This window comes from Physcomitrium patens, chromosome 8 (genome assembly GCF_059467195.1).
Source record: "Physcomitrium patens ecotype Gransden chromosome 8, ASM5946719v1, whole genome shotgun sequence".
In the NCBI taxonomy this organism is placed as follows: domain Eukaryota; kingdom Viridiplantae; phylum Streptophyta; class Bryopsida; order Funariales; family Funariaceae; genus Physcomitrium; species Physcomitrium patens.
Window position 1 is genome coordinate 17,712,604 of NC_143417.1, and position 72,089 is coordinate 17,784,692.

A 72,089-nucleotide genomic window follows, 5' to 3' on the forward strand; every position below is an offset into this window, starting at 1 on the left:
ACTTTATAAACTTCTCCAAAAATTTTCTTATCCAAACAATCATGATCTTCTATTTCTATGGATTTTATTATAAAACTTTTAGTCTCAAGTTTATATAATTCTATATTATGATAGTAGATTGTTTCACCAAGATGGCTCATTTTGTATCATATATAAAATCTATCACATGTGAAAAAATAGCTATGTTTTTTTTTTTTTAAATATCTATTACTCTTATAGATTATCCAAGGATATTATATCAAATAGGAGCATTCAATCTTTATTAAGATTTTAAAGAATCCTTTTCAAGATTCTATAAGTAGATATAAAGTTATCTTTGGCCTTTCATCCTCAAATTGATGTAGAAATGGAGTATGTTAATCAAGTTTTGAAGCAATATTTGAAGTGTATTATCAATTACCATCTAGATAATTATACAACTCTTTTGCCATTGGCAAAGTTTGCCTATAATAATATGATATACTCTTCTATTCATCAAATATCTTTTTTTGCTAATTATGGTTATAATCCATTATTTAAATTTTTTTAAGAATTGATAATTCTATAGCGGAAGATTTGACAAATTGTTTGTCCAAGCTACATACAACAATAAAAATATATTTAAAAGAAGCTTAAAAATAGAAAAAAATAAATATAGATGTCTATTATAAGGAACAATAATAATTCAATAAGGATGATATGATATACTTACTTCATCATAATATCAAGACTACTTGCCTTTGTGACAAATTGGACTATTGTAAGCTTGGAACTTTTTATATTTTAAAATAAATCAATCCAATTTTTTATTGATTATACCTAATAGAATCAATAAATATCCATCTCATATTTGAAATATTTCTTCTTTAATCATATAAGATAATAAATATATCAAGTAAAAATAGGTGCCACCTCCTCCTATAGAAGTAAATAATAATGAAAAATTTGAGGTGGAAGAAGTCTTAGGCTTAAAGTGGCACTAAAATAGGTTGGAATATTTTGTTCATTGATATTGATATGATGTTAGTGAATGAACATAGAAGTTAACAAATAATCTTACAAATGCAATAAAGAAAGTAGAAGCTTTTCATCAATAACATCCATCAAACCTTAGATAAAGAGTAATAATTCTTTGCTATAAATGAAATATAATTAAAAAGAGATAATATTCTACCTTATATCTTTATTTCTAGCTTTTGTATATATTGTGGCATTAAAAAGATGGAGAATCAATAATTAGTATATCTCACTCAAGAGCTATCATTTGTTGACTTACAGGATGAAACATTACAATTGTCTCAACCTTCAAGATGATATAATGAAGATGAAGATCTTCAAGAACAATATATTTTTCTTCAAATAGATAGTGAGATAAAATATATTTAATATCATGATTTTTTAAGAGACTCTCTATGTTTGGTAATTTTATTAGATGAAGAACAATTCTTGAAAAAGTTCTAAACGTTTTATTTGAAGGAAGTTATAAAGGCTTTGTGAGTCATCAAATTGACTTATTTTTTGTTTTGGAATAAAAATATGCATTTAGAATGCTTTAAATCACAAGATATACTAAATAGTATAGAAATCCTTAGTGAAATGGAAAATTAAAATATTAGTGGTAGAAATGGAATCTAAGTAAGTCTTAGAAGCAATTATCTTTGTTGATTTAGTATTTTTATTCATCGTTGAATAGTAAGGATTATTTATTAAAACCAATATTTATATTGGTCTTTTATCTATATATATTACTTATAAAAACTATAAATGTTAATAGTTAGAAGAAGCATGAGAAAGAACCTCATGTCATTTTAGTTATTGATATAAAAAAATAAGATTTATAGTAGATTTAAATTGATTTATATTATTATCAAAAATTTCTAAGATAAGAAAATGTAGCCTTAAATAGATGTTAGCATTATAAAAATATCATAAAAATTTTCAAATTTTATTTAAAATGTATTTAAATTTTTTAGAAATTTTTAGAGTAATTTTTAAGATCTTGGTAATAATGAATTTTACTACTTTGGGAATCTTTATGAAGAAATGGAGCAAGATTTGAAGGCCATACAAGGTTCTTAGGCTAATTAGGTATTTTTGAATACCTTGGTGAGTTCAAAATTACAAAAATATTGGTCCTTCTAGTTGAAAATAGGAGGACCAACAGCTAGTGTAGTCCTTGTAGGAAGGGGAGTCTACAAGTCTCATGTGGATTGTAGTACCTTGATGGTAGTTAGGAGGATAAGACTAAGGCTTCATAGCCTCTCTTAGACACCCTTATACACTACATATGAGCCTTGGTGAGGCTCGAATCCTTGATCTATAAGCAAGTTACCTTTGAAGTAAAATATTTTTACTTTATTTTTTAACTATTTACTTCATATCTTTAAAATTTCATAACTTATTCATAGTAATTCGGATTTACATGTTTCTTACGTCATTGAAAAGATAATAAAATTAAATATCTAAAAATATTATTTTTTTTACTTTTACTTTTTATTGGATAAAAATATAGTGAACATAATGTGACTTAGTTTTAGGTGTTGTAATTGCTTCACGTCATTTATTTCAATTGCTTTGTGGTTGTTCTTCTTTTGTTCTTCTTATTTGCTTACTTCACTTCACACCACCAATTATAAGCAACTCTTAATTGAAGCCATCTTGTAACTTAGATTGAGGAGTAAAAATTTACACTCACATTTTGGAGCGTCTGCCAGAAGATGGTGCTTCTAATGGATGTGTGTGGATGTGAAGTTGCTTTTTGTAATTGATTGTGCTTGGTTTTGTTGAGTGAGAAATTCAAGTAGCTCTTCATCATTGGTAAGTTTTCTACATCTCTTCCTTAATAGTAGAAACAAAGCATTTCTATTTCTTACTTTATAACATAGTAAATTTTTTATTGTTGAGTTGATTGTTGATTTACTCGTGGGTTTTCGTCAATCAGTTTTTACTTGTTGCATGTTTCAACTTCAAAATTTTGAAATTATGTATCTTGATGTGAGCTTTCTAGAAAGCTATCACATGTTTGAAATGGACTAAAATTGAATTTTTAGTGGATTTTTGATTAGAAGGGGATTCACTACCTTGGCAATTTTATGTACTCCAAGTTGCTCTCAGGTTTTCATCAATCAGTTTTAATATGTTGCATATTTGATAGTGAATTTTTTTGAGGTTGTGTATCTTGATGTTAGCTTTTCAAAAAGCTATTGCATGTTCAAATTGGAATTGATACGAATTTACAGTGAGTTTTATAACTCCTTTGGCAGTTTTATGTACCACATAATTTTAAAATAAATAAATTGATTTAAATATTTAAATATATTAAATTAATTAAATTAAAAATAATAATATTAAAATAAATAAATTATTTAAATAAAAAAACTTTTTAATATTTAATTTTACTTTTAACTTTTAATTTTACATTTATTTTTAGTTAATATTATTTTGTTTTTAATTCTTAATTTTTTTTAATTTTTTACTTTTAATTTAATTTTAATTTTAATTTTAATTTTTACTTCTATTCTATTTTACTTATCTTTTTATATTTGCTTTCTTTGTTTAATTCTTACTTTTATTTTTATTTATTAATATTATGATTTTTTATTTTTTATTATTTAATTATTTTATCATTTTCATTTTTATTTTTTATTTTTTTTCATGCATGATAGTTTTATGTATTGAAATAAGTTAATATATTTTTCATTTATTCAATAATTTATTTCTTTGCAATAGTGTTATTTCTAATCCTAAGTAGAATTTGAGTAGTTAAATGTTAGTATTAGCATTGTTTGGTTGTTCTCTTTAGGTGGTTGTCACTTGCAAGCATAAAGGGTAGAACTCATCTTCAAGATTTCTTCCTTATAATTTTTCTAGTTGAAGGCCTTTCTCTAGTAGTAGGGGGAATTAATCACTCCCTCCACCCCTCATATCATTTCTTTTCATCCTTGTGAACTTCTAGTTGAGGGCTTTTTTTTAGTGGTAAAGAGATTTAATCATTGTGTCCACTCTTAGTATCTCTTTTATTCATAGAAAGTAGTGTAGAAGAAACTCAACAAAAATCTCAAGAGAATTCTTCATCAACAAAAGAAAAAGAGATAGGTAGAAAAGTTAGCTAGAAGGAATTTGAAAAAAACAAGAAAAAAAGAAAAAAAGAAGAAAAAAAAAGACCAACAAGTTCAAATCATAATCTAAAGTGAGTATCTTTTCAACAAATTTCAATGAATTTAAATTTATTTTATTAACACATATTGTAGTTGACGTGAAGGAGTAAAAAAAGAAAGAAGGAAAGTATGAATAGCTTGCAACTAAGTAAATCCTTGAACCTTATCAATTATTTTTTCTTTGAAATTTTAGAAAATTTCTTGAATACAAGAAGCAAGAGCTAGAAATTGGAGGGTAGAATCTAAGAGGAAGACATGAGAAAGATAAATCTCCAATCTCTCTTATAGATGAAGATGAAAGAAAGTAGTTAGAACCTTTAATCCATTATCTTTAAGCCTTAAATCTTTATTTAAAACATTTAGTTTAAGATCGGCTAAGAAAGGAGTCACGTATTTTGAAAGTTCATTAACAAGTGACAAGTTGGTTGGAGATGCAACTAGGTGAGTTCTTCTTCAATGTAGTATGATTTTTTTGCAAAGATATATTTTTGTAACATGATCTTTGTTGTTAACTGTTGTAGTAGGTAATTCCTTAATTGTCTTATTACAAAAAAGTAAGAAAAAAGAAGAGCTTGGTCCCCTTTTTGTCTCAAAATGGAATTTTTTTCACAACTAAGATTACTTAGGATCATTTCTATACAATAGTAGTTTTGTTTAGCAATTAATATCAAGAATAGTCTTACTTGAAGTGATATTTAAGCAAGCATTCTTCTTTTAGTTTTTTTATTTTTTTTATTTTTCTTCTTTGTCAGAAGGTACTTAAGTGGGTTGTAGGTCGAAGAGTCAAATATTTAAATTATTGAGAAATTGGGTGGATTAAAAAATACGCTAATTTGAACACTATGTTTATAATCATTTACATCTATTTTTTCACTAGATATAAGCAATCCAACCTATCTTCACTTATAAAAAACCTTGAATCAATTGGCCAAAAAAACAAATCAAAGCTCAAATAAGTAGAGAGTCAACAGTTGGACAGAAAATCCTCACTTTCAATATTAGAAGACATTTGTGTTTCAAATCCAATTGAATCAAGTCTGGAAAAAGAAGTAAGAGAAAAAGAATTAAATCCTAACTCTCTCAACTTACTTGTAGAAGTAAATCAAGAAAGAGAAGGGTCAACACCTCATTTTTTTTTAATGGAACATTGTCGTAATACGTAATGTCTTGCTTGAAAATACTCCGAGCACCTGACTGTAGAAAGTAGAATAGAAATTACAATAACAAAAATCTAATTCTAATAGAATATTAATTAAATTCTAATTAGACTATATCAATGCTAAGTAAGCTTTAATAAAATTCAAAGAAACCTCAAAGGAGTTATAAGGAAATAATAAGAAATCTTAAAGAAATATTAGAATGATCACAAATATATCTCAAATACATCTTAATTCAATCTTAATTTAATCCTAGTTAAAATCCTATTGAACTTCATTCAAACTTTAGGCCAAAAACTAACTAAATCTTAAATCTTAAATAAATCCTAATAAAATCATAAATCCTAAATCAAATCCTAACCAAATCTTAAACCCTAAATCAAATCCTAACCAAATATTAAATCCTAAATCAAATCCTAAATTCTAATAAAATTCTAATTTTAAATCAAATCCTAACTAGATCCTAATCCTAAATCAAACTCTAATCAAATCCTAATCCTAAATCAAATCCTAACCAAATTCTTAATCCTAAACCAAATCCTAATCAAATCCTAATCAAATCCTAACCCTAAATCAAATCCTAACCAAATCCTAACCCTAAATCAAACCCTAAATAAATCCTAATCTTAAATCAAACTCTAATCAAATCTTAATCCTAAATCAAATCCTAATCAAATCCTAAACCAAATCCTAATCCTAAATCATATCCTAAACCAAATCTTAAACCCTAAATCAAATCTTAGTAATTCCTACAATAAATTTATACCTCAATTACTAATGAATGAACTATTAATCTTAACTCAAAATTTGCATGCTTTTTAATAATTAAATTGACAACAAGCACTAATTTTTTTGAAAAAGATCAGAATTACCAAATAGATGATAGCCTCAAAAACATGCTTGGATATTGACCGGCCTCCTTCTCTCACCTTGATGTCAATCTCTCAAAACCAATATCTCTCCTTTTCATCATTCGATTGATCTTAAAATCCTCATATACATAGAAAAATAAGTCTAATATCTTCTCACATAAATTTCACTCTAATCCAATTAGTAGATTATAAGAAATCTTTATTAGACCTAAAATTCTACTTTTTGAGACCTTAACCCACTTAAACCTTAATAATCCTCAATTCAATTGTTAGATTGAGCTAAGATTCACAAAACATATTAAGCACAACTATGACCATTAATCTATAAAATTTCATTTGTAGATCTACTACAAAATTCTTGAAATCTCTAGAAATGTCAATCCTATTTTATTTCACAAAATCCAAGTCATTCAAAATCAATCTTGATTTTGTAAAGTTCTTATAAAATCATAAGAACTCCAAATCATCCAAAAATAATGCTCATACAAACCTTATCTAGTTTGCTATCAAACTCCTTTCTTCGATCTCCATAACAATCTTAGAATCGTTGACAAGATTCGATTTTGTACCTCAGGGTCTGATTTCAATCCTAGTTCATAATTGGCCCTCTCCGGATATCAATGTCTAGTTTTTTTAAATAAATTCTATTAGAATTTACTCTTAAATTCTTTCTAAAGATGCCTATATCATTTATTTTTCTAATCTACTTTGTTTTGCCTTATTTATGGTCCTACAAAGTAAGTAGAAGCCACCTTTCTAAAAAGGTAGCATTAATACCTTTTAGTTTTACTACCCTTTTGACTATCTTTTGACTATTAACTATATTTCTTAAGATAGTTCGTTCTAATACGTTAAACTAAGATCTCCTAAATTATAATAATTTCTACACTCTTTCACCTATTAGTCATGTTACATCACGACAATATGAAGAAGAATCTACACCGACCCTTATATCCATCAATCCCTTGGTTTAACTGAGGGACTTGCTAATAGTAATTCCTAAGGATTTACAAGCAACTCCTATATTCTACATCATTCCTATATTTGAAGGAAGTAGAGACAATGATCTATTAGCATACGTAGAAAGATTCATGAAACTTCTCACGACATGTTTAATAACCAATCTGGATTATTATCTTGTACGATTTTCAAGTACCTTAAAGGATGAAACTTATGAATAGTATAGAAGCCACCCTCCCCAAACCTTTGAGAATTTGGATATGCTCATGAGAGCATTTTTAGAAAATTTTAGGCCAAAAGTAGGACAAAGTAATACCTTCACGGTCCTTTCTTCTTTGAGACAAGGAAAGGAGAAAGAAATCACTGAATATATTTGGTGATTTGAACTTGTAGTAACTAGATTTGTGGAAATTCTTCTCACAGATGATACCTTCACTCATTTCTTTATTCAAGGATTTAATAGTGAAGGAAAAATTTGAGAGATCCTCAAAGGAAGACGAGAAAAAGACATCTAGTAAGTAATTGTTGAATAGAAAATAGAATAGTATATAGAAATTGTGAGAGAAACCATTATAAAAATGTATATAGGCAACCTCACAAGGTGATTCCTTTAACGTTCTCATAAAAAAGTTATCAATAAGAAGCCCAAGATCAATTGAAGGAGGTAAGAAATACAAAATTGGATAATAATTTAAGTCCTTTTAACATGTTTTATGATTATAATAATAATCGTTAAACCTAATATCATTCCTTAGGTCTAAATATACAAAGAGGATTTATTTTGCATTACATATTTTAGTATATTTATGTACATTTTGGAATAATGTAGGCCAATAATAACCTACTTTAATTTTTTTTTGGCCTATTAAGGTCCTAAAAAGTGACCTTCGCATCAACTATCCTGACATGCCATAGAATGGTAAGAATTTCTTCTTCCATTACACACCTTCTTAACATTCTGTTAACTCTACATTTATATAATTTGCCACTAGCTATAGTAAAGTGTCTACTATTAATTCTTACTTTTTATGTTCTATTTTAAAAAAATGAGGAGGCAAGACTTGAATTGTCAAAAACTTGGTAATTAATTCATACCAAGTAGGCAAGAATGAAATAATAAATAATATATTATCAATTGGAGCTTCACTATTTTGGTCTGACAACTAAGATAAATGAACTACTTGCTTGTAGATCCTTCTCGGCTTAAATTCCACTATATAATCAAATTCTTCTAGTAGAAGTATCCACCTTATAAGTCTACCACTTAAATTAGCTTTATTCACAAGGTACTTGATTGCCACATGGTCCACAAAAAATACCATTAGATTTAAGTGAAGGTAATGTCTAAACTTTTTGATGGAAAAAACCATGGCAAATATAGTATAATCTTGTCTGACTTCCCAATACCATCTTATGTGTCGCAACGTCCTTTATACCTCTTTCATCATAAAAAAGGATTTTAATTCTACAATAATTTTGACCTTTTTTGGATCAGGTTCCTTACTCTTTTTCAATACCACATATCCTAGTAGAACTCCCTTTTAAACTGCTAGGAATATTTTGTCAAGGTTTGATATAATCTCGTGAGTGAAAATTTCACTCCTCAGTCCCAATTACAAGATGGCTTCAATTAAGAGTTTCTAATAATTGGTGGTGTAAAGTGAAGTAAGCAATTGGCAAAAGACCAAAGGAGAAAAACCACAATACAAATAAAAGAGATGAAATTAAGTAATCACAACATCTAAAACGAAGTTACAATTCGTTCATTAGATTTTTATCTAATAAAAAGTAAAAGTAAAAAGTAAAAAATATATTTTTAGATAGATAATTTTTTTGTCTTTTCAATGACATAAAGATCATGTAATTCCAAGTTACTATGAGTAAGTTATGATAGATTAAAAATAGAATATAAATAATAAAAAAGTTAAGTGAATAATTTTTACCTCAAGGATACCTTGCTTAAGAAATCAGGAGTTCGAGCCTCACCAAGGCTCACAAGTAGTGTATATTCTCCCCTTCAAGAGGCCTTGAGGCCTTAGTCTTATCTTTCTACCTATATCCAAAGTGCTACAACCCATATGGAAATTGTGCACCTCTCTTCCTATAAGGACTATACTAGCTATTGGTCCTCCTATTTTCTTCTAGTAAAACTACTTTTTTTGCATTTTTGACTTCACCATGGTGTTAAAAAACACCGAATTAGCCTAGAATCCTTGCATAGTCTTCAAATCTTGCTTCATTTCTTCATGATGGCTGTCAAGGTGATAAACTCAATTTTACCAAAGTCTTGAAATTTTCTCTAAAAATTCAAAAAAAATTCTAAATAAATTTTAAATAAATTCAAAAAAAATTTATAATATTTCTATAATACTAATATCCATATGAGGCTGTATTTTCCTATCTTGGTGATTTTTTATAGTAATAAAATCAATTTAAATCCACTAAAAATCCTATTTTTATATAATTAATTAAAAAGACATGAAGCTCTTTTTCATGCTTCTTCTAACTATTAACTAATCATTGATAGGATTTTATAAGTAATACATGTAGATAGAAGCCAATGAAGATATTGGTTTCAATAACTAACTCTTAATACTTAACAATAAGAAAAATACTAAACTAACTAAGATAATTGCCTCTAAGACTTACTAAGACTCCATTTTTATAACTTTTCTTCTAAAAACACTTTTGCAACTTATAAATACTTCTAAATTATAATAAATATTCGAATAGTAAAAAAAAACTCTCTATTCTTAATATTTGTATAATTAAATGACTTAAAACTATATTTTTAACTAATCCACTAATTAAGATCTATTTGTGGGATTCACATATGGCAACCATATTGAACTATTCATAAGAATAGAGAGAATCCAACTCTTGTATTTGACACAGTCTATAAAAAATAAAATAACTAAGATAAAATAAAATATAAAAAATTATCAAAAAAGACATTGTTATTTACTAGAAGAAGTGGAATATAAGTAGAACTACTAAAATATTCACCTACAGACAAAAAAAAGACAATTATTTGGTTTATACTCAATATGTCTCTACATGTAGCAAATTCTAGCTCAATCATTAGTTCAAGTTTTGATAGTACTATATTTTTAGATTTGAACTAAGACTACATGATTATAATTCATGATGATAAAATTGAGTTCTATAGACCAGATGGAAGATGTCCATGACTCTCGAAAAAATATTTAACCATACTTGCCGCCAGTCCCTTGAGCCTAGCATTAAAGTATATTAAAGGGATAGTAATCTATAGGTTTAATTTAAAACTACTATAAAAAAAAAAATGACAATTTATATTGGTATTGGAGCCAGTATTTACATTCTATATTCCTTACAATGACTTCCATTAGTTCGTGTAGAAAAATCTTTTCTATCTAATGTTTTAAGTTGAATTGAATTATTATCAAAGACTTCTTTGATAATATAAGGCCCGGTCCAAAGTGCATCAAATTTGGCTGGAAATTCTAGTTTCTTAGCATCTTGAACCATCACCCACATTCTTGGAGTAAGAAGATGTTTTTTTATCTTTTTATCAAAGATTTCCTTCCTTCTCCTCTGAGTTGTTTCTATGTGTTGAGTTGCAAACCTATGAATCTCACTAAGTCTTTCTAGATGCTCTAATCGTTCTTAAAAAGATTGAGAAGTATCCAATCTTTCATAAATGGCTATACGTAAGGATGGGACTTCAAATTCTATTCGCAAAATGGCTTCTATTCCATATACCAAAGAAAAATATGTAGCTCTTGTAAAAACCTTGTAAGTAGTTTGATAAGCCCAAAGTGCTAAAGTAAGTTTAAGATCCCAATCATACTTAGAATCTATTACAGTTTTTTTCAATATCCGAACTAACATTTGATTAACCCTTTCTATAAGACCATTTGTTTGAGGATGATTGGAAGAAGTCTTCCTATAATTGATGGTAAAAAATGTGGTCATTTCTTTAATAGGTTCATTTAAAAAATGAATACCATTGTCATTCACAAGGATTTTTGGACAACCAAAATAAGCTATGATATTTTCATATAGGAATATGACAGTTTATTTAGCATCCTCTTTCTTCACAGCTGTTGCTTCTGCACATTTGGTGTCATGGACATACTCATATAAGCCAATAATTACATATATAAATAGGTAGAAGTAAGTAAAAATAGATAAAAGTAAGTTAATTCTATAGTATTTAATATATAAGCTTCTTAGAAGCTTTATAGATGCTACTTTGACTTTATAGGTATCTTTAATTGACTTTTTGGATTAGAAACATGGTCAACAAGTTGGCCATGTGCCACACATGTTGTTAGCTTAAAGACCAAGCTAACAATGTGGCCTACACGTAGAAAAACTTGCCTTGTAAGTCAAGGCATGTGTCCTACAAAGTCAACACTTATTAGAGGTTCTATAGAATGTTGCCATGTAGCCTCCAGTTAGGTAGTATATATAGAGACAAGAGTGAAGCCTTCTTCACTCTTGTCAACTCTTTTCTTGCTTCCAGTCTAATTTCAAGGGTCTCTAGTTTTCTTGTCTTTTGGCAAAAGCCATTCCAGTTTTTCTTTCAATATACATACTTGTTTATTTATATTTTGTTACCTTTCTTTGACTGAAGGCTCACTTGTCTGAATTGTTTTTTCATCGAGTTCTTGTCCTTAACAGATTGACAAGACTACACCTATAATATCAGAGCTTTGTCTAATCTTCATTAAGAGTGGATTATCCTTTTTTCTTGATAAGACATAAGGATATTAGAAGTTGCGGATTACCCTCTTCTAAACTGATATTGTTCTTAGTATTTTCTTTGTTCTCAAGTCCTCTCTTCTATTTGTTTTGAGTAATATTAGACATCTTCTCTTTTCTAAGTATTATCACGACAAAACTTGTTGAAATAAAGAATGAAATGGCACAAATGCAAGAGCAATTGAGGGAGTTAATGCTTGCCATGTATCAACTCAACTTACCACGACAACTAACAACAAGATTGGTAGGAAGTGAAGATATAGAAATGATTGGAGCTGCTTCAACATCTGTACCAAATCATGTCCCTTTTCCTATATTAGAATGCCCTTCTAATATTAGAGAACCAAGAATTGTCCTACTCGAGAAGTTTGATGGTACTATATCAAAGTTTAAAGGATTTATCAATCAAGTACAACTTGTGATTGAACTTCAACTCCAAAGCTATCCAACTCTAGGATCGCAAGTGTCAAGGACAAGAACTCGATGAAAGCTAAAGAGTAAGTGAGATTTTTCTCAAAAAGAAATAGGACAAAATAGAAATATGTATATTAAGAAAGAAACTGGAATGGCTATTGCCAAAATACAAGAAAAACTAGAGACCCTTGAAACTAGACTAGAAGCAAGAAAGGAGTTGACAAGAGTGAAGAGGGCTTCACTCTTGCCTCTATATATACTATCTAACTAGAAGCCACGTGGCGATGTTCTATAAGACCTCCAATATATGTTGACTTTCTAGGCCACATGTCTTTGCTTGCAAGGCAAGTTTTCTATGGATGGACCACGTAGTTAGCTTGTTCTTTAAGCTTCCAACATGTGTGGCACATGGCTAACTTGTTGACCAAGTTTCTAACCTAAAAGTCAACTATAGACTCCTATAAAGTCAAAGCAGCATCTATGAAGCTTCTAAGAAGCTTCTCTAGAAGATATTACACAATTAACCTAATTTTATCTACTTTTACATACTTTTATCTATTCATATAGGTAATTATATGTATGTCCGTGACATTACCCCCCCTTCTAGGGACGAGTTCCAAGAGGAGCGGTGATTATATATTGAGAAGATTTAATATGCGGTGAATTGTATTTGCTACATACTCTGATCTTTGTTCTCTTCGAAGATAGTTGATGGGTCCTCTTAGCCATTGATAGTGTCCCATTCCAGGGCGAGAAGACCACCCTGTTATTTGATCACTGTTGAGGCCTTCATAACTTCCTTCAAATAATACATTTGAAACACCATCAAGAGTCGTTCCTATCTCCAATAATATCACCAAACATCGAGAATCTCTTCCAAGGTCGTGATACCAAACGCGTTGTATCTCACCATCTATTCGAGGAAGAACATGTCGTTCTTGAGGGTCTTTATCTCGGTTGCGTCGTCTTGAAGGTTGTGACAATCGCAATGTCTCATCCGGTAAGTCAGCAAACGAAGGTTCTTGAGTTGAATCCGCTGGTTGTTGGCTCTCCATCTAATTAGCGTCACAAAATGCAAAGAAGTTACAAACAAGGATAGGAGATTGAATGTTATCTTGCCTCAATCTTGTCTCTTTTATAAGAGAGGTTTTCATCTTGGTTTTGATGGATGTCGTTGATGAAAAACTTTGACTTTAGCTGATGCATTTGCTAGATTCCTGGATGGCTCCCATGTACGCTCACTAATATCATATCCGCACCAATGAACAAGATATTCCAGCTTATTTTGGCGCCGCCTTGAGTCTAATATCTCTTCCACCTCAAATTCTTCATTATTATCTACTTCTATAGGAGGCGGTGGCATTTGTCTTCTTCCTTGTATATCCACTGTCTTATATGGTTCAAGAAGAGACACGTGGAATACAGGATGGATCTTCATTGACTCCGGTAGATGTAACCGATATGCAACTGGGTTGATCTGTTCAGAAACAGAAAAGGGGCCAAGCCTACGATAGTCCAATTTGTCACAAGGTCGAGTAGTCTTGATATTGCGACAAAATAGCCATACCTTATCACCCACGTTGAGTTGTGGTTGTTCTTTACGATATACATCTACATTTATCTTTTGTCGTTCTTGAGCTTTCTTCAACTGCGCCTTCATTATTGCATGTAACTCTGACAACCGATTTGCCATATCTTCTACTGCAGGATTATCAACTTTTGAAAAATCAAAAGTATCAAGTCGTGGATGATAGCCATAATTGGCAAAGAAAGGTGTTTGTTGCGTGGAGGAATGTACCGTATTATTATAAGCAAACTCTGCCAATGGCAGAAGGTTTGTCCAATCATCTTGTTGGTAGTTGATGGTACACCTTAAATACTGTTCAAAGATTTGGTTTACGCGCTCTATTTGTCCATCAGTTTGAGGATGGAAAGCTGAAGATAGCTTTATGTCCACTTTTAAAATCTTGAAAAGAGTCCTCCAGAATCTCGACACAAATTGAGTTCCCCTATCTGATATGATATCTTTAGGTAATCCATGATAGCGATAGATATTATCAATGAAAAGCTTAGCTGTTTCTTCACTTGTGATAGATTTTGTACATGGCATAAAATGTGCCATCTTGGTGAAACGATCTACTATCACAAATATAGAATCATAAGATCTTGAGTTTGAAAGATCTGTGATGAAATCCATAGAAACAGAAGACCATGGTTGTTCTGGTATAGGTAATGGCTGAAGAAGTCCGTAAGGTCGATGTCAAGGAATTTTTGATCTTGAACAAATATCACATGATTGTACAAAGTCTTTGACTGACTTCCACATTTGTGGCCACCAAAAATCTCTTGATATGAGTTCCAGAGTCTTATTATATCCAAAGTGCCCTGCTGCTGGAAAGTCATGACGTGCTTGAAGAAAACGCAAACGTACTTTTCCTTCTGGAACATATAGGCGTCCTTCAAAATATAATAGATTATTCTTGAACTCGAACTTAGAAGAATCATGAGACTTGGAAGAATTATTCTCGATATCATGAACAAGAGGGTTTGAGGACATACTGGACTGGATTTGCTTGAGAAAAGTTGAATCAACAGTCAATGTTGATTTCATTGCTCGGAGATGAAATTGCTCCGGTTTCAAGAGGACCGTTCTTTGTTGCTCAAAAGCTGCATCTCCTTCTTTTGGTGCAAAATAAGAACGTCTAGACAGGGCATCGGACAAACCTTGTTGTTTTCCTGGTCGATAAGTGATAATGAAGTCGAATCTTGACAAAGACATACTCCAACGAGCTTGACGACGATTCATTACGCGTGCTGACATGAAATACTCGAGGTTCTTGTGATCTGTATATACAGTGACTGGACTAGAAACACCTTCTAGATAATGACGCCATTCTTGAAAGGAATCCACGATTGCAAGAAGTTCTTTATCGTGGATCTCATAATTGATCTCGGCTGCTGAGAATTTTCTTGAATGAAAAGCTATCAGATGAAGTTTGTCATCTGTTCCCATTTGTGATAAAATTGCACCCAAGGCAAAATCCGATGCGTCTGTTTCCATAAAAAATGCCTTGGAAAAGTCAACACGATATAAGACTGGTGTAGAGACAAACGATGTCTTCAAGGCTTCAAATGATGCTTCCGCTTCTTGATTCCATTGGAATTTATCTTTACTAGTCAAGCGTGTAAGTGGAGCTGCAACTCGTGAGAAGTCTTTGATGAAGATCCGATAGTAATTGGAAAATCCCAAGAAACATTGGACATCTCTTCTAGTCTTTGGAATCTTCCAATCCATGATTGTTTGGACTTTCTTAGAATCCATCATAAGACCATCATTTGAAATGATGTATCCTAAAAAGTCAACTTGAGTAGTGTGAAATACACACTTTTCCATCTTGGCGTACAATCCTGCATCTCTAAGTTTTTGTAATACTTGACGAACATGTATTTCATGTTCTTCAACATTCTTAGAATAAATCAGGATATCGTCTAGGTAGCAGACGACAAAATTGTCTAAGAATTCACGAAATACATCATTCATGAGATGTTGAAAAGCAGCTGGTGCATTCGTGAGTCCAAAAGGCATGACATTATATTCAAAATGCCCGTACCTAGTTCGAAACGTAGTCTTCCATTCATCTCCTTCTTTGATCCGTACTAGATTATATGCTCCTCTTAGATCTATTTTTGTATAGATCTTAGCTTGATTTAACTGGTCAAGGAGTCCTGATATCAAAGGTAATGGATACCTGTTCTTCATTGTGATCTTGTTGAGTCCTCGATAGTCAACACACATTCGTAAAGATCCATCTTTTTTCTTTACGAATAAAATTGGAGCTCCTACTGGAGATTTTGAATGGCGTATGAAATTCTTCGCTAAATTCTCGTCAATATATGTCTTGAGTTCAGCCAACTCATCTTGCGATAAACTGTAAATTGGTCCAAATGGTGGCAGAGTTCCTTCCTTGAGATCGATTGAACAATCGTATGGGCGATGCTCAGGAAGAATATCTGCATTCTTTTTCTCAAAAACGTCTTGATAATCCTGATATTGACTTGGAATGCCACTTGAAGTCTTTACGCTTTCAGAAATAGGTGCAGTATAAATAGCAAAAGTTGATCCTTCTTTTGCTGCGTGTATAAATGCTTTTGCACCTATAAGTGCGAGTTTTACTATACTAGACTCATGGTTTTTTACTTGATTAATAGAACCGTTACTAATGCTCCGAGGAAAATCAAGTTTACGAGAAATCCAATCTATTCGAGGATTATACTTTTCTAACCATGATAAGCCTAAAATTACTGGATTAGAGGGAGATCTAATTATATTAAAAATTACGCACCTACTATGACCATTTATTACTACATCTACAGGAAGTGTTTCGTGAGTTACATCTCCAGAAGACAACGGACGACCATCTATGACTTCTACGTGTACAGGTTTAGTTTTTTGTATTAATGATATTCTATGACATCTAGCAAATTCTTCATCTAAAAAACAAGATGAGGCTCCTGAATCTACCAAGGCAGAGGCTTTGTAATTATTAGGTCCTAAACGCACATCTATTATAAAACAAGGAGATGGTTCTGAGGAGAGGATAGGACCTTCATTAGAAGTTGTACAAGATTCCAGCCGCACGGTCCCTATTGTAGCTGGACGTACTCGTTTTCCGACATACTGTCTTCTTTGACAGCCGTACTCCTCATTTTGTAGTTATGTCGCTTCTTTGGACAATGTTGAGCAGTGTGCTTAGGTTCTCCACAATATAAGCACAATCCTTCTTGTCGACGACGAGACTTTTCTTGTTCAGTAAGAGGTTTGAAACGTACCGCATCAATTTGCATATCCTCTACTTCTGAAGGTATGTGTTGAGGAGACGTCGGTGTTGCTATTGAATTGTAGTAACGTTGAGGCCCACTTGTGCGACTCTCGGATCGAAATTCAAAAAGTCGATTGTCGCACTTCACAGCAAAGTCAATTGCTTGACTCAATGTTTGAGGATCAGGTAAATTAAGCATCAATTTCTTTACCTCATATTGTAATCCATAGAGAAATTGACTCACAAGTGCGGCATCATCCCACTTGATATCAGTTACAAGTTGTCGAAATTGCGAAGCATATAATGTTACTGATCGATTGCCTTGTCGCAAAATACGGATCTTGTTGGTTGCAACACGAATTGCATCATGTTCTCCAAACATGGATCGAAACTCTACCAAAAAAGCCTCCAGATTATCCAATATTGGATCTCGTCGTTCAAGAAAAGATGAAAACCATGACAATGCTGAACCTGAAAGAAGTGTACCAATGAATCTAACTTGTGACCCTGGAGTTGGATAGCTCTGGGGTTGAAGTTCAATCACTAGTTGGACCTGATTAATGAATCCTCGAAACTTGGATCTGGTACCATCAAACTTCTCGGGCAAGGCAACTCTCGGTTCTCTAACACTCGAAGGGTGTTCCATTCTGGGAGAAGAGACATGGTTTGGTGCAGATGTTGAAGCAGCCCCAATCATCTCTATATCTTCACTTCCTACCATTCTTGTTGCTCCTTGTGGTGGTAAATTGAGTTGATGCATCGCAAGCATTAACTCCCTCAATTGTTCTTGCATCTGTGCCATTGCACTCTTCATTTCAACAAGCTCTGCCATAGTAGCACTTAGAAAAGAGAAGATGTCTAATAACGCTCAAAACAAATAGAAGAGAGGAATTGATAACAAAGAAAATACTAAGAACAATATCAGTTTAAAAGAGGGTAATCCGCAACTTCTAATGCGCTTATGTCTTATCAAGAAAAAAGGGCTAATCCACTCTTAATCAAGAAAAGACAAAGCTCTGATATTGTAAGTGTACTCTTGTCAATCTGTCAAGGACAAGAACTCGATGAAAGCTAAAGAGTAAGTGAGACTTTTCTCAAAAAGAAATAGGACAAAATAGAAATATGTATATTAAGAAAGAAACTGGAATGGCTATTGCCAAAATACAAGAAAAACTAGAGACCCTTGAAACTAGACTAGAAGCAAGAAAGGAGTTGACAAGAGTGAAGAGGGCTTCACTCTTGCCTCTATATATACTATCTAACTAGAAGCCACGTGGCGATGTTCTATAAGACCTCCAATATATGTTGACTTTCTAGGTCACATGCCTTTGCTTGCAAGGTAAGTTTTCTATGGATGGACCACGTAGTTAGCTTGTTCTTTAAGCTTCCAACATGTGTGGCACATGGCTAACTTGTTGACCAAGTTTCTAACCTAAAAGTCAACTATAGACTCCTATAAAGTCAAAGCAGCATCTATGAAGCTTCTAAGAAGCTTCTCTAGAAGATATTACACAATTAACCTACTTTTATCTACTTTTACATACTTTTATCTATTCATATAGGTAATTATATGTATGTCCGTGACAGCAAGTTAGATTCATTGGTACGCTTCTTTCAGGTTCAGTACTATCGTGGTTTCCATCTTTTCTTGAACGATAAGGTCCAATATTAAATAATCTAGAGGCTTTTTTGGTAGAGTTTCGATCCATGTATGGAAAACATGATGCAATTCGTGTTGCAACCAATAAGATCCATATTTTACGACAAGGCAATCGATTTGTAACGTTGTATGCTTCTCAATTTTGACAACTTGTAATTAATATCAAGTGGGATGATGCTGCTTTTATTAGCAAATTTCTCTACGGATTACAATATGAGGTAAAAAATTAATGCTCAACTTACCTGATCCTGAAACATTGAGTCAAGCAACTGACTTTGTTGTAAAGTGCGACAATTGCCTTTTTGAATTTTGATCTGAGAACCGTACAAGTGGACCTCAATGTTACTATAATTCAATGGCAACACCAACATCTCTTCAACACATACATTTGAAAGTAGAGGATATGCAAATTGTTGTAGTATATTTTAAATCTCTTACTGAGGAAAAAAAGACTCATCATCGTCAAGAAGAATTAAATTAATATTATGGAGAATCAATTTTCACTGCTCAACGTTGTCCAAAGAAACAACGCAACCACAAAATGAAGAGTATGGCTGTCAAAGAAGACAATATGTCAGAAAACGAGTTTGTTCAGCTACAATAGGGACTGTGTAGCTAGAACCTTGTACAACATCTAATAAAGGTCCTATTTTCTCCTCAGAGCCCTTTCTTTGTTTTATATTTAATGTTATTTTAAGACCTAAACATTACAAAGCCACTATCTTATTAGATTCATGAGCCTGAGTGTGTTTCTTAGATGAAGAATTTACCAAAAGACATAGCATATCTTTAGTAAAGAAAACTAAACTTGTTCATGTAGAAGTCATAGATAGTCGTCTATTATCTTCTGGAGATATTACTCACAAAAACCTTCCTATAGAAGTAATAATCAATAGTCATAATAGCTTTGTAGTATTTAATATCATTAGATCTTCCTCTAATCTAGTCATTTTAGATTTATCATGGTTAGAAAAATACAACCCTCAAATAGATTGGATTTCTCAAACTCTTACTTTCTCTAAAAATATAAGTAACAGTATAGTTAATTAAGTAGAGAGTCATAAGTCCAGTTCAATTAAACCCATGTTTATATGTACAAAAGCTTTCTTACATGCTGCTATGAAAGAATCACCATATATTATTTATGCCACATCCGTTTCTAATGGTACAAAGACTTCACGTGGCATTCCAAGCCAATATCAAGAATTTTAAGATGTATTTAAAAAAAAGAATGTAGGTACACTCCCGGAACATCGTCCCTATGATTACTCAATTGACCTTCAAGAAGGAGCACAACCGCCATTCGGACCAATCTACAGTTTATCACAAAATGAATTCACTGAACTCAAGGAGTATATTGAAGATAATCTAGCCAAGAATTTCATACGCCATTCTAAATCTCTGACATGAGCTCCAATTCTATTTGTGAAGAAAAAAGATGGATCATTGTGGATGTGTGTTGATTATCGAGAACTCAACAAGATTACCATCAAGAATAGGTATCCACTACATTTAATATCTAGACTTCTTGATCAACTAAATCAAGCTAAGATCTATAAAAAAATAGATCTCCAAGGAGCATACAATCTAGTACGCATCAAAGAAAGAGATGAATGGAAGACTGTGTTTCAAATTAAGTATGGACATTTTGAATACAACATCATGCCTTTTGGACTTACAAATGCACCAGCAGCTTTTCAACATCTAATGAATGATGTTTTTCGAGAGTTTTTGGACGATTTTGTGGTCTATTATCTAGATGACATCTTGATCTATTCTAAGAATTCAGAAAAATATGAACTTCATGTTCGTCATGTGTTGCAAAAATTAAGAGATGCGAGACTATATGCTAAGTTAAAAAAGTATGTATTCCATACTATTCAAGTCGATTTTTTAGATTACATCATTTCAAATGATGGACTTATGATGGATCTTAAGAAAGTTCAAACTATTATAGATTGGAAGATTTCAAAAATGGTAAGAGATGTCTAATGCTTTTTGGGATTTGCCAACTACTATTGGATCTTCATCAAAGACTTTTCTCGAGTTGCAGCTCGACTTATATGTTTGACTTGTAAAAACAAACTCCAATGGAATCAAGAAGCGAAAGTTGCTTTTGAATCTTTGAAGACAGCGTTTGTTTGTGCACCAATCTTATATCGTGTTGATTTTTCCAAAGTATTCTTGATGGAAACAAATGCATCAAACTTTGCTCTGAGTGCGATTTTGTCACAAATGGGAACAGATGACAAACTTCATCCAATAGCCTTTCATTCAAGAAAATTCTCAGCAACAAAAATCAATTAAGAGATCCACGATAAAGAACTTCTTGGAATAATAGATTCTTTTTAAGAATAGCATCATTATCTAGAAGGTGCTTCTAGTCTAATCACCGCATATACAGATCACAAGAACCTCGAATATTTCATATCAATACGCATATTAAATCATCATTAAGCTTGTTGAAGCATGTCTTTATCGAGATTCGAATTCATCATCACTTATCGACCAGAAAAATAACAAGGTTTGTTTGATACCTTGTCTAGACATTTTTATCTTGCACCAAAAGAAGGAGATGCAGCTTTTGAGTAATAAAGAATAGTTTTCTTGAAGCCAAAGCAATTTCATCTTCAAGCAATAAAATCAATATTGACTGTTGATTTAACTTTTTTTAAGTAAGTGTAATTAAATATGTCTTCAGACCTTCTTGTTCATGATATTAAGAATAATTCTTCTAAATCTCATGATCTCTCTAAATTCGAGTTCAAGAACAACCTACTCTATTTCAAAGGACACCTATATGTTCCAAAAAGAGAAGCATGTTTACGTATTCTTCAAGCTTGTCACGACTTCCCAACAGCAGGATATTTTGGATACAATAGGACTTTAGAGTTGATATCTAGAGATTTTTGGTGGCCTCAAATGTGGAAGGCAGTCAAAGATTTTGTACAATCATGTGATATTTGCTCAAGATCAAAAACTCCGCATCATTGACCTTTTAGACTTTTTCAACCATTATCCATTCTAGAACAACCATGGTCTTTTGTTTCTATGGACTTTATCACGGATCTTCTAATCTCAGGTTTTTATGACTCTATATTCGTGATAGTAGATCATTTTACCAAGATGGCACATTTTGTACCATGTATAAAATCTATCACAAGTGAAGAAACAACTAAGGTCTTTCATGACAATATCTATCGCTATCATGGATTATCCAAGGATATTATATCAGATAGGGGAACTCATTTTGTATCAAGATTTTCGTGGACTCTTTTCAAGATTCTAAAATTAGATATAAAACTATCGTTAGTATTTCATCTTTAAACTGATGGACAAACGGAGCGTGTTAATCAAGTTTTGGAGCAATATTTAAGATGTACCATTTACTACCAATAAGATGATTGGACAACTCTTTTGCCATTGGTAGAGTTTGCTTACAATAATATAGTACATTCTTCTACAAAATAAATACCTTTCTTTGCTAATTATGGTTATCATCTATGACTTGATACTTTTGACTTTTCAAAAGTTGATAATCCTGCTATGAAAGATTTGGCGATTCATTTGTTAGAGCTACATAAAATGATGAAGGCGCAGTTAATAGAGGCTCAAGAACAACAAAAGATCGATGCGGATGTCTATCGAAAAGAACAACCACCATTCCACTTGGGTGATAAGGTATGGCTACTTTGTCGTAATATGAAGACCACTTGTCTTTTTGATAAGTTGGAGTATCAAAGGCTGTGACCATTTTCTATTTCTGCACAAATTAATCTAGTTGCATATCGTTTACATCTATCGGAGTCAATGAAAATCCATCCAATATTCCACATGTCTCTTCTTGAACCATACAAGACAATGGACATACTAAGAAGACGACAAGCTCCACCTCCTACTATAGAAGTGGACAATAATAAAGAGTTTGAAGTGGAAGAAGTCTTAGATTCAAGGCGGCGCCGAAATAAATTAGAATATCTTATCCATTGGCGCTAATATGATATTAGTGAACGCACATGGGAGCCAGTAAAGAATCTTATAAATGTAGCAAAGGTGGTGGAGGCTTTTCATCGACGACATCCATCAAAACTAAGATGAAAACCTTCTTTATAAAAGAAACAACATTTAGGCAAGATAATATTCTACTTTCAATCCTTGTTTGTAGCTTCTTTGTAGTTGTGACGCTCAGGAAATGGAGAACCAACAACTAGTGGATTCGACTCAAAAGCCTTCATTTGCTGACCTACTAGATGAGACATTAAAATTGTCACAACCTTTAAGACAATGCAATTAAGATAAAGATCTTCAAGAACGACATATTTTTCCTGGAATAGATAGCGAGATACAACGTATTTGGTATCATGATTTGGAAAGGGACTCCCGATGTTTGGTGATTTTGCTAGAAGTAGGAACAACTTCTGATGGTGTTCCAAATGTTCTATTCAAAGGAAGTTATGAAGGCATCAACAATGATCAAATAACTGAGTGGTCTTTCCGCCCTAGTATGAGACACTACCGATGGTTGAGAGGCCCTATCAATCATCTTCAAAGAAAACAAAGATCAGCGTATGTGGCGAATACAATTTGTCGCATCATAGATTTTCTCAACATATGATGACCACTCTTCGTGGAACTCTTCCCTAGAAGGGGAGGTAATGTCATGGACATATTCATATAAGCCAATAATTATATATATAAATAGGTAGAAGTAAGTAAAAGTAGATAAAAGTAAGTTAATTCTATAATATTTGATATAGAAGCTTCTTAGAAGCTTCATAGATGCTACTTTGACTTTATAGGTGTCTTTAATTAAGTTTTTGGATTAGAAACGTGGTCAATAAGTTGGCCATGTGTCACACATGTTGTTAACTTTAAGACCAAACTAACAATGTGGCCTATACGTAGAAAAACTTGCCTTGTAAGTCAAGGCATGTATCTTACAAAGTCAACACTTATTGGAGGTCCTATAAAACGTCGCCACATAGCCTCTAGTTAGGTAGTATATATAGAGACAAGAGTGAAGCCTTCTTCACTCTTGTCAACTCTTTTCTTGCTTCCAGTCTAATTTCAAGGGTCTCTAGTTTTCTTGTCTTTTGGCAATAGCCATTCTAGTTTTTCTTTCAATATACATACTTATTTGTTTATATTTTGTTACCTTTATTTGAGTGAAGGCTTACTTATCTGAATTACTTTTATATCGAGTTCTTATCCTTTATATTTGGTCAAATATTCTATAGCTACAATGATATATTACATTTGACCTGAAGATGCAAGATAAACTGATCCAATATAATTTATGCCCTATTTTTCAAATAAAACAAGTGGAAGTGAAGGATTTAAAGGCATTGCAAGATTTAAATCATTGCGTGCATATCTTTTGTAAGCATCACAAGATCTTACATAAGACTCTGAATTGATAAATATTATAGGCCAAAAATAGCCTATTCTAAGGATTTTTTGAGCTGATAATTGACCAGAGAAGCATCCACCACAAGCACTTGAATGACAAGCTTCTATTACAAATGGTACTTCTTCATGAGTAAGACAATGTCTTAAAATTCCATCAATTCCTTGATGATATAATTTCTTAGCTATAAGAGCAAAATGGGTACTATTCACTCTAATCTTTTGTCGTTCATTTTTAGATAGAACATTGGATAATTTTTGAGTACTCAAAAATTTAGTAATATGTTCATATGATGTAGGAGCCACCATAACATGGAACAAATGAGCATCACAAAGTTCATCATCTACATCTTGGATACCAATAGTTGTAGATAATTGTGAAAGATGATCGGTTTATTTGAGTTGTTTTTCTAAATTGTATTGCACTGTATAATCAAATTCTGCTAGAAGTAATATCTACCTTCTTAATCTACCACTTAAATCTGGTTTATTCACAATATATCTAAGGCCATGTGATCTACAAAGAAAATAAACTTGTTCATCAAAAGATAATGGCAGAAATTTTTGACACTAAAGACGATAGCCAAACATTACCGTTCCGTGGTTGTATAGTTGCATTCAACATTTGTCAATTGTTTACTAGCAAAAGCAATAGGGTGAATCACACCCTTATCATCTGGTTGGCACAAGGCACTATCTACTGCCAATTCAAATGCATCACAATAGACATAGAAAGGTTGATCCCAATTTGGAGGTAGTAGACAAGGATATGAAAGCAATTTGGCTTTAATTGTATCAAAACCGATTTGGCATTCAGAAGTCCATTAAAACTTGGTGGTCTTCTTCAACAAATTAGTCAATGGAGAGGCATGACTAGAATATGATTCAATCAAATCACGATACCAGCCCATATGTCCTAAAATCTTTTGAATGTCTTTTATTTCATTTGGAGGTAGTAGGTTTATAATAACCTCTACTTTTTTAGGATCAAGTAATTTTTCCTTCTTAGAAATAATATAACCTACTAAAACTCCTCTTTTAATTGTCAAATAAATCTTGTTTGGATTGAGGGAAATTCCTACTCTTCTACAATGTTAAAAACTTAATTAAAGGCTTACAAAGTGATCATTTTTTGAAGATTGACAACTAAAGTTATGAATAAAAACCGACATAGTGTTTTGAAGAAGGTCCGAGAATGCATAAGTCATGACTTTTTGAAAAGTTGAAGGAGTATTGTATAAGCCGAAAGGCATTACTACATATACAAAAGTTCTTCAAGGTGATGTAAATGGAGTCTTATGCCAATCTTCAAGAGCTATTGATACTTGATTGTAATCAAAGTAGTCATCCATAAAACTATAGATGTCATGACCTGCCACATCATCTACTATAGAAGTGATAAAAGATAATAAAAAATGGTCTTTTTGAGTGTATTTATTTAGATTCTGATAATCCACACACACCTTGAGTTTATTTCTTCCCTTTTTCTTCATCAAGACAATATGAAACAACTAATTTGTAATTTCCATAGGCTTTATAAATCCCGCTTGAAGTAGCCTTTTTAATTTTGTTTTCACAATGAGTTGCATTTAGGATTGAGTCTTCTATATTTTTGTCTAACAAGTGTTGTATTTCTAAGAAGTAGAATAACATGTTGACAAATGTTAGGAGGAATACCTTTTAAATCTTTATAAGACCATGCAAATATATCTCGATATTCCATCACTAAAGATTTATATTTTGCAAGTTCTTCACCTAATTGGAATCTAAACTTGACACATTTGGATTCTTCTTCATTATGATTTACTAGAATTTTTATCCAATCTTGTTCTACTACATGTATGACATCAGTCGATCCATGGTACCAATCTTTAGGTACTGGTGGATAAGTTGGTATATCATGTCCAACTTCAATGACTTGTGAAGTACATTTGAATTGTAACAGAAAAGGCATGATGGTTCTTTCCTTCATAATAGTATCCAAATCATCTACTTGAGTTCCATCGATTTCTAAACTAAAAGCTTCATTTATACAAATATCATCAACTAAGGTTGCAAAATCTGGACAATCATCTTCAAGTTCCAACTAATCAATTACTTCTATAAATCGAATGTAGATGTCTTCTTCTTCATACAGATTTTCTTCTAATCATTTTGTAAAATTACCCTCATCTTTATATTCATACAATCCAAGATCAATACATTTTATTGGTGCAATTGTTGAAGTTGAATTGGATTGGATAAAACTACTTTGTTTGGCATCTATAGATGTTGGTATTTTTGCTAATAGAGCCAAAGATTGGAGTCTAAAATGACAAGATACTATGATTTTTGTGCGATTGTCTAATAGTCCAAAAGTAAAATAAGGCTTAAAAGCCCCTCAATTTGTTATTCCTTTAAATTGCCTCAACCATCTTTTTTCTAATAATAGAAGGTAGCTATCCACTTCTTCACATAGACATATGATATAAAATGATACCATATAATCTACACCTCATGCTTGCATATGTAGGTCTCAAATTTGACCTAAAAGATGAGAAGATCTTTGATCAACTAGTCTTACCTTCATAACTGCCTTATGAGTGATTTTTAATCCTAATTTGATCATAGTGGATTCGGGCATAATATTAATGCTACTTCCATCATCTACTATGACCTTAGGAATTACTTTATCTATTATTTTTACATCTATCTCAATAGGTCCATACTTTCTAATGTCTTTTTTTTCTTCTGAGGTAATATCTCCTTCTAAATCTCCAACTTCAACTCTAGCTATTCTTTCTGTATTTTTGGTTTGTCTTTGTATAATTACACCTTCTTTGAGGTTTTTTTTATGGTTGGTGCTACTTGAATCAATTGACCAAAAGAAATGTTGGCTCTAGTCCTACAATGGTCTTGCCATAAATCATATGATTCTACAAGATTGAAGGCTCCAATAATTATTGGATGTTTTAACAAGGTATTAGAAGTCCAAGGCCCTTCTTTGTCCACAAATTGATATTCTTCTTCATTAGGTTCAATCAAAGAAGATGATTGGTTGTGTTTTAGTTATTTAGCTACCTATTGAGTAGTTTTTGTCAATTCTACAAACTTAGGTAATTCTTTTGAAGTATCCAAAGATATTTCATCATCTTCAAAAAGTACTAAATCTATTGGTTTTTTGGCACTCATACTTTTAGTTACAACCAGAGAAGATAAATATACATTGTTCTTGAAAATCTCCTTGTTATCTAATTGAATCAAGTTAGATTGAGGAGATGGTAAGATTGATGTAGTAAGTACATCAAGTTGAGCCACTGTATATCTAACATCTTGAGAAGAATGTGGTTTTTGGTTTTGGTTTTGGTTTTGGTTTTGGATATAGGCTACAGATCCTTGTAATGTTCCATGATTGATTTTAACTATTGTTGGAAGATGATGATTTTGACCATTGCTTGAAAGGTCATAATACATATTTGATGGATTTTTTGTAACAATAAGATTTACAAATCTAACTCCTTATATAATTCCTTTGGTTTGGTTATTATAATCCTTTGAAAAAGAAGTTGAAGAATTAACTTAGTTGGATCTTCTATAATGACCCATAGGATGAGAACCTCTACAATTTAAGCATATAATTCTATTTTCAATGCAACATTGACCTACTTGATGTCATTTTTTACAAGTAGGACAAGGTATAATATTATTCTTTTGGTTGGAAGGAAGACTAGGACCTTCTTGTCTTGAATGGTGAAGAAATCTATAAGGTTGAGGTTGATTCTTTTCTATAAATGGTTGTTGTAAAAACCATAAACAAAATTGAGCAGTGTAATTTACTTATCTATAGTTTGTACACTACAATCCAAAAGTATGAATTCCCAATTTGTGATATCTAGGCTCTATAGTTGGAGTTTGATTTTTAACGAGGCAAGACATTTGTTCACTAATAGCTTTCATAATGTTCATCATCTCATTTTTGAATACCTCATTACTTTGCCTTACTTCACTTTTAAATTCTTCCAATCGAGTATTATAATAGGTCTTAGTTTGAACTTGATCATGTGGAGGTTGTATAGCTAAAGGTATTGAATTGCTAATTAGTAAGAAAAAAGTAGAAGGTTGTAAGTAGCTTAAAGCTAGATGTTGCAAGGGTATAAAAGAGGGTATTGGTTCTTCTACCCTTCGAAGCATATGATCATTTTCCTTATCAATAACCTCTACTTCCAAAGTGGCTTGAATGGTTCCTTTTAAGTCTTTAAAACTCTTGTTTAGGATATCCCGAATTGTAGAAGGCATGGCAAAACCTTGAATAAAGTAGTGCCTTATGGTATCTTCATTTAAAAGGCTACCAATATATCAAGTATATACTACTCGAAATTGCCTTACGTAAGAAGTAATATCTTCTAAAGGACCTTGTCTAATAGTTATCAAGGCTAAAAGAGCTTGTTGTTGGCCAATTACGGACCTATATTGATAGAGAAATGCTGCTAGAAGTTGTTCCCATTTAGTGAATGTCCTTTCTACATGGGATCTATACCAAGCATACGTAGAATCTGCCAAGGTTGTTGGAAACCATATTAAGTAGTAGCCATGATTGGTTACCAAATTAGAGATAAATACTTCTACAAACCTTTCTATATGGGCTATCGGATCTTCATTGATAGATACATTAAATCTTAGAAGGTTAGGTAGAATTGATACCCCTGTAATCCTAAAGGTACTACAATTGGTAATCCTCTAGGTAACATTATCGGATCGATTTGGGTATTGACTTGGAAGTTGTAGTTATCTTCATTGGCTACACTAGTCCTTTGAACTGGAAATGATAAAGCTCTACTTGAGGCTCTAAAGGATGCCCTCTACCATACTCCATGCTAATAGAAGTTTGTGACATCTTATCACAAGGTTCTTTTAATACGTGGGTTTCAAAAACTATAGGTTCAATATATGATCTAGATTGTAAAATACATCCAAATCGCAAAACAAGGCCAGTAGATGGAAGATAATTTATCTTAGATTCAATTCTACGTAGCATACAACTAAGTATATGGCTCTTTAATGACTCTCTTAAGATAAAAGACCTAATAGGTGATTAAAAATAAAACAAGTAGACTTTAAATTATTTATATTTAATTTTATGAAATAACATAAAATCCTTTCTCTTCTTACCTATTTGTGAAGCACATGATTTAATTATATACTAAGATGAAATCTCGTGCCAATTTCAAATTAGTAGTTTCACCCAATAATTAAACTTTTCTTACAAGTGACGTACAAGGTCCAACTAAATACTAAGTTAAGATCTCATGCTGATCTTAATATGGAAGAGTCACCTGTTAATTGGACTTGATTCACAATTTAGAGATTGAAAAATGAGTCCAAAGGAAGTACAAGTAATTTAAAAAAATTATCACATGGATACCACAAAAATCAGATGGACGGAGAAAAGAACAACCTGTAGGGCAACCTGTTGCTTTCAATTTTGTCTCATGGAGGTCATCACGTCCTACAAGTACAAGCTCAATAATAAAAGAAAGTTATGCTGGCCATTAACCCGACTTCACTTTCTACAAAACAACTACAAATTGAAATAGCACTTATGAATAACTTACTAGGTTTCTTTCAAGCAAAGATGTCGAGTGGAAAAATTCCTGAGTCATATAATGGATTTTATCCACTTATGCTATAAGAGGATAGAAGGGATTTAGATAATACTTGGACATAACAAATCCTTCCATATTCCTTCCTAAGTATATCTAAACTTGAAATAAAAATGAAGAGCTAGGTTTGAAATCCACCTAATTTTGCCAAGCTAGTCTCCTTCCTAGCATGTCTAAAATTTCAAATAAAATTAAAGAGCTCAAGTTTGGAATCCACCTAATTTTGCCAAGTTGTGCTCTTTTTCTTCAATCCACAATCTGTATTAGTAAAATAAATTTGAAACTAAATGATTTTTTTAAAAATATATTCACCTTGAATTATAATTTGAACTTGTTGGTCTTTTCTTTTCTTCTTTTCTTCTTTTTTTTTACTTATTCTAAATTTTTTCTATCTAGTTCTTTGACCTATTTATTCTTCTTGAATCTCTTTTTTTTTTGTTGATGAAGAATTTCCTTGAATTCTTCTTAAGCTCCTTCTACACTACTTCTGTGAATAGAAGGGATATGAGGGGTGGAGGGAGTGATTAAATCTTCCTACCACTAGAGAAAGGCCCTTAATTAGAAAATTTACGAGGGGGAGTGATGAAACCTCGAAGATGAGCTCCACCCTTGATGCTCAATTGTATTTGCTCAAGGTAGCAGCCTCTCTCTACTCCAAAAGTCACCACAAATTCAATTTTGATTCAAAATCATTGAAATTTGTACCACTACAACCTCAACTTTGAAGTTCTTGTTATCAAAAAAATTCACTATGAAATAATTACACGGCACTAAGAAATGCCTTGTCAAAGACATGGTATATAAAACTGCCAAGGCAAAAAACCCTCTTGTATTCGAAAATTCACCACAAATTCGTTATAGCTCTAATTTGAGCATATAATATCTTTTTAGTAAGCTAACAGCAAGATACATGCAAAGTATTAACTTCAACTATCAAACACCCAAAAACTGATTGACAAAAATCCGAGAGCAAATCAACATTCTACTCAACAACAAAACTTTTGACTATCTTTTGATTTTTAAAAATTTGAAGGCCCTCTTTACACTAATAAGGAGAGAGGTAGAAACTTACAAATAATAAAGATTAAGTTGCAATGCTCACACAAAAAGTCCAAGCAAGATCATTCACAAAATTCTCACTTCACATTCTCACACACCATTAGAAGCACCATCGTTCAGCAAATGCACCATTTATGTGAGTGTAAATTTCACTCCTCAGCCCTAATTACAAGATAGGCTCAATTAAGAGTTTTTTTTAATTGGTGGTGTGAAGTGAAGTAAGCAATTGGCAAAAGACCAAAGGAGAAAAACCACAATACAAATAAAAGAGACAAAATCAAGTAATCACAACATCCAAAATGAAGTTACAGTTTGTTCATTGGATTTTTACCTAATAAAAAATAAAAGTAAAAAATAAAAAATATATTTTTAGATAGATAATTTTTTTTTATCTTTCCAATGACATAAAGATCATATAATTCCAAGTTACTATGAGTAAGTTATGATAGATTAAAAATAGAATATAAATAATAAAAAAGTTAAGTGAATAATTTTTACCTCAAGGGTACCTTGCTTAAGAAATCAGGAGTTCGAGCCTCACCAAGGCTCACAAGTAGTGTATATTCTCCCCTTCAAGAGGCCTTGAGGCCTTAGTCTTATCTTTCTACCTATATCCAAAGTGCTACAACCCATATGGAAATTGTGCACCTCTCTTCCTATAAGGACTACACTAGCTGTTGGTCCTCCTATTTTCTTCTAGTAAAACTACTTTTTTTGCATTTTTAACTTCACCATGGTGTTAAAAAACACCGAATTAGCCTAGAATCCTTGCATAGTCTTCAAATCTTGCTTCATTTCTTCATGATGGCTGTCAAGGTGATAAACTCAATTTTACCAAAGTCTTGAAATTTTCTCTAAAAATTCAAAAAAAATTCTAAATAAATTTTAAATAAATTCAAAAAAAATTTATAATATTTCTATAATACTAATATCCATATGAGGCTGTATTTTCCTATCTTGGTGATTTTTTATAGTAATAAAATCAATTTAAATCCACTAAAAATCCTATTTTTTATATAATTAATTAAAAAGACATGAAGCTCTTTTTCATGCTTCTTCTAACTATTAACTAATCATTGATAGGATTTTATAAGTAATACATGTAGATAGAAGCCAATGAAGATATTGGTTTCAATAACTAACTCTTAATACTTAACAATAAGAAAAATACTAAACTAACTAAGATAATTGCCTCTAAGACTTACTAAGACTCCATTTTTATAACTTTTCTTCTAAAAACACTTTTGTAACTTATAAATACTTCTAAATTATAATAAATATTCGAATAGTAAAAAAAACTCTCTATTCTTAATATTTTTATAATTAAATGACTTAAAACTATGTTTTTAACTAATCCACTAATTAAGATCAATTTGTGGGACTCACAAATCCCGACCTTTTGACAATATTAAAGACTAGCCCAAATACATTCCAAATGTTTTATCTTAGATGACTAGGTGCTAAAGTCGTCAATGAACACTATCATTGACTTCTGTAGAAGGTTAAAGAAGGCATAGGATATGGCCCTTTGAAATGCAGCTAGAGCATTATAAAGTCCAAAAGGCATCACTACATAAATAAAAGTACTCCATGGCGTAATGAAAGCAATTTTATGACAATTTTCTTGGGCTATGGATATTTGATTATATTCCATATATCCATCCATAAATATATAAAATTTATGACGTGTCACTTCTTCTAAAATGGTATTAATAAAATAAAATAAAATGATCTTTCTGAGTATACTGTCATAATACGTGAAGTCTTGCTTGAGATTGCTCCGGGCACCTAGCTGTGGAAGATAGAATGGAAATTGCAACAACAAAATATTAACTCTAATAGAATACTAAATCTTGAATCCTAAACTAAATCCTAAATCCTAAACCAAATCCTAACCAAATCCTAAATCAAATACTAACCAAATTCTAAACAAATCCTAAATCAAATCCTAAACCCTAAATTAAATCCTAACTAAATCTTAAACCCTAAATCAAATCCTAAAAAAATCCTAAACAAAATCCGAACCAAACCTTGAACCAAACCCTAAATCCTAAATCAAATCCAAAACCAAATCCTAAACCTTAAATCAAATCCTAATCAAACTCTAAATCCTAAAAAAATCCTAAACAAATCCTAAATCAAACCTTAACCAAACTATAAACTCTAAACCAAACCCTATAAAATTTCGTCCGTAGATCTATTACAAAACTCTTGAAATCACCCAAAACATAAATCCTATTTTATTTTATAAAATCCAAGTCATTCAAATCAAACCTTGACTTTGCAAAGCTCTTACAAAGTCAATACAGATTCAAATCACCCAAAACTAATGCTTATAGAAACCTTATCTAGTCTGCTCTCAAATACCACTCTTTAATCTGCAAAAGAATCCCCGAGTTGCCGTAGGTATTCGGTTTTGTGCCTCAGGATCTGATTTCGACCTAGGTTAATAACCGGCCCTCTTCGGGTACCAATATCTAGTTTTTTTAAATAATTTTTGCTAGAATTTACTCTTAGCTTCTTTCTAAAAATGTCTATATCTTTTATTTTTCTAATCTACCTTGTTTTGTCTTATTTTTGGCCCTACAAAGTAAATAGAAGCTATTTTTTTCTAAAATGGCAACATTACTACTAAAAGTTTTACTACCTTCCTATCTTTTATCCATATTTTTTTACTTTTTTTTTTTAACTTGGCTCTTCTATAATAAGATCTATATTATCATCTTTCACTATATAATCGTGTTACAACATGACAACACTTGTTAAATTTCCTATAATCTATATACACTCGAAGTTTTTCATTCTTCTTTTTTACTAAAACCATAGGGGAAACTCAATCCGTAATGTCCATAGGTTGAATAAACTCTGTTTGGAGGAGTTTTTCTAATTCTATCTTGACGATTAATTGTAGATTAAGATTCATTCTTCTTTCTTTTTGTTTCATAATAATAGAATTAGGAAGGAGAGGAATTCTATGTTGAGCTACTTCTGGAGGTATGCCCTTAAGATCTTTATAAGACTATGCAAATACATCCTTATATGCTATAATTAACGACTTGTAACTTGTCAACTCATCCTTTGTCAATTGAATCTCTACTTTGATGAGTTTTGGATCCTCATTCTTCAAAGACACATTCATTAATTTATAATCAAGGTTGTACACATGAGCTTATTTTGTAGGGCCTTTGTGTCAATCATTTAGAATTTGTAGATAGATAACTATGTCATTTTCAGCCATAAGACAACTAGAAGTTTGTTTAAATTCTAACGATGGAGTAAGGTTGCCTTCCTCTATTAAGTCATTAACTCGTGAACTTGAATGCTATCAAAGTTTACCCCAAAGACATCTTCAATTTTTACATCATCAACTAGGATTATTAAATCTCCTTCTAAATCATCATATTAGTAAGTGATAAAACTCTTTATAAAATTTATATTCACAACTTTGTTCACACTTGAACTTAGATGATCTTTCAACCATTGTGTGAATTCTCCATCATCTTTTTAGTCATATAGTCTAGGACCCATACATCTTGGTTAAGTTGATTGAACCATACTTGAATGAATCACTTACTATCAAATCAGCAAACCTAACTTTCTTTTTAAATCCTTTTTGTGGTTGAAGATTTAAAATCTCATCTTTTGAAGAGTAAGATAAGTTTTTGGCTAAAAAAAATCCTTTGAATTGAATAAAGATTTTATTCAATTTTTTTGGTGGTCCATAGATGATATAGGGCATTAGCTGCCTTTAACCAAGGTCTTCCAAAAAGCAATGGATATGAATTTTTCTTGGATTGTATGTAAATCATATGAAATATAAAAGAATATTCTTCACCTTCTATCATCATCTTACAACCACTTATTTATCTAAGACATGTATCTTTACTTTGATTAGCCATATTGATTACAAATGGAGAAGGTCCAATCATACTAAGTCCTGATTTTTCTATAGTTCTCATTGGCATAATATTTATACTACTATCCCAATCAATAATGGTGTAAGATATGATTTTATCTACTATAGATACTTCTAACTCAACTGCCTTCACTTCTTGTGCCTGTTAAATAGTTTTAATATTAGCTTGGATTTTTATTTTAAATCTTTGGCATCTTTTAATGAAAAGGCCTATTTTAAAGTTCTTTCTCATTATTGTAAAAACCTCCAACAATTAAGCAATTATTATGTCTACCTTGGTTTTTTTCAAATCCTCCTATAAATCATATGATCCAACTTGATTCTTTCTTTTAGATTGAAGAGGAGAATTAAATTCAAAGTCAAAAAATCTTGGACCTTCCCACTCTTTTTTAGAAGAAATTTCTTTTGTTTGCATGTTTTCTTTTGAATTTCTTGGCAATCTACTTGACTTAGGTTCAAGGACTTGAGGTAATTCTTTAAAATCTTTGATACTAGCTATTACCTCTTTTGTAGCTTCATTCAAATCTGAGAAGTGAGGATTTATTTCATAATAATTTGAATTTATATGTTTCTTATATCATTAGAAAGGTAATAAAATTTAATATCTAAAAATATGATTTTTATTTTTTACTTTTATTTTTTATTAGATGAAAATATAATGAACAAAATATGATTTAATTTTGAGTGTTGTAATTGCTTCACTTTGTTTATTTCAATTGCTTTGTGATTATTCTTCTTTTATTCTTCTTATTTTTTTACTTCACTTCACACCACCAATTACAAGCAACTCTTAATTGAGGCCATCTTGTAACTTAGGTTGAGAAGTAAAAATTTATACTTATAGGCTTTAATAATGATCAAATAACAGGGTGGTCTTTTTGTTTTGGTATTGAATATTATCAATGGTTGAGAGGACCTATCAACCATCTTCAAAGAGAAAAAAAAATATCAGAATATGTGATAAACATAATTTGTCATATTTTAGATTTTCTTCAATAAATGATGACCACCCTTTATAGAATTTGTATCTAAAACAGGAGGTAATGTCACAAACATACATACTTATTATAATAATTATTTATATAATTAGGTAGAAATAGATAAAAATAAATAAAAGTAGATTAATTTCATAATATCTTCTAAAGAAGCTTCATAGACATGGTTTTGACTTTATGCATATTTATACTTTACTTTTAGATTAGAAACATAGTCAACAAGTTAGCCACGTGTTACACATATGAATAGCTTATAGAATAAGCTAATTATTTGGTGTACATATAGAAAACTTACCTTGCAAGTTAAGACATGTAGCTTGCAAAGTCAATATATATTAGAAGTCCTATGGAACATCACCACATACTTCTTAGGTGGATAGAATATATAAAAGCAAGAGTGAAGCCTTTTTCACTCTGGTCAATTTCTTTCTCATTCTAATTTAGATTCAAAAGTTTTTAGTTTTTTTTGTCTTTTGGCAATAGCTATTCTAGTTTTTTTTTAATATACATGTTGTCTTATTTCTATTTTTTCATACTTCTTTAAGAAAAGCTTCTTTTGATTATTTACTTTGATCAAATTTTTGTTCTTATTAATGTAGCTTTGAAAAATAATTTTTCAAATTTTTTGTTATAAGATTATTAATTTTTAAATAGTGAAAAGTATTAAGTCATAGATGGTAATCATAATTAGCAAAGAAAGGTATTTATTGAGTACAAGAATATACCAAATTATTATATGCAAATTTTGCCTAAGATAAAGAAAAAATATTTAATCAACTTAATGATTGTTAATAGTGTACCTCAAATATTGCTTTAGAACTAAATTCATCCATTCTATTTGTCCATCAATTTGAAGATGAAAATTAAAAGAAAACTTTACATCTATCTTTAAAATCTTAAAAAGGATTCTCCAAAAGCTTGATACACATTGAATCCTCCTATGTAATATTTATATTTTTATGATAGCGATAAATATTGTTAATAAAAAGTGTAGCCATTTCTTCACTTGAGATAAATTTTTTATATAATAACAAATATGCTATCTTGATAAAATAAACTATTATCACAAATATAGAATCATACAAACTTGAAATTGATAGATTTGTAATAAAATCTACAAAAACAAAAGACTATGGTTTTTTTGAAATAGGTATTGATTGGAGGAGTCCATAAGATTGATGATGAAGAATTTTTGATCTTAAATAAATATCACATGATTGTACAAAGTTTTTAACTCCCTTTCATATTTAAAGCCACCAATTTTTTCATTATAAGCTCCAAATTCTTATTGTATGCAAAATATTACATTGTTGGAAAGACATGACAAACTTCAAGAATACATAATTATGCTTTGCCTTTTAGAATATGTAATTGTTCCTCAAAATAGAGTAGATTATTTTTCAATTTAAACTTAAAAGTATCATCAGATTTAAAAGAATTATTCTTGATATCATAAATAAAAGCATCAGAGGTTATACTTGATTTAATTTGCTTAACAAAGATTGAATTAACAATCAATGTTGATTTATTACTCAAAGATGAAAATATTTTGGTTTCAAAAACATTATTCTTTATTGATCAAAAGATGCATTTCTTTCTTTTGGTGTAAGAGATGAACATCTATAAAGAATTTTTAACAAATCTTATTATTTTTTGGATCAATAAGTGAACTTAAAAACAAAACTTGATAAAAACATGCTTCAATAAACATGGCAATGATTCAAAATATATATTAACATGAAGTATTTGAAGTTTTTATAATTCATATATATGTTGACTAGATTAGAAGCACCTTTTAGATAATGATGCCATTCTTGAAATAAATCCATAATTACAAGAAGCTCTTTATCATAGATCTTATAGTTAATCTCGATTACTGAAAAAAAATTGAAATAAAAAGCTATTAAGTGGAGCTTGTCATTTGCTTTTATTTATTACAAAACAACATTCATAGCAAAGTTTAATGCGATTGTTGCCATGAAGAATGCCTTCAAAAAGTCGATGTAATATAAGATTGGTGCAAAAATAAATACTATCTCTAAGGCTTCAAAAGATGTTTTAACTTCTTTGTTCCATTTAAATTTGTCTTTACATGTCAAGTGTATAAGAGGAGTAGCAACTTCAAAAAAAAATATAATGAAGATTGGATAATAATTGACAAATCTCAAAAAATAATATACATCTCTATATATTTTTGAGATCTTTTAATCTATGATAGTTTGGACCTTCTTAGAATCTTTCATAAGACCATCATTTGAAATAATGTATAAAAATAAGAAATACTTATTATTACCTTCAAAAATATCACTAAAGACTGGGAGTTCTTTTCAAGGTCGTGGTATCAAATGTATTATTAGGGTAGAGAGAATGTTTCTCAAGAAAGCATTAGGATCTTAGCTGCCACTAATTGCTCAATCAAGTCTTGAGATAAGAAAGACCAAGTTTATATGTATATATATATATATATATATATATATATATACATAAAAAAAAATTAGGAGCAATTATACCAAATATATAAATCTTAAGTTTCCAAAAATATCTAAAATTTGATATTAAAAAAAAAAAAAAAAAAAAAAAAAAAAAAAAAAACTCTAAATCTTTATATATCCTTATGGAGTATTATTCTTGAACTTCAAAAATTCATATCTTCCAATTGGACTATTCAAACATACTCAAATTTTATATCAAGTATTGATATAATTTTAAAAACTATTACAATAAATTTTAATTGAAAATTCATTGCAGATCTTAAGATATCACCAAAATCCTAATAATAACTTCAAACCTTAGTTTGTATACACCCATGTGCAAATTTCTTCATATCTCACAAATGAAACACTCAAATACCATAAATTTTATATATATAGCTTTATAATACAATAATCTACCTTTTCTAAAAGGTTTGAGCCAAAAATTCTTCTAGAAACTTAAGATATGGTTCCAACTATTACTATGAATAAAATAACCTACTTATTGCATTTGATTTGGATGCACTGACTTTAATTCTCTATAACTTCTTCATCTGAACTCCAAATTCATCAAATAATATATGAAAAATATAGTCAAGAAAGTTTTCTCTCTAAATCTAGTTGCCAATCCTTTGTTGCTTTCCGTAAACATATGTTATGCCCCAAAGAGTGACAATAGGTATGAAATTGACACCTTAACTTTGAGGGCCAATAATTCCTTCATAAAAACTCTAAATCATACAAAATTTACATCTAATTTGTATCCAAAACCTAAACTTAATGATCCTAGCCTCCAAAGCTCGAATGTCTTGCAAAGAGAAATCCCAATCTCTAATAAGACCTTAGGCAACCTCCTTGAAGTCCATTGGGCATAGCCTTCGACCAATAGGAATGAAGATTCTCATTCTTTGCTTTCATCCAACTATGCCTTACTTTCATCCCTCCTAATAAGCCTCCTAATAGTTAAGATTTTTATCTTTAGACTCTTATCTCTTCTCAAGGCTTCATACTAAATATTTACGTCCTATAATTTTTTTAAATGCTATAATCAAAATAGATAAAACTCAAAATAAAATTTCTTATATTTACTCTATTTAAATTAATCTATTAACCATTCTAACATACACCAAGACTTATAAACATATTATATGTCTTAACTAATTTTTACATACTATAAATAATTATAGTATGACAACATTAGATGCATTAAATGAGTACATTGATAAGAATTTGGCTAAAAACTTCATATGCCATTCAAAATCTCCAATAAGAGTTTCTATCTTATTTGTGAAGAAGAAAAATAGATCTCTACAAATAAGCATAGATTATTGAAGACTTAACAAGATCACCATCAAGAATAGGTATTCTCTACTTCTGATTGTAGGACTTTTTGATGAATTCAATCAAGCAAAGATCTATATAAAAATATATCTCTGAAGAGTATATAACTTGGTTCTTACAAAAAAAAAAAAAAAAAAAAAAAAAAAAAATGAATAGAAGACTTATGAAGAAAGAATTTATTTTTCTACCAATTTTACATTACCTTGACTTTTTTAGAATATTTTTTATAAAAATACATGCATCAAACTTTGCTTTAGATACAATATTATTATAAATAAAAAAAGATGATAAATTCCATTTAATGCTTTTCATTCTAAGAATTTTTTTTTGTAGCAAAGACCAACTATGAAATCTATGATAAAGAACTTCTTGCAATTATGGATTTTTTTCAGTAATTGAGTTACTATTTAAAAGGTGCTTTGAATCAGTGGCTATCGATATAGATTATAAGAACTTTAAGTATTTTATATCAACTTATGTGTTGAATTTTTATGTGTCTTATTAGAGTAAGTTGTTATCAAGATTTGATTTTAAAATCACATATTAATCTAAAAAATAATAAATTTTATTAAATGTACTTTCTAAATATTTTTATTTTATATTAAAAAAAGATGTAGCTTTTGATCAACAAAGATGGTCATCTTGAAGCTTGAGCAATTTCATCTTTGAACAATAAAATCAACATTGATTATTGATTTAATCTTTATCAAGCAAATTTTATCAAATATATTGTCTAATCTCATTATTCATGATATTAAAAATATTTCTTTTAAATTCCATAATACTTCAAAGTTTGAATTTAAGAAAAATCTACTCTATTTTGAAGATTGTATATATATTTTAAAAAGAGAAGCAAGTTTACATATTTTTTAAATTTTTTATAATTTCTAGTTAAATAATATTTTGGATACAATAAGACTTTGGAGCTAATATCTAGACATTTTTGGTGGCTACAAATGTAGAAGGCTATGAAAGTCTTTGTATAGTTATGTGGCATTTGCTTAAGATCAAAAATTCATTGTCATTGATTTTATAGACATTTCTAACCATTACTTATATCAAAACAACTATGGTCTTTTGTTTCTATGGATTTATTATGGATCTTTCAAGTTCAAATTTATATGAATCTCCATTTTTTATTGTAGATTGTTTCATCAAAATGGCATAATTTGTACCATGTATAAAATCTATTTTAGATAAAAAAAAATAGCTAAGCTTTTTCTTGAAAACATCTATTATTATTATAAATTACCAAAAGATATTAAATCAAATAAAGGGATATAATTTGTATTATGATTTTTTTTTATTTTTATTTTTTTTTAAGTATTGAAAGTGAATATAAAATTTTCTTTGGCCTTTCATCCTCAAACTGATGGATAAATAGAATGGATGAATCAAGTTCTAGAACAATATTTGAAGTGTACCATTATTTATCATTAAGATGATTGGATAACTTTTTTATTATTGACAAAGTTTACATACAATAATTTGATACATTCTTCTACTTAATAAATATCTTTTTTTTCTAATTATGATTATCATCTATGACTTGATACTCTTAACTTTTTAAAAATTGATAAGCTAATAATAGAAGATTTGATAAATTATTGATCAGATCTACATACAACAATGAAGGTATAGTTAAGTAAAGCCCAAGAATGATAAAAGATTAATTAACATGCTTATTGTAAGAAACAACCATAATTTAATGTAAATCATAAGATATATTTATTTTATTGCAATATTAAGACTACTCATCCTTGTGACAAATTGGACTATCCTAGGCTCGTACTTTTTTTTATTTGTAAACAAATCAATCAAATTACTTATTAATTATACTTACTAGAATTAATGAAGATCCATTCTATATTCTATGTATCTCTTATTTAGCCATACAAGACAATTGATATACCAAGAAGACAAGAAATGCCACCTCCTCCCATAAAAGTAAACAATAATCAAAATTATGAAGTTAAAGAAGTCTTAGATTCAAGGCGATGTCAAAATAGGTTAAAATATCTTATATATTAGTATAGATATGATATTAGTGAGCATACAAGGAAGTAATTAAAAATCTAACAAATGCAGCAAAGAAGATTGATGCTTTTTATCAAAAACATCTATCCAAATTAAAATAAAAGATAGAAAATTTTTATAACAAAAAAATTGTAGTTTAAAAAAAATTCTATTTTAATTTCTATCTTTATTTTTAATTTTTTTGTATTTATGTCATTAAGGAGATGGAGAACTAAGAATCAATAGATTCAATCAAAGAACTATTATTTGCTAAGTTATTAGACAAGACATTGGAAGTGCCACAACTTTAAAGATGACTTAATAAAAATGAAGATCCTCAAGAACAACATGTTCTTTATTGAATAAATAGAAAAATATAAAATATTTGATATTACAATCTAAGAAGAGACTCTTAATACTTGGTGATATTATTAGAGGTAGGAACAATTTCTATAGGAGTTATAAATATTTTATTTAAAGAAGGTTATGAAGGCCTCGATAATAATCAAATAATAGAGAAGTCTTCTCACCTTGAAATGTGACATTATTAATGGCTAAAAAGACCTATTAACTATCTTCAAAGAGAATAATAATTAGAATATGTGGCAAATATAATTTGTTGGATTTTGAATTTAATCAATATATGATCACTGCTCCTCATGGAATTCATCCTTAGAAGAGAGATAATATCACAAATATATATTTATTCTAATAATTATCTAGATAATATGATTATATAGAAATAAATAAAAATAGATTAATTTCATAATAACTTCTAGAAAAGCTTTTTAACACCTTTATAAACAAGATTTTATCTTTATATATGTTTATAGGTAATTATATGTTGAAAATTTGGCCAATAACTTAGTCAAGTGTCACATGTGTTGGTAGCTTGTGGTACAAGCTAAAGATGTGGCATACATATAAGAAACTTGCCTTACAAGTTAAAACACATGTCTTACAAATTGAACATATATTGAAGATCCTATAGAACATTGCCATATAACTTTTAGGTAGATAATATATACAGAGGCAAGAATGAAGCCTTCTTCACTCTTGTGAATGTCTTTCTAGTCGTTAGTCTTGTTTTAAGACTTTTTAATCTTCTTATCTTTGGTAATAGCCATGCTAATTCAATATATCACCATATTTGAGTGATTTCTTAGTCTTTTTGAGTAATATAAGAGTATATTGAGATTTTAATTTTTAAGATTCATCTCTTTGATACTATGCCAAATGGAAATATTACAAATACTAGTATTGTTGTAGTATTGTTAGTCTAAGAAGTTATGCACAAGTCCCAAATGATGACCATGTTATTGGCTCCATATAAACTTCAAATAACAATTTCAACATTGATTCAAAATATAGAATATATGTACATCAATTATATTATTAATGTACATATTCAAAGAAAGAAGAATAAGATCTTAAACTTTGGTGGTATAATATTTATCCAAATACACAGCTATAATTAAAGTACAAATCAATCTAAAAAATTAGACAATATATACTTCAACGTCTTAAATCTAAGATGAGATAACATCCTAATAGTTGTGAAAAATATGAATTAGATTTCTTAGAACACACAATATACTCTTATCTACAACAACCTTGTGTAAGAAAGGTTGCAAGTTCAATTCAAATAGAATTATCATTAATTGAATCTTTTTATTGAAATATATACTAATTTATAAAAAAAATCAAAGATAAGACATATTTCATGTTTTATGATATCAATGAGTTAATATTGATATCAAATATAAGTGACTCTAATCAAAAATTTATTAAATGGAAAAATTCTTAAATCAAAAGTTGGTACATACTTTAAGGCTGAAGGCATCCAATATATAGTAAATCTTTCATACACATATGAAATTATTAAAATGACTAAGTATATAATATAAACTATCTTTGAAGAAGTATAAATATTTATAAATAATACAAAGCTAAATTGTCAATATTAAATGTTGGTAAATTATTTTATAATATGGATCCACAACCATGTGTCATTTACAAGGCTTGACATTATAATAGCATACCAAGTAATTTTTGGTGAAAAACCATCACTTTTATATATTTTTGATTTCACTTATCTTATTTAGTATCATAAGTCAAAATAAAAGTATTTGAAGCTTGATTCCAAAGAACAAAAAATATTTTTTTTTTGAATACTTAGAAATAATAAAAAGAGAAGAAATTTTTTATTACAAAATTAAAAAAACAAAATACCTTCAAGAGAGACATGATTTTTTTAATGATAACATGGAAAGAATTCTTATCAAAGCCTCACTATCAATTAAAGAAAAGAAAGCTAAAAAGACTATACTATAAAATAGTAGTTTTAGTAACAAGGCTAAAACATCAATAACAAGACTCAAAATCCGAGATTCACTCAAAATTGGACCATAGAAAACTCAGCACAAATGCAAACTTAGGCATGACATAAGTAATAAAAGACAAAGAATATTAGCAACACATGTATAAGGATGAACCTTTTTAAGAGCCATAATTACAATGCTACAATAAAAATGGCATTCATCCAATAAACATCAAGCAATAGAGGTATAGACAACAAATTCCATGATAAAAAGATGATCAATTCAAATAGAAAGTTTTTATTTTCTCAATCAAACTAATAAATATTATTGATATTAATCAACACATTAAGACTCACTTAAAGATAATTTAACAAATGATGAGTTCATTTTTTAGCAAAGAATAGAAGTATGCAATAGATGAGGAACTTGACTCATTGAAATAACATGGCACATGTGAGTTTATTGCCTTATTTTATGACTAAAAATCAATTAAATCAAAATAATTTTTTTAAAGAAGTTTATTAATAATGGATCTGTAAACCAATATAAGTATGTATGGTTACCAAAAAAAAGCTAATTACATAGTAAAAGCATTAATTACCACAAGACGTTCATGCTTACAACCTGCCTTGCAATAAATAACATATTTATTGTTATAGTCATCATATTTAAATAAGATATATGGTAAGTGGATGTTATCTTAGCTTATCTGAATAATAAATTGAAAGAAAAGATAAATTACTTTAACATTGTAAAGAATATGGACATTCCATTAAAGCACAAAGACAAGATATTATACTTATTATATACAAGCAATTGCTTACATGTAATATATGACAATGACTTAATGCTTGCACTCATTATTTATATTGATGCTCTTTTAATTAGAGGGAAGAATTTTGAGATCTTTGTAATAGATGACAACGAACTGTAAGAATGGTATAAGATAAAAGACCTTAATAAGCTCAATCACTTTCTAGCAATAAATTTTTTATAAGAAAAAGAAGTTGACATTAAACATGTGACACAAATAAAATTCATTACTAAAAAATTAAAATAATTTTAAATAGAAAATGCAAAGCCTATGGAAACTCCAATAAAAAAAGATATTTTTATCAAATATCAAAACAATTAACTAATAGGTATAGATGGAGTAAATTTTTTACCAAAGAACTATAGATTCTTTGTTATATCTTATAAGCAACTTCATGTATAATATTTCTTTTTTTTTGCCAATATTTTGTTATTGTGTAGAGCTTAATTAATATCTAAGATAATTAAGGAAAGAAAGGGAGATTAGAGGCAATGGCAACTTCTTGTGTGTCAAATCAATGAGCAAGATCAAAGAGAAGCATCTTTGTAAGGATTTTCAAGAACAAACTCTTTGGAAGAAAATTTTCATTTAGACTTTGTATATACCATGATTTTTCTTTTGTAACTATGATGTTCTATATAGGATCCTAGTCTTGCAAATTATTAGTATATTTTTTTTTATTTGTTTTTTCAACTTCTGCTTCTACATCTTTTTCATTCTATTGGATATGTCAATTTCTAACAAATTTTGCTTGATACATAATGCATTTCAGACAAGCAAGGAGTCAAGAATATTTTTTAGTATTTACAATGAACAAAAAACTTGATAATTTAATATAGAAAAGATAATACAACCTTAAATTGTTGGGTTACACCAATGCAAATTGAAGAAGATACAAGGTGATCCATTACTTTGTTGGGAGGAGGGTAGGGAGGGGAGACATTGTATTCAGAATGCAACGCATAGTGATCATGTGGTTTGGCAAGAAACAATCCACTATCTTGATCTCATTGAAGGAAGCAAAATATGTTGTTGCAACCATTGCCCTGAAGAAAGCTTTGTGGCTTTGAAAGGTGCTCAAAGAATATTGTCTAGAGCAATCAGATACAATGCTCATTCACAAGGATAATCAATCATGTATTACAATTATCAAAAACTTTGTGGAAGAGAAGTGTTAAAACCATTATGGATGTATCCCATTGTGGGACTCCAGACTGCCTTAACCTCATGTCAATCCACTCCAATGATGTGACATACTCTTGCCAAGAATATCCAACATGACAGAGTTGGGTCCACTATACAATATCATGTTGTTAATATATAATTATTGCTTCTCAATACAAATCTTCAATATATTTTATCTCCATTATAATCACATTTACTTGTGTATAAAGATGTATTTTCCTTATAATAATAAACTTTTGCATGTCCATCATGGCTCAATCACCTCATTCTTATTAATGCCTCAAAACATCCAGAAAACACTAATCCTTCTTTTTTCAACACACCTTTGAATCATTATTAACACTCTTATTCAGATTGATAAATATCCACAACACACTACAAACAAAATCTTCATTAGCAAGTTCAGACTCACATCATACATCAATTTGACTTCCAATACAATCTTCACAATAATGTTTTTGAAAAGTGTTGAGATCTTAACTCTTGTTTCTCATGTCAAGAAGAAAAACATTAAATTAATTTAAAAAAAAAAAAAAAAAAAAAAAAAACACAGAAACATGGGAACCACAGAGTGGGAAAGGGAAGGGAAGCACAGTAAGGAGCAGAATCGGCGGTCACAAATGGAGGCCACACACTCGAGAAGAGAAAAGGGGGGGGGGTTTGGGGAGAGAGCCAGCCTTGACCAAATCCTCACAGCGGACTTTTCCCACATGGCCCCTAATGCAAAGGAGGAAGAATCATACGGAAAAAGGAGGAGGACAGGAAGAACACAGAGGAAGTGGGGGCGAGGGAGGTTTTACACTTTCCAGATCACACACACTTCCTCACAAACTCCCATACATACTGATGGACAGACAGACAGAGACATACACAGATCGTCGATGCGGATCACGCTTCCCTCCCAAACCGGAAGCGTGAACCCAGTCCAGTCCAGTCCAGTCCCAGTCCAATCCTGTGCACCCCAACCCACATCCACCCCCACCCAAGTGGAAGGAGCCCACGCTTCCCATAAGTCCCCCAACCCGACCTCACGCTAGCACTCAAGGCACCTGCAGCAGCAACAACAGCTGCTTCGTTGCCTGAGTGCCTGCGGCGTTGCTGGATCTCCCACTTGGCTGCATTCGCCCCCGCCTCCCTCGCTGCCTCGCTGCCTGCCTGCGTGTCTGGTTGGATTCGGTGGTTAACTAGTACCTACCTACCTACCTACCTCTCCCTCCCTCTCTCTCTTCTTCCCCCTTGAGAGCGGATTCATCTTCTTGTCGATGTGCGTCGTGTTTAGGGATTGAGTGGATTGGGTTCGCAGGGATGGAATCGCAGCGGGTGAAGAAGAAGAACCGGGTTCCGATCCGGGCGCTCATTCAGGTTGCTAGCGTTGCCGCCGGGGTGCAATTTGGGTGGGCGCTGCAGCTGTCGTTGTTGACGCCGTATGTGCAGGAGCTTGGAATCCCGCACGCATGGGCGAGTTTCATCTGGCTTTGTGGGCCGATCAGTGGCATGGTCGTGCAACCGATTGTTGGGCATTACAGTGATAGCTGCACGAGTAGCTATGGGAGACGGCGGCCGTTCATTCTCGGTGGTGCCATCTTGGTGGTGGTCGCAGTGCTTATCATTGCGTTCTCGGCTGATCTCGGGTACCTCCTCGGTGACGAGATTCTTGGGGCAACGCGCCCACGGGCGGTGCTCGTTTTCGTTTTCGGATTCTGGGTTCTCGACATGGCAAACAATACCCTTCAGGGCCCCTGCAGAGCGTTGCTGGCGGATTTCACAGGGAAGGACCAGAAGCGGAATCGTCGAGCGAACGCTTTCTTCTCTCTGTTCATGGCCTTAGGAAACATTTTGGGGTTTGCGACGGGAGCGTATGATGGTTGGTACAAGATTTTTGCGTTCACGCACACCAAGGCGTGTGACATTGCCTGCGCTAACCTCAAGTCCGCGTTTCTGTTGGGTGTGATTCTCTTGTCTTTCACCACTTTCTTGAGCGTGACTGCAGCCAGTGAGGTTCCGTACGATCCTAAGAATGCAATCAAGGGCACCGCAACGAAGTCCGTGAGGCAGCCCCTGTTGGCGGACAAGCCCGTGGATCGGATTACCTCCAGCTCCGCAGCGGAGGCGTCGTCCGATGACGACGACGACGAGGATGACCATGAATCCGAAGCGCTTTTCTGGGAGCTAATGGGGGCTTTGAGGGACCTCCCGAGGCCTATGTGGTGCATTCTCCTCGTTACCGCGCTCACGTGGATCGCCTGGTTCCCGTTCCTCCTTTTCGACACGGACTGGATGGGCCGTGAAGTCTACGGCGGTGAGCCGTCAGATCCGCTGAAAAGCGTATGGTACTACGATGGCGTGCACATGGGATCTCTGGGGCTGTTGCTGAACTCCGTCGTGCTGGGTTTGTCGTCGCTTGCTATTGATTTTGTGTGTAGGAAGCTGGGATCCAGCTACGTCTGGGGAATCGCCAATATGATTATGGCGGCCTGCTTCGGGGGAACCGGATTGGTCACCCTGGCCGCTTCTCGGGCAGCAGCTCTCGCGCCCAGTGCGGGCCCACCGACTTATGTGATCTACTCCGCGCTGGCGATTTTCTCGATTTTGGGCATCCCCCTCGCAGTGACATACTCGGTGCCGTATTCACTCACTGCAACGTACACTGAGAAAGTTGGTGGTGGCCAAGGATTGTCTGTGGGATTGCTGAACCTCGCAGTCGTCGCACCCCAAATGGTTGTGTCGGTGGGGAGTGGGCCTTGGGACGAGCTCTTTGGCGGGGGCAACATGCCGGCCTTTTTGTTTGGAGCTGTGGCTGCTTTTATCGGTGGCATCGCAGCCGTGCTTCTCCTACCTCGCCCTCCGCCCGATTTTACCACCAGGAACCGGCTTCGCAGGACTCACAGTTCCCCTATTCCTTGAACTTGTAGAGTTTATCGTTCCTTTGAATTGTAGTGCCTTCGTTTTCCTGTAGAAGGTCATAAATTATGGCAGGTTGCAGTGATTTTTAGACTTCGAATTTTATGAATCAGTCTGTGATAAGGTCTTCGATCTGCCAGAGTGTTGATTGGTATATTGTGTATGATAAAGTAGGTGATGTTCACATGTGATATGGTGGTTAAGGGAGCAACTAAGTCGCAGTGCTGCTGAAACCCAAATCTTAGAGTTTTGTTCGAAGTCTATCGGTTCAAATTCAAATGGACTAAATACCGTGCTGCAATCAATGCTAGGTCGGTTTTTTTTCGTATGCTGAAAATAGAATTATCCTGTTTTAAAATTGTTAACTACTAACTGACAGTTCAATGAAAACGCCCATTTCCGCAACTATATATACATTGAACACCTTGACGAAATATTGTGGATAATATTGTTTACATACGTAGTTTAAATCTTCATGATATTTACATTCTGGTTGGCGCGCAATAGATTGCAATCATGTCACTTTTTCACTCTTTCTTGTAAGTAGTTAATTTCGTTTTTTAGATAGAGTTGCAACTGTGAAAATATATTTATTTATATATATATATATATATATATATATCTTAAACAAATGAGGGGCTACTCGGTTACAACTCGCAAAATCATAGCACAAACCATGTATGACAGAAAAGAGATTTTCTCACTAAAAGAAACGAAGCTAGACGTAACAAATGCCATGTGAATATACACGATCCGCATGAACTCTCGCTTCTACTTGTAAAACGAGTGTGCATTAATTTTTGACAAATCCAGCTGCAACTCAAGACCTTGCGTGGCGCATGAGTAGTTCGTGGAGTATTCATGTGATGAAGTCCATCTATTCCTTCGGGTACTCTTGATCATTGAAGATGTTCCACATGTCTGCTGCAACATTTTAAATCAAGGTAAGACACTGAAATAGATAATTCTGTGACATGAAAATGATTGACGCCAACAGCATCCATTGCGGCTCTATGGTTCTTACAAGACACTCACAAATGAAGCAACAGAAGTCCCCAATGCAGTAGGCTAGACAATTACCTCGGTTGCATCACCGACATCACTTGGGGCCATCGAACCAAGACTGATAATAAATCTGCTTTACTGCACGGGCACTACCTCCGCAGACGTAAGCATCTGAGTTCCTCGCCATCACTTCGTAACTGCGGCGATTCCACAGAACGAGCGGTTCTATGCTATCAGAGTGTAGAGGAGCTAGTGCATTTGTCTCAGATTGACTTGTAAGAGTGCATCGCTGCCCCCCTTCTACGAGGACATCCTGATGGGTTCCTATATCGCATTCTTCTCCAAATGAGCTACTACTAACCCTCTAACCTAATTTCAATAAATATATAATGACCGAGTGGTCTTCCTAAGAAGAAATGATCAATACAGGTAGCATGAGGACACTTGCAAGCCCAAGTTGGCCTTCGAGACAACATCCGAGCTCTCGCATTCGATTGCGCATATCAGTGCTGATCGACGCATACTGCGTGGTTTCTTCGGAGCTGGAGGGCAAAAATCAATGTCCACGTCGGGAATTCTATGCTCCTCGGATTTGGGTGTCTCACAACCCGATTCCTCTGAATTGAACGCGTCTTCTCCCCCGCTCAAGAAGCTCAAATCCAATGTCAGACTGCTCTTCGTACGCGATGCATTCTGATGGCTCGTGTGAGAAGTTCCACCAACCGTCAATCTCTTGCTGGCTGCGCGCGAGGGGCGAAGAGAAATGAGAGTTCCTTTCAATCGCATTGACTCAACAGACCCTTGATCCGATTGCGTAAACAACATAGTAGGTGCCATTGATGAATCAAACGTGCCACTGCCCTGCTTGAGACGCTCCCAACTGTTAGAACAACACCCGCTCCAACACCTTGCTCGCAACTTTTGCTGATCCCCGTAGAACCTCCAACTGAAGTAGTCTCCAATACTTCTCAAGCGAGCTCTTAAATTTCCCGTCGACAGGATGCAAGTGCAATACCCTTTGCTGAGATCTAGAGAAGATCTCACGATACAAAACTTGCCAACATAGACTTCAACAAGAAGCGAATGGAAACTCGTGAGCTGGAATCCAGCTTGCAAGCGAGTACCATGTTGTCGTGGCTGGCAAGCAACGACGAAGAAGCCCTGACCCACTTGGAAGCTTGCGTGTGAAGCAAATGCCAACGCGAAGAAGGCGAAGATGGAGATGAAGAATGGAGGGCGTGGGTGAGTACGTGCATGCTAGAGCAAGAGAGAAAGAGAGTGAGTGAGAGAGAAGAGATCGAGAGCAGAGCAGAGCAGAGTTTTTATGGAGGTAATAAGGCCATGGAACAGGGAGGGGGTTTGGGAGAGGAACGATTCTCCCCCTGGCAGGAATTTTATTACGAGCACGCGTGTATCCACCGGAACGTCAGGGACGCGTCGCTCGCGACGCCAGCGCCTGATTGCCTGCCTGCCTGCCGTGCCCGACTCCCACCATGTTGGACCTTGTCACACCCACACTGCCAGAAAAACACCAAACTCACGCGAAACCAAAGTAAAAAGGAAACAGTCAGTCACGCTATTGTTGCAGATTTGCGATGGAGTCTGATCTGGATCCTACGAAAGAAGCACTTGAATGGGATGAAATCCGCCCTAATCATTGAACAAAAAGTAAATAAAATCCATCATATGCTACCCATCTGTTTCAAGCACACACTCTTGCACAAATTTTCAGTTTTTGGGCTTATGAAGGTGAACTCCTCGTTGCTCATTGTTTGTGCATGGGTGAACTTTGTTGTGGTCACCTGAGAACAACCTCATGTGTTTTGTAAATTGAACATGTGTCCTTTTGTTGTCGATTATTTCGTCACAGGGAGACACTTTTCGTTCGCTATTTTCAAATGATTTTGCTGTTAATTTTGAAAAAAAATTGTTAGAAAATTACATCGCACATTGAGCTTTGGTGGGATGGCTAAAGACGTTATACAAGAAAACCAGTTTTAGGTTTATTTTATAGTGTGTGTATATATATATATATATAGAATCATTATGAACAGATTTAATGGACAAAGATTGATGTTTTCCAGTATTGCCTTGGCTAATGTCAATAAGTCATGTGTCTCAACTTTACACCATATACAAAACATATGATTTATTCACTTAATACTTTCCAATAATATTTTCTTTTAGATATGAATCATTAAACCATTGTTGTAAAGGAAAAATTTAAGTGTGTTATCTGCAATGATTTTAGGACCTAAAAATGAACATGATGTTTATGTGCAAATATTTAGAGGACAAAGAATTTCCCTCTCTCACTCTCACTCTGTCTTTACATACATACATGTACATGTGTATATACATATACAAACCACATAAACTTTTTTTGCATTCACTACTCTCTTGCGAATCTTTAATAATGTTATCTGAATCACCAAAACATGATTGAGTTTTTAAAAATTCATCACAACTATAAAACAAAAAAACAAAAAAGCAAATGGTACATACAAACACACTACTATATATATATATATATATATATATATACAATTATTTATTTATTCATTTTTTGTGTCTGGTTGCAAAATGTAACTGTTTCCATTGTGTTTCATTTTTATACATAAAAATAAATATATAAAGTCTTATTAAAACCATTATCCATTTTGAGGTAATTATAGTTTCCAAAAAGGTAAAATTTTGGTTTCACTTTCATCAATGACAGCTTTTATGTTTTCAGCACAAAATTGAGTATTAATCATCTATGATGTTAAACTAAAAAGTAAGTAAAATGTCTTAGTTTACATGATCAACATCAAAAATGAAAGTTGAAGTAGAACCTCATTTGTACTCAAATGTGAGCCTGGTGAAAAAGCAAGCAATACTATGTTGTTTTGCTTTTTAGGGAGATTATTTGAATTCATTACAAAGTTTTAAAAACAGTGTTATTAAAAACAAGGATTGTAGGATTCAGGGGTCAAATGTGGCAGTTTGCTCCAAAATGCTGCTTCTAGCAACAACCAAGCATCCTGTGAATGTAAAACTTGAAACAAAAGATATTTTATTTTAATTTATCTTGATCCAGAGAGTTTCAGTTTAATGGAGATTTGAAAGCCCATTGGTGAAAGCCAGTACAATCTCTTTTTTAGAAGGAAAAAATAAAAAATAAAAAAAATGCATTCAATTTCAGTGGACAAAAGGAGTATTGTATCATCAATTGGACAATGAATAGAATAAACTTCCTGTTGTGTCTGTCCACCCACCAACCCACCCAGACTTTGTGTGGAGACAACAACATGGCAAAAGGACCACAAGCTTCTGAGTCTTAGTATTTCCTTCCTTCACATCATTCACTCCCCTTCTGCCATATGACCACATTGAGAGGAAGGAACACACATGGATGAAAATATACATATGAACAACAACATCCACCACACCCACACTAGCAAAGCATTGAGAGCATTGAGCTTCACCACCACCTTACTGAAAATAACCACCACTTGAATGGACATGCTTCATGGCCCCATTGAGGCCTTGTGGGTCATGGCACCACTTTCTTAAAGACTGAACCCCCCATAAGTTGGATCCATTTGTGAAAGAAGGGGCACAGTGCCAAAACAGCATTCAATTCAAAAGGCAACTTCATAGAAGTTGAATAGACAAGCACAGAATCTGGAGTCACTCTTTCCCCCCTTCCTCCCTCCTCATCCAAAACAAAGAAAATCAAACAAGAACCCATTAGTACCACTCCCAGCAATAATCATGTATGCCTACACAAAAAGAAGATCCTTGCATGATTTACTACCCAATATGTGCAGCAGAAACTTGAGACATTTTCCACATTCTAACACTTTCTCTCTAAGCTATAGGTGGGGCTGTGATTGAACCCCTAAGAGGAGGAGCATCAGCATACAAAAGGGGGGCGGAGGTAACTGGAAATTGCCATCAGCTTTGAGATCTGAGATGTGCACTTGAATTCAAGTGCATTCCAAACTTGAATGTTTGAATTGGGAAAATAAAGAAGGAAAGATGCCATGAGAGGAAGAGGAAGAGAAAGGGAGAAGGGGAACATGGCCCTGATTTGACTCCATATTAAGGTCCTTTCCATTATAAGTTGGTGGGGAGAAGTTTAAGGAGTTAAATGAGGAGCCTCTCTTCAAACAAAAAAAAGGTGTTTGGGAGGGAAATTTGGAACGTTGTTGCTTCCCATGAGCCCACCAAATTTCCCTCCCTAACTCACTCCCTACTACTACTGCTGCTACCTCCCTCCACATCTTGACGGATCATGATATTGTAGCCCAAATTGGCTGCCAATGGCTTCTGCTTTTCATGGCCTACGACTACTGCATGTCCAAAGATAAACAACTTCAAAGTGACGGATGTCTGAAAAGGTTAACATTTGTGCACAATGGGAGGCCGCGTTGGATGATTGAAGTGGATGGAGCGGCGGTGATGTGCTCCAATCAGCTCGTGGTGGTCGTGGGACAGTTCGGAGGGGGGGGGGGGAGTCCGGCGCCGGGAACATGGGCTCGTGTCCCGTGTTCCCGCGCTTGCACGCGTGACTGCAATGATATCTCTTTTCGTGGGGGCGAGTCGCGTATACCCCCACCGGAGGGATTGATGCGCGCTTAAAACTCTTCCTAACGATCTTCCTTTTCTTTGAGCTCCCGCTTCTTCACCTGGGCTTTGCTCCTCATATTTGTTTCACAAATGTTTCACTTCGTGAAGCGTCGCTTGTGAGCTGGATTTCACTTCGGTAGGCATGGAAAGACGCACTCGGTGTGCCAGCTCAGAAGAAAAATTTCGCGTGGTTGAGTTTCCGCTGCTTCTTTGCTGAACCATTTGAGATACAATTAGCTGGACTTGAGAGATATAGTTTGGTTTATGTTCTGAGAGCTGGGTTGGAAGGATTGAATGTAGCTTTCTTCTTCTTTTGTTGGAGGCGTGATCTGTACTGTTTGCGAGTGTGTAATAGTGTTCCTGAAGCTGGAAAGTGCGAAGGTTTTTATGTTGTGTAGCTGGAGGTGCGCTGCATTTCGATTCTCCTAGGTTTGGAGACTAGCGAAAGCATAGCTTGGAGATTTGTGTTGTTATAGTTGTTGGAGATTTCTCGAGTGGGGCATTCTCTCGCGCCGAATTCAGCAATGACACCCACTATGTTGTTCTCGCATTCCATTGAGGAGCCCATGCAGTCGATGGGATTGAAAGAAGGTGATCTTGTCCCAGTGGGCAATTGTGATTATCTGCCTAAATCACAGGCGGTGCGCACAGCGAGCAGCAATCTGATGATGCGAGAAGGTTCCGGCACCAAGACCACAGGCGCGCTGCATGTAAACACCAGTCTGTCGCTAGATTTGAGCTCAATCAGGAGGGAAGCAGATGCAGAAGAACAACAAGAAGAAGAAGATAGAGAAGAAGAGTTCAACGCAGGGGATCCGGATTGCGAGACACCGAAATCAAACCAATGCAGAATCCCTGATGTGGACATTGATTCCTGTCCCCAAGCTCCGAAGAAGTCCCGTGGCACGAGTCGATTGGCACTGCTTGGCACAATCGAATGCGAGAACTGTCGCCCTATGTCCAAGGCCGATCTGCGCTTGCAATTGTCACCTTGCTACCTATTTTAAACGTGGATTTCCATTAGAAAGAGAACTCAGTCAGTCTACTTTTTGAAGTCCAGTTGAAATCTTAGAAACAATTTTATCTAGGAGAAGAATTCGAAGAATGTAGCCCAGCAGGATGACCTTGACCCACGGGAATCATTCTATTCGCATGCCTCAAGTTGAATCAAGAACGCAAACCGCGACTTGAGCCACTGCCGCGCACTGAAATCACACAACATCACTCGCTCTGCACCTCCCTACTGGTGTACTGTCGGAACGACGGAGAAGAATGGGACTGCTCGCACACCCACAGAACAAGACGCCGGTGCAGTGACGCTGCAGCGAGAGGCATGCCGTCCACAGCATTGGTTCGATTGCCCCAAATGACATGGGTAACGCAATCGAGGTAATCACGGATTCTAGAATGCATGAGAGGTTGCTACATCTTCTTCATTCTTCTGCTCATTCGCAACGCAGCGGGAGCAGTCTGTAGCAGAGCCAATGCCGGTGCCCTGTGTGAATGGGTTTCCACCTATGTGTTCCAACGCATGTTGTGAGTCTTTGATTTTTCAATTACTTTATTTTCTTTTCTTTTATAAATTTTCATTCACTGCAATCGTGTTGGATTGCTGATACAGTTGAGAAACAAAAGATTGTTATGATGTCTACTATTACAGCCCAATTTATGGTGTTTCACCTTTTCCAACAATGACATGGACAACTAGACTAACGTTTTAATCTGAATCAAAATTTACTACATATGAGAATAAATAATTTTTGTTTTTGTTTTATGAAGATGATTCATAGGAATATTCAATCTAGTTTAAAATCAACTTTGCATGTATACTTTTTGTAATGTATAACAAAGTATTAAGACCTTAAGCCTAAACAATATGATAAATTTAAGTGACTTTTGCAAAACAATGCAACTTATTTATTTATTTATTTATATATACTTACTTTGTGGTTAATACATACAAAACTTTGCAACATATATATGTATATATATATATATATATATATATATTATTGATTATAACTTATATTTTGGCAATGTAATAACTTAGTCAATTTTTAAAGTACTTATAGTCAAATTATAAGAAATTGAAGTATATTTGTTTTCTAAATTATTCAACTTTTACTTGATAGAATATTTTGAAAAGTATCTTATTCACATTTACAATACATATAAGAAAAATTTAAAGTGATTCAATTTTTTATTAAATCAATTCATCATGGATGAAGAATTATTGCACCTTTATCTATATTTCCCTTGTTTCCATATTCCTAGCCTCAATCCATGTTCTCAACTCCTCTTCTATGTCCTGATCTCTCTTCTTCCATCTTGCTTCCTTAAGAACTAGCTGATGTTTATGCACTTGTAGCCAAGGTCCTCTCTTTCTTGTTGAAGAATAGACTAGGTAGCATCATATCTTTAATGGACTCTTATATAAGTTGTATAATTTTTGTAGTTTCAAGAAATGATTCTTCTGAGCAAGAAACTTATATACAAGATAGATGTTGGAGCTAATTTCTAAAAGAGTTGAGTATTCAATGCCCTACAAGGGCTTTCAACATTCAAATCAAATATAAATAAAATAAAAAATAAAATATGTAAAATTTTAATATGCTATTAATATGCAAGCAACACAAGTTATAAAATTCTACAGAGTATTATAAAGCAACTACAATTAATAATTTCAAATATGACAATAGGTTTAGTTTCTAAAATTCATAGTAATAGAAATAGGATGTATTCTATTGAAGACCGAGATTGTTTTGGAATGTCAATAGGTGTAAAAGATATAAATCTCAAAGAAAGAAAATCCTCATTACAGTCTTGTGTCACTGAAAGGAACTAGAAAGTCACTCAAAGATGATATAATATTGAACTAAAATGGCTATTGCCAAAAACAAGAAGACTGGAAAGTCTTGAAATAAGACTAATGATTAAAAAGGCATTGAGAAGAATGAAGAAGGCTTCACTCTTGTCTCTATATATACTCTTAACTAGGAATTATATAGTGATGTCCTATAGGACCTCCAAAATGTGTTGACTTTGCAAAACACATATCTTAAGTTGCAAGGTAAGTTTCTTATATGTGTACCACATAGTTAATTTGTTCCACAAGCTATCAACATGTGATTAACTTATTGACGAAGTTTCTAACCTATCAATCAATTATAAATATATGTAAAGTCAAAACAACATCTATGAAGCTTCTAAAAAGTTTTTCTAGAATGTATTATAAAATTAATCTACTTTTATTTATTTCTACCTAATCACATAGGTATTTATTAAAGTACCTATGTATATCCGTAATATTACCCTCCTTTCTAGGGCCAAGTTCCACAAGGAATGGTCTTCATATATTAAAATCTAAAATACAACAAATTATATTTGTGACATACTTTGAACTTTGTCCCATTTAAAGATGGTTGATAGGTCCTCTCAACCATCAATAGTATCTCATATCAAGGTAAGAAGACCACCTTGTTATTTGATTGTTGTTGAAGCGTTCGTAACTTCCTTCAAATAAAACATTTGGAACACCATCATGAGTTACTCCTATCTCTAATACAATCACCAAACATCGGTTGTAATATCAAACACATTTTATTTTGCCATCTATTCGAAGAAAGACATGTTGTTCTTGAAGATCTTTATCTTGATTTTGTCATCTTGAAGGTTGTAATAATTACAATGTTTCATCTCGTAAGTCTGCAAATGAAAGCTCTAGAGTTGAATTTACTAATTGTTGGTTCTCCATCTCCTTAGCTTCATAAATACACTCAAGCTACAAAATAAGATAGAAGGTAGAATGTTATCTTTCTTTGATCTTCTTTCTTTTATAGCAAAGATTTATTATTCTTCACCTTCATTTTGATGGATGTCGTCAATGAAAAGCTTCAACTCTCTTTGCTGCATTTGCAAGATTCTTTGCTCGCTTCCATGTGCATTCACTAATGAATAAGATATTTCAACCTATTTTGGCATTGTCTTGAATCTAAGACTTCTTCCACTTCAAAATTTTGACTATTATCTACTTCTTTAAAAGAGGGTGGCGTTTGTCTTCTTCTCCAAATATTCATTGTCTTATATGGCTTAAGAAGAGACACGTGAAATACACGATGGATCTTCATAGATTTTGGTAGATGTAATCAATAAGCAATAAGATTGATTTGTTCATAAATAGAAAAAGGTCTCAGCCTACAATAGTCCAACTTATCACAAGGATGAGTAGTCTTGATATTACAATGAAGTAACCATACCTTATTATCCACATTGAATTGTAGTTACTCCTTATGATAAGCATCAACATTAGTCTTTTGTCATTCTTGATCTTTCTTTAATTATGTCTTTATTGTTGCATATAGCTTTGATAAATGATTTGCTAAATCTTCTGCCACAGGATTATCAACTTTTGAAAAGTCAAAAGTATCAAGTCGTAGATGATAACCATAATTGGAAAAAAATATATATTTGTTGAATAGAAGAATGTACTGAATTATTGTATGTAAACTTTGCCAATGGCAAAAGAGTTGTCCAATCATCTTGATGCTAGTTGATGGTACATCTCAAATACTGCTCTAAAACTTAATTCATCCATTCTATTTGCCTATCAGTTTGAAGTTGAAAAGTCAAAGAGAGCTTTATATCTACCTTCAAAATCTTGAATAGGATTCTTCAAAATCTTGATACAAGTTGAGTCCCCTTATCTAAATAATATCTTTTGGCAATCCATGTTAGCGATAGATATTGTCAATAAAAAGCTTAGCTATTTCTTCACTTGAAATAGATTTTATACATAGTATAAAATGTGCCATTTTGATGAAGTGATCTACAATTATGAATATAGAGTTATATGAACTTGAACTTAGAATATTTATAATAAAATCTATAGAAATGGAAGACCATGATTGTTTGAATATAGGCAATGGTTGGAAAAGTCTATAGGATTGATGACGAGGAGTTTTTAATCTTGAACAAATGTCACATGACTGAATAGAGTCTTTTATTATCTTCCACATTTGTGGCCACCAAAAATTTTAGATATAAGCTTTAAAGACTTGTTGTATCTAAAATATCCTACTGCTAGAAAGTCGTAACATATATAAAGAACATATAAACATACTTCTTTTTCTAGAACATATGGACATCCTTTGAAATAGAGTAGGTTTTTTTTTTGAACTTGTACTTCAAAACATCATGAATCTTAAAAAAAAGATTCTTGATATCATGAATAAGAGAATCAAAGGATATACTTGATTGAATTTGTTTAACAAAGGTTGAATCAACAGTCAAAGTTGATTTCATTGCTTGAAGATGAAATTTCTTTGGCTTCAAGAAGATTATTTTTTATTTATCAAAAGATACATTTCCTTCTTTTGATGCAAAATAAGAGCATCTAGAAACAACATCTAATAAAGCTTATTATTTTCTAACTCGATATATGATCTTAAAATCAAATCTTAATATTAACATGCTTCAATAAACTTGGTAATAATTCAAAATATATATCGACATGAAATATTTGAGGTTCTTATAGTATATATATATACTATGACTAGACTTGAAGTGCCTTCTAGATAATGACACCATTCTTGAAATGAATCCAGAATTGCAAGAAGTTTTTTGTCATAGATCTTATAGTTAATCTTGGTTGTTGAAAATTTCTTGGAATAAAAAGCCATTGGATGAAATTTGTCATTAGTTCCCATTTGTGACAATATTGCATCCAAGGCAAAGTCTAATGCATCTGTTTTCATAAAAAAATGTCTTAGAAAAATCAACATGATATAAAGTTGGTACAAAAGTAAATTCTTTCTTCAAAGCAACAAACAATGCTTTGGCCTCTTTATCCCACTCAAGTTTGTCTTTACAAGTCAAACATATAAGTGGAGCTACAACTTGAGAAAAATTCTTCATAAAGATTTGATAATAATTATCAAAGGTCAAAAAATATTTCAAAACTCTTATTATTTTTGGAATCTTCTAATCTATGATAGTATGGACTTTCTTTAGATCCATCATAAGGCCTCCATTGAAAATGATGTATCCCAAAAAGTCAACTTGAGTAGTATGGAATATATACTTTTCCATCATTGCTTATAATCCTACATCTCTTAGTTTTTGTAACACATAAAAAATATAAACTTCATACTCTTCTATAGTTTTATGATAAATAAAAATATTGTCCAAATATCATATGACAAAATCATCAAGAAATTCATGTAAGACATCATTCATTAAATGTTGAAAAGCAACTGGTGCTTTCATGAATCCAAAAGGCATGATATTATATTCAAAATACACATACCTAGTTCAAAAAGTAGTTTTCTATTCATCTCTTTCTTTGATGCAGACTAGATTATATGCTCCTCGTAGATCTATGTTTGTATAAATCTTTTTTTGATTTAATTGATCAAGAAGTCTTGAAATTAAAAGTAGATGATAGTTATTCTTAATGGTGATCTTATTAAGGCCTCGATAGTTCACACACATCCGTAGGGATCCGTCTTTTCTTTTTTACAAATAAAATAGGAGCCCTAGCTAGAGATTTAGAATGGCATATAAAGTCCTTAGCTAAGTTCTTATGAATATATTCTTTCAATACAGCTAATTCATTTTGAGATAGACTATAGATTGGTTCAAATGATGGTTGAATTCTTTCATGAAGATCAATGGAATAATCATAAGGATGATACTCTGGAAGAATATCTATATTTTTCTTTTCAAAAACATCTTAGAAATCTTGATACCGGCCAGGAATATCACTTGACATCTTCTCACCATCAACCATAGACATGGCATATATATCAAAACATGGCCATTTATTTACGGCATGTATGAAAGCTTTTTCATCTACCAATAATGATTTGGATGTACTAGACTTATGGATTTCTCCTTGCTTAGTAGGACCTTGAGCTAAACTATGGGAAAAATTAAGATTGCGAGAAATCTAGTCTATTCGAGGATTATGTCTTTCTAACCACGATAGTCCTAAAATAATTAGGTTAAAAAGAGATTTAATAATATTAAATATTACTAAACTATTGTGATGACTAGTTGCTACTTCTATAGGAATAATTTCAGAAATAATATCCTTAGAAGATAATGAATGTCCATCTATTACTTCTACATGTACATTTTTGATTTTCTTAACTAAAGATATATCTTATTTTTTGACAAAATCTTCATCTGTTCAATAGGTTGAGGCTTCTAAATCCAATAAGACTAAGACTTTGTGATTTGTTGGTCCTAAACAAACTTCTATTGTAAAACAAGGTGAGGGATCAAGTAAGAGAATGAGACCTTTACTAAATATTGTACATGATTTCAATTACACAGTTCTTATTCTAGCTAAAGCAACTTGTTTTTTGATGCATTGTCTTCTTTGGAAATTGTACTTCTCATTTTACACTTGTCTTATTTCTTTGCACAATGTTAAGTAGTGTGCTTAGTTTTTCTATAATATAAGTATAAGCATTCTTGATGTTGTCAATTTTTTTCAGTTGTGTAAGAAGTTTAAAGCATACCATATTAATTTGCATTGGTTGTGGACTTGATAAATAAGTTTCTATAAACTTAAGAGTTTCCATCATTATTTGATTTGTTCTTCTCTGGCCAAATCTTTCTTCTTGATGTCTTTCAAATAATCAATTGTCACATACAATGGCTTGAGTAATAAATTGTTTTAAAGATTCTATCTTTGGTATTAAGTCTTTGACATTATCCTTTAATCCATATTGAAATTGATTGATAAGGGCTTTATCATTCTAGTCCATGTTGCAAGCAATGTTTTAGAATTCAATAGCATATATGATGGCTAACTGTGATCCTTGTCACAAAAATGCTACTCTTTTTCAATTACTTTTTCTGAATGTAGCCGTAAATACTCCTAAGAATGAATTCAAAACATAAAGCAGGCATGAATCTTTTTCCATTAAAGATGCAAACCAAGAAAAAATACTTCCGAATAGAAGTACGCCTATAAATCTAATTTGAGTAAATCTATCGAGGTATTGGAAAGGATGCAACCTTAAATAGAGCTTGAATTATTGTAAAGATCCTTGAAATTTTCATCTCATTCCATCAAACTTCTCAAGCATCTTAATCCTTGTCCCCATCATAGTTGTAGAAGAAAAATTCCCTGGATTTGATTGTCAGGTTGATCTACTTAATTCATTCAACTACACAATTTTTTTCCGCAAACTCTAATCTTCTTCCATACACATAGGCATCATATCTCCATGATTCATATTGAAAATATGTGAGATTTTTATTCTTAGAGTATTGACAAACTCATAAAGATTTGTAATACTTGCAAATCTATTCTCACTTCCACTGAGAGTAGCATCCACAATCTTTCCTTGCATAGCTAACTCAAATAAATTCAAAAATTTAAATTAGATGAGGATAATCCACAACCTCTAATAAAAAATTCTACAAAGAAGGATAATCTACTCTCTTTAAGGAAAATATCAATATTAGAAAATAAGATTTTTTATTTCAAAGTATGTAATTTATAACCTTCAAAATACAACAATAGAATTAGAATAGTCCACTCACTTCTAAAAAAAGATAGAAATAATATGTTAGCACTCTTGTCGAAGTATCAAGGATATAAAACTCAAAAAAAAAAAATCCTCAACACACTCTTATAGTATTGAAAAGAACTAAAAAGTCACTGAAAGATGATATAATATTGAACTTAGAATAGTTATTGCCAAAAGCAAGAAGACTACAAAGTCTTGAAACAAGACTAAGGGCTAGAAAGGCATTGAGAAGAGTGAAGAAGGCTTCATTCTTATCTCTATATATACTCTTAATTAGGAATTATGTGGTGATATCCTATAGGACCTCCAAAATGTGTTGACTTTGTAAGACACATATCTTAACTTGTAAGGCAAGTTTCCTATATGTGTACCACATAGTTAGCTTGTTCCACAAACCACCAATATGTGGTTAATTTATTGACCAAGTTTCTTACCTATTAGTCAACTACAAACATATGTAAAGTCAAAACATCATCTATAAAGCTTCTAAGAAGCTTCTCTAAAAAGTATTATGAAATTTACCTACTTTTATCTACTTCTACTTAATCATATAGGTATTTATTAAAGTATCTATGTATATCTGTGACAATGGATAGAATTGCATAAATTCAAGGATGTTGTATTTTTTAATTCATGCAAAATAAAAGTGGAATCTAGATTCACTTAAGGATTTTCATTGTCTTATATACAAGATAAAAAAAATATCAGATAGTGGTTTATAGTTGTAGGTTATAAGTACATTTTCAAATATTAACTTCAACATTTAACTTTGAATCACATCAAAATTTTGTTGGGCTTACAATTGTATACATGTGTTACATTGTAAGTACAACCACCATCTACAAGGCCATGATTGGATGTTTTTATCTTCATGACTTCTAGGAAAAACTTGAAGATTGCTCAAAAATCCGTGAATTGAATCCTATTGTCAATATCTTGAAATTGTAAGCTCGAAGGTTTGCAATTCATTCTTTCAATTCTTCTTTCTATGTTAGGCTCACAAAAGAAGGATTTGTGGCACTACACCTTAGAAATAATGTTCTCCACTTCTTTAAGAAAACATTTAATGGACTTCTCTAGTGGCAATATTATATCTTTTAAGCCTCTTTTGATGAAATGAGAGTTGACATGCACTTCAAACTCATTTAGATTCTTAAAAAAATTACATCATCTTATGGAATTAGGATAATATAAACTTTGATAAGTATATTCATTGGTAAAGCAAAGAAGCTTTTGGAGAAGGTTGTAGCATGAGTCATGAAGCTAAATTGAAACTTTTTATGCACAAGAACTTAAATCAAGTAAAAAATTACAAATTGTTAAGCTTCACTTCTTTAAAAATAGCTTCACATGAGAAAAATTCTTAAGGTACACAATTGTTTCTATAAGGTTTATGTATAGAGAGTTTATTGGCTGCCCAAGTGATGAAGAAGACTTTTATATTGGTACTTTTTTGACACTCTCCTAAGGAACAATGGGAGAAATGTTAATGGAGAATCGACCAAGTAGGGCACTATTTGAGTTTTTACTCTGAAGAGAATAGGAAATACAAAAGTGGAGAATCTCCTTACATAGCTTATTAATTCCATCATTAGCAATGACAATCTAAAAAGCTTCAATCTCAATCCTTTGCTACACAAAGAAAAGTATTCATTGTTGTGAAGAATTACTAAAGATTTATTGAGGCTTGGCCATAAAGAGGTTGTGGATACTTTAAGGCTCTCACTATTATTATTGTACATGTATAGAAACATCTTCAGTAAGTGATTGTGGTCATGTGCTTTGCAATGCAATGCTTATGCAAGAGAAAAAGCACCATAGTGAAAAATGGTAACAGCCACCACCGCAGCTTTGTGATGTGCTTCTTTGCACCAACTTAGATACAAGCCCATTGCATAGTTAGAAGAATCCTTAGCTCTTGAAGAATGCCACAATCTTCTCAATTAATAATTGAGAGTAATTCGACAACTCTATAAGCAAGAAATAGAACCACAACCATAAAAAAAAGTCAAAATTGGACATAATGGACACAACTCTACAATGCCTTAATGAAATGATAGCCTCTTGTTTATTAAACTTACAAATCTTAAAATGGTTGTAAGCCTTAAATTTCAAATTCATCAAATAATTGTAGATTCAATAATGAAACTAGATTCCATAACATTGTATACTTTGTCTAGTGGACCATAAGAACTCCCTCACATTTGAATCAATTCTTAATCTATTTTTGCTACAAAAGAGTCAAAAATTATATAGCTTATATGAGAATCCATTAAAGGTATGATGCTGCTCAGTCCATTTTTTGACTAGTAAGAGAAGACCTCGACTAGATGTGCATATATAGCATCCAATGCCTAGACAAGTAGGATGGGAGAAGAAAGATCAAGGCACAAGAAAGGGGTTGAGATTGTAGAGTAAGGTTGACAATGGAAAGAATAAGAACAAGGGTGCAACAATTCTTCATCCATGGTAGGTCAATTTAGTAAAAAATTGGGTTGCTTTATCATCTCTCTCTCTCTCTCTCTCTCGCTATATATATATATATATATATATATATATATAAATTATAATCAATTAATTTTTATTTATTTTTAAAATTTTACGACATGTAACTTATAAAAAAATCTTTTAAAATGCACTTATTTATGTTTAAGAATTCTAATTCAAAAAAAATAAAAAATAAAATAATAATCTCTCAAATCATATTGTTACAAATTTCTAATTAATTAAATTTATATTTATATTTTAGTATTTCAATCCTTAATTTTATAGAACACCTTGATAATTGACTTGTGTAGAATTATAAAATTTCAGTATATATTTATTATAAAGAGGAAGAAAAATGGATTTAAAAAAATATTATAATAGTTATATTGCATAAAGATATTTCAAAAAAAAAAAAAAAAAAAAAAAAAAACAATGTTGACACAAACCTCTGAGTCAGTTTTCTCTATATTATTATATTTACTACTTGTAGATTACCACTTAATGTTGTTGTTATTACATCATCTTAGTGCAAGTTATGTCTACTTTTTGTTTGAACATAGTAAACTTAAATTCGTCATTTATCATTTACAAAAAGAAAAATGCATGCCACAGATTATTTTTATGTTTTTTGGTCCTCTTTGACTACAACAAAATGTTTTGCTTTTCTTAATGCTTGAAAAACTAGAGTTTTATAAAAATCAGTAAAGTACCCATGCACGTACAATCTAACAAATTATATATTTGACTGATTTTTAATCCTCTCTCTCTCTCTCTCTCTCTCTCTCTCTATATATATATATATATATATACATATATATTAAATTCAAATATTTCAAGTAAAATAATTAAACCTATAAATAAAAATTCACCTTTTTAAAGGATTTAATTTTTTCCGATTTGTAAAATTTAATTCCATGTGGTCAAAGTTGCAGCCATGAATTCAAAACTAACTTCAAATAACATAAACCCTAAAATAAATCTTAACTAATTACTACATATGAACTTATAAAAGTACCTCTGCAAATAATTGGATATTTTATTATCACTGATTGGCAGATTTTAGTCACTATAAATTGGTATTAACACTACATACTGGCAATCTATTACCCAACTCAAAAAAACAAGTGTTCTCACATGAACTGATCAATAATACATGGGACGATGTTAGCAAATTTGCATAGAAAAATCCATACCGACAAATTATGAGGTTTTGCTGCACAAAAAACATAAACGAAGGCTTATAGTTCCTTGTATTTTCTTTTTAGACCCTTCAATATTAGGTGCAAAATTGAAATGTATTTGAATCTTAATTCTTACAACCAATACAGGAGATGAGATTAATGCAGAGTCAGATTTTTTTGAAAATATGGTGACAACTGTATGGTCATGGGGGGCTCAGTAGAAGAGTCCGCCCCAGCATGGCTTCGTAGCCACAAGTTGAAGCTGGGACTATGGAAAGAAACATTCAAAATTGGGGGAATTCATACAAAAAGGAGCAGGACCCAGATTCCACGTCAGTCCTTTTGGCAGGGTCCACGTGCTCTGACCCTTTGTCCACGTCCTCAGGCGGCAGCCAAGTGATGAAGGCAGAAAAGGAAAAAAAATGAGGAAACATAATTTTTAAATATTATACAGATGGATGTATGTATGTATGTATGTATGTATGTATTTACCGTGGTGCTGACCGTGCCTGGGATTCCTCCTCGTCCTCCTTCTCCTCCGAGCCCGGTCAGCCATGCAGAGCTGGAAAACCTTACAAACAAGGGCAGGAAGAAGCCCCATGTTCTGCAGCCCTCATTGGCTGCACTGGACCACATCTCTCTCTGCATGGCTGTCTGTTTATTACCCACTCACTCACTCACTCTCAAAAGTAAAAACAAATAAATATTTCGACATTTTAAAGTTAATTCGTTTTTTTACTGAACGAGGATAAAGCCGTCATTATTTCTCATGGAGGCTAAAGCCGCCAAGGATAGCCAAAAGTTTCTTACTCCCCATGTTCGAACCCTCACAGCAATTTGAACTCAACCAAGTTTTTTCTTTTTTACATTTATTATTTATTTTAGATTCTGTTGAATGGAAAAACATGGCATTTCACCAACCATGTCGTAGTGTACTGTGAATCCTAAAACGACACTGGTATCTTTTTTCGAAACTCCATGCAAGTTGAATTTAAAATGCATGAGTGAACAGTAAATTAATTGTCCATAAAATTGGGGAAAAAAAAAATAGAAAAAGAAAAGAGAGGGGGTCCTGAGTACATGATCAATAAGAATCTGGTTGCTCAGGCACTTGGGGCAACCGCAGAATGGAACCTTCTTTTTTAATTGGAAGGAAAAAGGATGGCGCACGTCATAGTTTTTTAAAAGGAAATTAACACTATTATAAAAGCACACATGGAACATGGAATGACGAGAATATACATATAGTTAGTCAGTCCTTGAAAAGCTTCTTTAGCAAATAGTGAAACTCAATCTGCCACATCAACCTCCAAACTCCATGATCGAGCCAAAATCCAATCCTGCTTAATTAGGCTAATGTTTGTTTGGTGTTTTTCTTTTGCCAATCAACAACTTGCACAAGAGCGAGAGTGTGTAATCTCACTTGCTCGTGGGTTTTAATAGAAAGCAGTGGCTAAGTTTGTTTGTAGTGAATATTCTTCCACGATCGGATCAAATTGTTATTCCCCGGTCCCCTGTTTCTTACTTATTACGGACATTCACAGAAACCTTTATTTTCCTGTTTTCTTTTAATGGGATGTGCATAACAGAAACCGCATGTGCTAACAAGAAGATACTTTCTAGCGCTGCAGACTTTCTTATGATATTTTTTCACCCTGCGGTGAAGAATTGTTCCCAGGACCCTCCTCAAGAGAGTTAGTTCTCTTCCGAGGATGTTGTTTCCCTTGTCCTTTGCCTCCTTTCACCCAGCTGGCTATTTACAGGGGGAGGACGACGACGAAGACTACGACGACGAGGCTTAAGGGAGCCATGCCGCATCCAATGTTTGGTGGCCAACCAGGTACAGGTGGCATCTCTTTTTCCAACATGGAGCTGTCTCAGTTTTATTGGGGAGTAGATTGAAAGCGGTTTTGCTGCAGGTGAGAACAGTATCTCGTGCAGGGCTATTGGAAGGAGCTTGATGATGCACTACTTCTCAAGCACTAAAACTGGGAACTACCACAATCACTAATTACCACAGCACAAACCCTGTTGGCTCCTCCTTTGGATTCCTTTCGAGACTAATGTGCAAACTCGTTTGATTGCAAGTTGTTTTGTCCATAAAAGACTATCATACAGGCTCACTTTTTATACTTGGAGAGAGGTACCATACTGGTGTAAAAAAAAATGAGGGTAATTGAACATAAAGATGATTTCTTTACTTCGTGGAATGCGTTGCGGTATTTACAGTTGGTAGCCTAATCATACATTGCAGGCCGATTTTGGTATCGATTTCTGCGTCACACCTAAGTTCAATCACTACAAGGGTTCTCACTGCGGAGGCTCACATTCTGCACTGTTACAATGCACTTCAAGTCCAATGTAAAATTGTGCCAACCAGGGAGCAAAAAGCATCATGATCTCATGCTACCTACATACAGGCAATTTGTAAAGTGTGCATTCCATGGATGCGCCAGTCTGATCCTGTGAGCATTTTTTGATCATTGTTGAAGAAGATATCTGCACAGCGTTTCAGTTCATACTGAGACGACGTGTGCAATGCGACTTTCATTGATGCTTGCAGCGTCCTTCTCAGCAGGGTAGAGACTCGCACATGATCCAGCAGACATTCGAGCATGCTGGGCTCAATGATTGCCTCGGCTGCATCACCGACATCGCTAGCGGCACTCGGGCAAAGGCTAAGCATAGCTCGCCACCGGTTAAACGAGCGCCACCGGCAGCACCTCTTCAGGTTGCAGAGCTCAGAACGAGTGGTTCAGTGCGTTCGGTGTGCGTAGTAGCGACTAACGCATTCTTTAGCAATTTGAGGTGAGCGTGTGATATCCATGTTACCAAAGAAGTCATCTTGCCAGGCTGCACTCCGCCATTCTTCGTCCTAATGAGCTCTGACTGAGCCTAGATAACTCATTTCCTAATAGTAAAGAGATTCTCAAAACAGGTAGCACGGCGACGCTTGCATCTTTAGGCTGGGATTAGAGACAAATTCAGGTTTGTCGCATTGGATTGCGCAAACCAGTGCAAATCGACCCATGCTGCGGGGCTTCTTCGGAGCTGGGGGGCAGAAATCAATGTCCACGTCGGGGATTCTGTGCTCCGTCGCTTTGGGTGTCTCGCAATCCGATTCCTCTACATTGAACACATCTCCATCTTCTTTTTCTTCTTCTTCTGCTCTGTCGCTCATGAGGCTCAAATCCAACGTTAGGCTGCTCTTCGTACGCGACGCACTCTGTTGCGTGGTGCAAGAGCTTCCAGGCACCATTAAGCTTCTGCCCCTTGTGCACACCGGTCGAAGGTTAGGCAGCTGGCATTCCCAACTATCGAGGGTGACGCGACGCTTTCCCATTCCCATTGACCCTTGAGCTGGTTGCGAAACCATAGTAGGTGCCATCGCTAAATTAACCACACAAATGGTGAAATGATCGAGAATTCAGTAACTGTAAGCACCACCAGCACGCCCGAACTATCTACGTATCCCTTCTAAACCTTACAAAATCGCTATGTAGAGCCCCTCCGTTTCTACAATTAGACAACGAAATGTCTCACGGCTAAACTTCTGCGATACTAAGAATACAATCGCAAGCAGTGCAGATCACACCATTCCCTAGAGGTTTTTCAAACTACGCCAAGACTCAGGATACGAATCAGTCCAACTCTCAAATCCTGCTGGTTCTCTTCCCACTAGAACTCAACGAAGCTCCAAGTGCAGCGCCACCTCCTACAAACTCAACCACCCTGGATTCACCCCACAGCTACCACAAACGCACCAAGTCTCCCACTGATTTAATAAAAACCCAGATAGCAACGAGGACACGATGGGACGTGTGTGTGTGTGTGAGAGAGAGAGAGAGAGAGAGAGACGGAAACAAGGCACAAGTGACGAAGGCGGAGGGCAGAGAATGAAGAAGAAGATGGGGGTGGGTAGAATGTTTATGTACGCACTGATCTGGTGAAACGCAGGCTGGGTTAGGATTCTTCCTAGTGGGTGGGAGTGGGGGGTGCGATTTTATTACAGGCACGCGTGCAAGAACGGGAACCGCGGCGCGCGTCGCTCGCCACGCCAGGCCTCTCTACTTGGCCCCGACCTCGCGACGGCCCGGGACCCAGTAGCCGAGACGCTGGAGCCCTGCCTGCCTGCCTGCGTGCCAGCCTTAGCGTGGTGGAAAAGTAGATGCATCCAGTGCCGACCCCTATCACAACCGTGGCCTCAGCCTCTCTCCCCAGTGGGACCCTTTTCACCGAAATCGTGGGCTTGATTTTCATTGATTTTTTATTCTATTTTAATGGCTTGGTGGAGATTCAAACCACCAATTGATTCTGTGCTCTCACTCAACCTGATATGAAGGTGTCAATGATTTGGGCTCCTGCTGTCTCCAGACATGTGGCACTCACTTTGCTCTGAAATCAGTTCTTAGATTTTTGTTTTACCCTCTGTCGCGTTTGTTTGTGGCCAGGGAGGGAGGGGTTTTGAATACCAGATTGCTGCTGCTGCTACCAGTTCAGCTGCTTCCCCACCGGGACACCATTTCATTCAGAAAAATCTTAGTCTTCCTCTCCTTTCTTTAGGTGCCCCATGATCTCTGCTGTGAGGCCTGTACAATAATGTGATCCATTATTGTACAATAAATTTTTCATTGTTCGCGACTCAGATAGGTGTTTCAAGCTAAAGAGATTGCTTTTGTGAACAGAAGGATTCCAAAGAGGGCATGGAGTTTGGAAAAACAATAAGATCCAAACAACACACACGGTGGATGATATTCATAAATTTTTGTAGTGTTTAAAATCCAATGGGTTTTTTGGGGAAAATCATACCTTAGTATACATGTTTGGTGGCGTCAGTAATTAATATCGAAGTCAAAATCGAACTAAGTAGAAGAGTAAAAGTAAAAAAATGTTCTTATACTTTTTTTGAAATTTTTATTAACAAATTTAACATAGTATTTAATTTTTAAAAAGTTGTATCCTCATAGATAGATAAATTGATAAGTCTTGATAAATAACTAAATAATAAAATGATGATTTTAAAATCATTTATATGGATTACCTCCATGAATGTAAGCAAAAAAATAGCACAAATCATTTTATTTCTTATTTCTTGTAAGTCATAAATAGATATATGTGAAATATTTGTATGAGCTTTCTCACATAAAAAAAGAAGACAAAAAGAAAGAATGAAAGAGTTTTAAACATGCCCAATAACTTCTTTAAATATATATATATATATATATATATATATATAACTATAATAGTTTTTATTCTACAAGATTTTTTTAATATCAATTGTAAAAACATTAATTCTATTGGAATTTCTTTGAGGAGTTCTTGAATTTTTTATGTAATTTATAATAAGTCTTTATAACCTTCTAAACATGGTAGAGCAACTAGGTTGTCATTTACAACATGAATGTTTTTCACACTTGAGTAACTTTA

General features: G+C 32.9%; 2 protein-coding genes and 1 long non-coding RNA gene across 3 annotated transcripts; 1 reads left to right on the plus strand and 2 right to left on the minus strand.

Moving 5' to 3' along the window:
• Nucleotides 1-46,815: 46,815 nt before the first annotated feature.
• On the plus strand, nt 46,816-49,237 carry LOC112285870 (sucrose transport protein SUT2). The gene has a single exon (XM_024527179.3). The coding sequence runs from the start codon at nt 47,237-47,239 to the stop codon at nt 48,833-48,835; it is 1,599 nt and encodes a 532-aa protein (XP_024382947.1). The 5' UTR covers nt 46,816-47,236; the 3' UTR covers nt 48,836-49,237.
• Nucleotides 49,238-49,402: 165 nt separating this feature from the next.
• On the minus strand, nt 49,403-50,052 carry LOC112285544 (uncharacterized). The gene is made up of 2 exons (XR_016504617.1): nt 49,913-50,052; nt 49,403-49,756 (listed from the first exon to the last, which is right to left on the minus strand). It is a non-coding gene; the product is annotated as an uncharacterized LOC112285544 (long non-coding RNA).
• Nucleotides 50,053-68,838: 18,786 nt separating this feature from the next.
• On the minus strand, nt 68,839-70,050 carry LOC112285329 (uncharacterized). The gene has a single exon (XM_024526041.2). The coding sequence runs from the start codon at nt 70,048-70,050 to the stop codon at nt 69,592-69,594; it is 459 nt and encodes a 152-aa protein (XP_024381809.1). The 3' UTR covers nt 68,839-69,591.
• Between the last annotated feature and the right edge of the window lie 2,039 nt (nt 70,051-72,089).

Coding starts and splice junctions, on each gene's coding strand:
- LOC112285870 (XM_024527179.3), top strand. CDS start 47,237: ATGGAATCGCAGCGGGTGAAGAAGAAGAACCGGGTTCCGATCCGGGCG.
- LOC112285329 (XM_024526041.2), bottom strand. CDS start 70,050: ATGGCACCTACTATGGTTTCGCAACCAGCTCAAGGGTCAATGGGAATG.